The sequence below is a fragment of the Nicotiana attenuata genome, unplaced genomic scaffold (genome assembly GCF_001879085.1).
Source record: "Nicotiana attenuata strain UT unplaced genomic scaffold, NIATTr2, whole genome shotgun sequence".
Taxonomy (NCBI): domain Eukaryota; kingdom Viridiplantae; phylum Streptophyta; class Magnoliopsida; order Solanales; family Solanaceae; genus Nicotiana; species Nicotiana attenuata.
Genome location: NW_017672365.1, coordinates 58,993 through 131,081, shown reverse-complemented (window position 1 = coordinate 131,081; position 72,089 = coordinate 58,993). Strand labels below are relative to the sequence as shown.

Genomic DNA, 72,089 nt, shown 5'->3' with positions numbered 1-72,089 from the left:
AAATAGCATAGTTCCTTCTAATTTTTAAATGTCTATAAAATATTACCGCAGCATATATTTCTCTCCTTATAAAGAAGTATGTTTGTTCATGAATTGTAAATTTTAGTACGATTTGTTGTGTAGTAAGTTCGAGTTGAGATGGGGCTATACTGATTTGATACACATGAATTTGGTTGCAACAACATCTAGTTTATAATATAGCAATCTTCTTTAATTTTCTTTTTGGTTGCTAATCGACCAAAAGCACATAGCAGAAACTGAGAAAATTTCAGGACCTTTCTGACATGTATATTGTGATGGCTTGACATCTATACAAACTAAACTCAATTATTGCCTTCTTTTAATTGGCACTGGTCATAAAAATATTCCTACTTGAATGACATAGATGTAAAGAACTTGATAATTATAAATTTTTCAACGTCACTCGTGAGAATCGAGAGATAAAATTCATTATTTTCGATAACTTATACTTTTTAAATTTTTATTTTATAACTCTGGTATATATTCAACAATGTTAACATATCTTTTTAGCATTATGTAGTAATTAATACGATGTAGCACAAAACCCCATTACGAAATATTGCCAATATTTAGAACTTTAATATCAATTAAATATATTAATTTTTTGATAGAATTATGCAGGAATTTCGAATATTTAGGATTTTTATCAACTAAGATTATCTTATACTATAAACGCTTTCCTTATTTTACCAGCTCTATATCCTTTAAAAAGTAAATTAAGCTACAACCATATTATGTAACTATATTAATATCTTAAACTTTAGCTAAATTAATATATTCGGAACTTTAAAGTATAACTACTTTTTGGCTTTGGTATATGGACTTTCAGGATCCAAGTGACAAGAAGATTTTTTCCCCATTATTGGATTAATTTCATTGCCACCATAAGTAAGAACTAAGAACAACAGTGGCTGCTTGTTAACTGAGTATTGTTTGCACTTATTTTTGGCTAAAGACTTGTAGAAGATAAAAAATATTTGATAATCTTGAGGTTGGATGCATAACTATTGAGCCATAATTTTTGTAAACATTTTGTAGCTTTTTATATTTCTTTGTTATTTTTTCATTCAGGAACGATAAGCATAATTCAGGTGATAGTTTGGACTCTACTTTTGCGAGAAAACTTTTCTTTTCTAATTAGTTGAAAACAATTCCTAAAGTATAATTAATTGATTAATGAAATTAGAATATTGTGCATTTTGCTCACGAGAAAAAAAGACTGCTTCCATTATTAACTAACACTGTTGGGGTATGCCTTCTAGAACAAAGTGCGACCACAAACTCCAAGGTGATGGGGTATTGCCTTGAGAATATGCTTCTTTCGAAACAAAAACAAAAAAAACGAAAAAAGCTCTTAGATAGTCAAGGGCTATGTGTTTTTGCCTATGATTACTTCTGAAATTGAAGTAATGCAATTATAAAACTGGATAAATTTTAAATTAAAAAGATTGACTGAGATGACTAAAGATTTTTATGGGGCTTCCTTTATTAAGTTAGCAAAATATGATCAATAGTCATAGTTTCTGAAAACTTACACTTTTTTAAAATTTTATTTTATAACTTAACACATTTTAATTTAATGTATCTTTTAAAAGTTTGTACTCACCGAGACAGGATACACGCGCAACGCGCGTACCCTATGACTAGTATTCCTTGAAATTTATATTGACGTTTGTGGGGTATAAAATGTATGACAGCTAACGTACGTCGTCACATACTCTCATTTTATATCAATGCAAATCAGTGAGTCTATGTAACGATCCGGCCGGTCGTTTCGAGAGTTATAGCCCCAATCCCCTATTTACTGCTTCCCCCGTATCTTTTCTGCTTATGTGACTTGCTGGAAGGTTTCGTTTTGGTTTTTGGAGTGTTTTGGGACACTTAGTCCCTAAACGGAGGCTTAAGTCTTAGGATTTGGACCGTAGTCGGAACTGTGTGAAGATGAATCCGAAATGGAGTTCCGTCGATTCCGTTAGCTCTATTGAGTGATTTTGGACTTAGGGCGTGTCCGGATTGTGTTTTGGAGGTCTGTAGCTGATTTAGGCTTGAAATGGCGAAAGTCGAATTTTTGGAGATTTTGACCAGTAGTGGACTTTATGATATTGAGGCCGGATTCCAATTCCGGAGGTTGGAGTAGGTCCGTAATGTTGAATATGACTTGTGTGCAAAATTTGAGGTCAATCAGACGTGGTTTGATAGGTTTCGGCACCGGTTGTAGAAACTTGAAGTTTCAAGTTCATTAAGTTTGATTGGAGGATGATTCATGTTTTTAGCATTGTTTGATGTGATTTGAAACCTCGACTAAGTTCGTATGGTGTTTTAGGACTTGTTGGTATATTTGGTTGAGGTCCGGGACCTCGGGTTGATTTCGGATAGTCAACGGATCAAATTTGGTTTTGGAAGAATGGCTGAAGTTGCTGCACCTGTTGTAATCGCACCTGCGCAAAATTGACCGCATGTGCGAGCCCGCAGATGCATAAGCTTGAGCGCAGAAGTGGAGAAGCAGAAGGGTCTCCACAGAAGCGAGATCCCAGGTGCGGTCCCTAGTCCGCGAAAATGGAAACCCTGGCCATAAGTGGAATCCGCACCTGCGATGGAAACTCCGCAGGTGCGGTGTCGTAGATGTGACTAAGACCCACAGGTGCGAGATCGTTGGGCAGAAAAGGTCCATGTTCGAGGGTTTTTATCCCATTTTCAATTTTGGGACTTTGAGAGCTGGGATTGAACGATTGTTTGAAGGATTTTAAGAGAAAGCTTTTGGGTAACGATTCTTAACTCCTTTATGGTTATATTCCACAAATCTATGGTTGATTTCATCATCTAATTAAGGAATTTGGTTGAGAAATTTGGGAAAAATAGTAGAAGTTCTTCAACTAAGATTTTGGATTTTGATATTGGATTTGGATAATTTAGGTACGAGTGAACTCGTGAGTGAATGGGTGTTCATATTTTGCGACTTTTACCCGATTCCGAGATGTGGGCCCGGTGAGACTTTTTAGGGAGATTTTCTAATTTCTTGCTTTAGCTTTGATTTCATTATGTAATTCCTTTTGGCAAGATTTGAGCCATTCGAAGTCGGATATTCGTGAAAAAGGCATTGTTACCGATTGATTGAGCTTGGTTTGAGGTAAGTGGCTTGCCTAACCTTGTGTGGGGAACTCCCCTTAGGATTTGGTATTGTTTTGATATGTGAGCGTCGTGTACGTGAAGTGACGAGTGCGTACACGGGCTATTTTTTTTTTAAATCTGATTTTTACTGAGTAATAACCTATTTCTTCTTATTTGAGTTCTATCAGCATGTGTAATTATCCTGTTTAGCTTAGAAAAGCATGTCTATGTGTCATAAATGCTTATCTAAACTCTGTACGACATGCCTAGTGAATTTTCCTGCTTTTCTCTTGACTTGTACTTAGTCTAAACTGTAGGATCTCTGTTGTAACTGTTATTTTCATATTTTGAGCAGCATATTTATTTTGGGACTACGGAACGGTATTTCGGGAGATCCTCCTACATATTTACTTTGGAACTACGGGACGGTATCCAGGGAGATCCCCCTGCACATTTACGTTTGGACTACGAGATGGTATCTCGGGAGATCCCCTGTTGCTATTATGTGTACTGTACTGTTATCCTTTCTGTGATTTCCTTCCGATTAAATTTCAGTCTTTATTTTACTGCGATATTTTGTTCCGTCTATATATATATATATATATATATATATACTAGTAGGGCCCTGAACTGACCTCATCACTACTCGACCGAGGTTAGGCTTTGCACTTAATGGATACCGTTGTGGTGTACTCATGCCTCTTATGCACATGTTTTTCATGTGCAGACCCAGGTTTTAGTTGCACAGTTGCTACTGTTCAGGAGACTTCAAGGTACATCTGCCCGCGTCCGCAGACCTCGAAGTCCCTCCTCTATCCCCTTATGTCGATTCTTCCCTTATTTCTTTAGACACTAATGTATAGAACAGTTAGAAATTTCTTAGAAGCTTGTGACTTACGCTGTTCCGGGTCTTGGGAGAGTTGTGTGTTTTTTGAGAGTTGATTATTGTATATGCCGAGCAGCATCACAAATGCTTATTTAAATTATCTGTTACTGTTAGTTGTTAATTTTTATGTTTTTCATTTCATTTCTGCAAATGTTAGGCTTACCTAGTCGTAGAGACTAGTGCCGTCACGACAAATTCACGGAGGGTGAATTTGGGTCGTGACAAGTTGGTACCAGAGCTCTAGGTTCATAGGTGTCGTGAGTCACAAGCCGGTTTATTAGAGTCTCGCGCATCGGTACAGAGACGTCTGTACTTATCTTCGGGAGGCTATAGAACTGGTAGGAAAATTTCACTTCTTTTGATTCCTTGTCGTGCGAAATTGTTGACTTCAAAACTCTAAACTTCTGTCTTCTATTCTCTCACAGATGGCGAGGACTCATGCAGCCGAAGATGACAGGCACCAGTGCCCCCTGCTAGAGCCGCCAGAGGCCGGGGCCGGGGTAGAGGCCGAGGACGCCCACGTGGTGTAGCCAGACCCTTGCACTACACCAGCTCTTCAGGAGACCCTTGCACAGTTCTTGAGCATGTTCGGTACTCTAACTCAGGAAGGGTTGATTCCCCTTGCTCCAGCCACATCTCAGGTTCGTGGAGGAGCACAGACTCCCGCCGCCCGTACCTAGAGCAGCGGGTTCAGGTTGATCAGATTCCAAGGTTATACCAATACCACCTGTAGCCCCAGTTCAGCTTGAGGGTAGGACAGCCATTTCTGAGAAGGAGCAGCATAGGCTCGAGAGTACAAGAAGTACCACTCTCCTTCTTTCAGTGGTTTGATGACAGAGGATACTCAGGGCTTTCTAGAGGAGTGCCACCGTATCCTTCGTACTATGGGCACAGCGGAATCGAGTGGGGTTTCTTTCACTGCATTTCAGCTTAGAGGAGCAGCCTATTAGTGGTGGCGTGCTTATGAGTTGGACAGTTCGGCTGAGGCAGCTTCCCTTACATGGACTAAGTTCTCGGATATGTTTTTGAGAGAGTATGTCTCTCAGAGCCTCAGGGACGCATGGTGTGCGGAGTTTGAGCAGTTGTGCTAGGGTGCTATGATTGTGTCAGAGTATGCAGTTCATTTCACCAAATCCATTCGAAAGGTTACAAATTTCAGTGATTTGGCTAGACATGCACCGGCCTTGGTTTCTACAGTTTGAGAGAGGGTCCGCCGGTTTATTGAGGGACTCCATCCCAGCATCAGGAATAGCATGGCCCGGGAGTTAAAGATGGATATCTCGTATCAGCAGGTTGTGTGTATTGCTAGGAGAGTGGAGGGCATGCTTGCTCGGGAGAGAGAGGCCAAGAGGTCTCAAGAGTCTGGCCATTATTCTGGTGCTCGTGCCCCAGCTGCAGTTCGACATGGTAGGGGCTATGTGAGTCGCCCCCTTCATTCAGCTCTTCCAGCTACCCCTAGACCCCAGGAGCCTTATTATCCACCTTCAGTATCTAGTGTGCCTCCTGCGCGGGATGCTTTTAGTGGTCACTCCAGCAGACCTGGCCCGAGTCAGCCACAGACGCCACGTCCTCCCAGAGCTTATTTTGAGTGTGGCGACACTCGCCATATGGTGAAGGATTGCCCCAGACTTAGGAGGGGTGCACCTCCACAGACTTCTCAGGCACCGCGTGCTCCACCGGGTCCTCAGGCCATGATTCTAGCACCAGCTACCACTCCACCTGCTCACCCAGCTCGAGGTGGAGGTCGGGGAGGTAGAGGTCACCCTAAAGGGGGAGGCCAGGCCAGATACTATGCCCTTCCTGCTCGTACAGAGGCAGTTGCTTCAAATTCTGTCATTATAGGTATTGTTCCGGTCTGTCATAGAGATGCGTCGGTTTTATTTGATCCAGGATCCACTTATTCCTATGTGTCATCTTATTTTGCTTCGTATTTGGGCGTATCCCATAATTCTATGAGTTCTCCTGTTTATATGTCTACACTTATGGGAGATTATATTGTTGTGGACCGTGTGTATCGGTCGTGTTTGGTTGTTATTAGTGGTTTTGAGACTAGAGCCGATTTATTATTGCTCAGTATAGTAGATTTTGATATTATCTTGGGTATGGACTGGTTGTCGCCCCATTATGCTATTCTTGATTGTCACGCTAAGACCGTGACGCTCGCTATGCCAGGCTTACCGCGGTTAGAGTGGAGAGGTACCTTAGATTACACTCCCAACAGAGATTTCATTTTTTAAAGCTCAACGAATGGTTGAGAAGGGGTGCGACGCGTATCTAGCTTTATGTGAGAGGTGTCAGTATTGATACCCCTACAGTTGAGTCAGTCCCGGTAGTGAAGGATTTCCCTGATGTTTTCCCAGCCGATCTTCCTGGCATGCCACCCGACAGAGATATCGACTTTGGTATGGATTTGTTGCCCGACACTAGGCCCATCTCTATTCCTCCATATCGTATGACCCCTCCTGAGTTGAAGGAACAGTTACATAAAATGGTTGATAAGGGCTTCATTCGGCCCAATGTGTCACCTTGGGGTGCTCATGTGTTGTTTGTGAAGAAAAAGGATGGTTCTTTGCGTATGTGCATCGATTATCGCCATTTGAACAAAGTTACAGTAAAGAACCGGTATCCTTTGCATCATATTGATGACCTATTTGATCAGTTACAGGGCGCCAGAGTGTTTTCCAAGATTGACTTGCGCTCAGGCTATCATTAGTTGAAGAATCGGGAGCCATATATCCCGAAGACTGCTTTCAAGACTTAGTATGGTCATTATGAGTTCCTTGTGATGTCATTTGGGCTGACCAACGCCCCAGCAGCATTTATGCATTTGATGCACATTGTATTTTGGCCTTATCTTGATTCATTCGTCATTGTGTTTATTGACGACATTCTGGTGTACTTCCAGAGTCGGAAGGATCATGAGCAGCACCTGCGGACTGTGCTTCAAACCTTGCGAGAAAAGAAGCTATATGCAAAGTTTTCAAAATGTGAGTTCTGGTTGGATTCAGTGGCATTTTTGGGTCACATAGTGTCGAGTGAAGGGATCAAGGTGGATCCGAAGAAGGTGGAAGTAGTGAAGAGTTGGCCCAGATCGTCCTCAGCTAGAGAGATCCAGAGTTTTCTTGGTTTGGTGGGGGTATTACGGTCGATTTATTGAGGGATTCTCATCTATTGCAGCACCTATGACCAGGCTAACCCAGAAGGGTGCTCCGTTCAGGTGGACAGAGGAGTGTGAGGAGAGCTTTCAAAAGCTCAAGACAACTTTGACTACGGCCACGGTATTGGTATTACCTACAGGTTCAGGGTCTTATACTGTTTATTGTGATGCGTCGCGGATTGGTCTCGGCGTGGTGTTGATGCAGGATAGTAGGGTGATTGCCTACGCGTCCAGACAGCTAAAGGTGCATGAAAAGAACTATCCTATCCATGACCTTGAGTTAGCAGCTATTGTTCATGCCTTGAAGATTTGGAGGCACTATTTGTAATGTGTCCCTTGTGAGATCTACACTGATCACCGAAGTTTGCAGCATCTGTTCAAGCAGAAGGATCTCAACTTACATCAGCGGAGGTGGTTAGAGCTGCTTAAGGATTATGATATCACCATTTTATACCATCCCGGGAAGGCCAATGTGGTGGCCGATGCCTTGAGTCGCAGGGCGGAGAGTTTGGGGAACTTAGCATATTTACCAGCAGTAGAAAGGCCATTGGCACTGGATGTTCAGGCCTTAGCCAACCAGTTTGTTAGATTGGATATTTCTGAGCCGAGTCGAGTTTTGGCTTGTGTGGTCTCCCAGTCTTCTCTTTATGATCGTATCAGGGAGCGTCAGTATGATGACCCCCATCTGCTTGTGCTTAAGGACACGGTTCAGCACGGTGATGCCAAGGAGGTCACTATTGGAGATAATGGTGCATTGAGGATGCAGGGCAGGCTATGCGTGCCCAATGTAGATGGATTGCGTGAGCTTATTCTCCAGGAGGCTCACAGTTCGCGGTACTCCATTCATCCGGGTGCCACAAAGGTGTATCAGGACTTGAGGCAGCATTATTGGTGGCATAGAATGAAGAAGGACATAGTGGAATATGTAGCTCGGTGCCTAAATTGTCAGCAGGTGAAGTATGAGCATCAGCGGCCGGGTGGATTGCTTCAGAAATTAGAGATTCCAGAGTGGAAATGGGAGCGGATCACTATGGATTTCGTTGTTGGACTCCTACGGACTCAGCGGAAGTTTGATGCAATTTGGGTGATTGTGGATAGGCTGACCAAGTCAGCTCATTTCATTCATGTGATGACTGCTTATTCTTCTGAGCAGCTGGCTCGAGTTTATATCCGCGAGATTGTCAGGCTTCATGGTGTACCGGTATCTATCATCTCTGATCGGGGTACGCAGTTTACATCACGATTTTGGAGGGCCGTACAGCAGGAGTTAGGTACTCGGGTGGAGTTGAGCACAGCATTTCACCCTCAGACGGATGGACAGTCCGAACGCACTATTCAGATTCTAGAGGATATGCATTGTGTGTGTGTGTGTGATGGAGTTTGGAGATTCTTGGGATCAGTTCTTGCCACTTGCGGAGTTTGCCTACAACAACAGTCATTAGTCCAGCATTCAGATGGCACCGTATGAGGCTCTGTACGGTAGGCAGTGTCGGTCCCTAGTGGGTTGGTTCGAGCCGGGCGAGGCTAGATTATTGGGTACAGACTTGGTTCAGGATGCCATGGAGAAGGTTAAGGTGATTCAGGATAGACTTCGCACAGTCCAGTCCAGACAGAAGAGTTATGCAGATCGGAAAGTTCGCGATGTCGCATTCATGGTTGGAGAGCGAGTCTTGCTCCGGGTTTCGCCTATGAAGGGCGTTATGAGGTTTGGAAAGAAGGGCAAGCTGAGCCCAAGGTTCATTGGTCCATTTGAGGTGTTGCGGCGAGTTGGGGAGGTTGCTTATGAGCTTGCCTTACCTCCAGTCTAGAAGGAGTCCATCCGGTATTCCATGTTTCTTTGCTCCGAAAGTATCACGGTGATTCGTCTCATGTGTTGGATTTCAGCTCAGTCCAGTTGGACAAGGATCTATCTTATGTTGGGGAGCCAGTGGCTATTTTGGACAGGCAGGTTCGAAAGCTGAGGTCAAAGAACATTGCTTCAGTAAAGGTTCAGTGGAGGGGTCAGCCAGTCGAGGAGGCGACTTAGGAGACCGAGTAGGATATGCGCAGCTGTTATCCTCCTCTTTTCACCACTTCAGTTATGTCTCTATGCTCGTTTGAGGACGAACGATTGTTTTAAGAGGGGGAGGATGTAACGACCCGGCCGGTCATTTTGAGAGTTATAGCACCGATTCCCTATTTACTGCTTCCCTCGTATCTAATCTGCTTATATGACTTGCCGGGAGGTTTCGTTTTGGTTTTTGGAGTGTTTTGGGACACTTAGTCCCTAAACGGAGGCTTAAGTCTTAGGATTTGGACCGTAGTCGAAACTGTGTGAAGACGACTCTGAAATGGAGTTCCATCGATTCCGTTAGCTCCGTTGAGTGATTTTGGACTTAGGGGCGTGTTCGGATTGAATTTTGGAGGTCTGTAGCTTATTTAGGATTTCAATAGCGAAGTCAAATTTATGGAGATTTTAACCAATAGCGAACTTTTTGATATCGGGGTCGGATTCCTATTCCGAAAGTTGGAGTAGGTCCGTAATGTTGAATATGACTTGTGTGTAAAATTTGAGGTCAATCAGACGTGGTTTGATAGGTTTCGGCATCGGTTGTATAAATTGAAGTTTCAAGTTCATTAAGTTTGGATTGGAGGGTGATTCGTGTATTTAGCATTGTTTGATGTGATTTAAGGGCTCGATTAAGTTTGTATGGTGTTTTTTGGTATGTTTGATTGAGGTCCCGGGGGCCTCGGGTTGATTTCGGATGGTCAACGGATCAAATTTGGTTTTGGAAGATGGCTGAAGTTGCTGCACCTGTTGTAATCGCACTTGCGCAAGATTGAGCGCATGTGCGAGCCCACAGATGCGGAAGCTTGAGCGCAGAAGCGGAGAAGCCTGGGAGGCTTGGGATCACAGAAGCGGAAGGGTCTCCGCAGAAGCGGGATCGCAGGTGCGGTCCCTGGTCCGCAGAAACGGAAACCCTGGCCATATGTGGAATCCGCACCTGCGATGGAAATTCCGCAGGTACGGTGTCGCAGATGCGACTAAGACCCGCAGGTGCGAGATCGCTGGGCAGAAAAGGGCCAAGTTCGAGGATTTTATCCCATTTTCAATTTTGGGACTTTGAAAGCTGGGATTGGGCGATTGTTTGAGGGATTTTCAGAGAAAGCTTTTGAGTAACGATTCTTAAGTCCTTTATGGTTATATTCCACTAATTTATGGTTGATTTCACATTATAATTAAGGAATTTGGTTGAGAAATTTGGGGATAAATGGTAGAAGTTCTTCAACTAAGATTTTGGATTTTGATTGGGATTTTGATATCGGATTTGGATAATATTGGTACGAGTGAACTCGTGAGTGAATGGGTGTTCATAATTTGTGACTTTTACCCGATTCCGAGACGTGGGCCCACAGTGACTTTTTAGGGAGATTTTCTAATTTCTTGCTTTAGCTTTGATTTCATTAATTAGATTAGTCTATTATAGTTGTATTTATGATATGTAATTGTTTTTTGCTAGATATGGGCCATTCGGAGTCGGATATTCGTGAAAAAGGCATTGTTACCGATCGATTGAGCTTGGTTCGAGGTAAGTGGCTTGCCTAACCTTGTGTGGGGGAACTCCTCTTAGGATTTGGTACTGTTTTGATATGTGAGCGCCGTGTACGTGAAGTGACGAGTGCATACACAGGCTATTTGTTGTAAAATTTGATTTTTACTGAGTAATAGCATGTTTCTTCTTATTTGAGTTCTATCAGCATGTGTAATTATCCTGTTTAGCTTAGAAAAGCATGTTACTTGTCTTAAATGCTTATCTGAACTCTATGCAACATGCCTAGTGAATTTTCTTGCTTTTCTCTTGACTTGTACTTAGTCTAAACTTTAGGATCTCTGCTGTAACTGTTATTTTTATTGTTTGAGCTGCATATTTATTTTGGGACTACGAAACGGTATTCTGGGAGATCCCCCTGCACATTTACTTTGGGACTACAGGACGGTATCCTGGGAGATCCCCCTGCATATTTACTTTGGGCTACGGAACGGTGTTCCGGGAGATCCCCCTCAATATTTACTTTGGGACTACGAAACAGTATTCCGGGAGATCCCCCTGCATATTTACTTTGCGACTACGGAACGATATTTTAGGAGATCCCCCTGTACATTTACGTTTGGGACTACGAGACGGTATCTCGGGAGATCCCCTATTGCTATTTTGTGTACTGTACTGTTATCCTTTTTGTGATTTTCTTCCGGTTAAATTTCAGTCTTTATTTTACTGCAATATTTTGTTCCGTCTATATATATATATATATATATATATATATATATATATATATAGGGCCCTGACCTGACCTCGTCACTACTCGACCGAGGTTAGGCTTGGCACTTATTGGGTACCGTTGTGGTGTACTCATGCCTCTTCTGCACATATTTTTCGTGTGCAGACCAAGGTACCTCCTACCAGCCTCGAGTTTAGTTGCACGGTTGCTGCTGTTCAGGAGACTTCAAGGTACATCTGCCCGCGTCCGCAGACCTAGGAGTCCCCCCTCTATCCCCTTATGTCGATTCTTCCCTTATTTCTTTACACATTGATGTATAGAACAATTAGAAATTTCTTTGAAGCTTATGACTTACGATGTTCCGGGTCTTGGGAGAGTTGTGTGTTTTTCGAGAGTTGATTATTGTATATGCCGAGCAGCATCTCAAATGCTTATTTAAATTATCTGTTACTGTTAGTTGTTAATTTTTATGTTTTTCATTTCATTTCCGCAAATGTTAGGCTTACCTAGTCGTAAAGACTATGTGCCGTCACGACAAATTCACGGAGGGAGAATTTGGGTCGTGACAATCTAAAGGAGAGTGTAATACAAATTAAATTAAATAGATACTTATCCGCCCAATGTGATATTTACGTCAAAATTAAACAGTTTAACATTAATAGTTTGGAATTAAAGTAAAAATACATACAAATATTACTTAACCATAATTTTTGCTTTCATTTGTTTGGTTAAATAAAGTGTAAGTAAATTTTTTTCATGCAGGTTTGCTTAGCTTAATTATTTAGCACTCTGAATAGAAGGAAACCCAAATTCTTTCCTTTCCCTTAAAAATCCCACACTTTGCGGCATCTCTCAAGTCGGTTTCTCTCCACCAACACAACATTGTCTTTCTATTTCTGGTTTCCTCTCTTTCCTTCTGCATTCCAAAGATTCAGCCTTCAATATTCAAATTTGATAAATTGTCATTCTCGTAGGTATCGGATAAGGTAAAAAGTTGTTACCAAATTATTGTCTTTCTTTTTTTAGTGTGATAAGCTTAAACAATATAAGATCTTTTAACATTGTTTCATGTTGTTTTTGGATTATGCATTAGTATTGTGTCGTTTTCTTTATTAATAATTTGTCAGCTTCAACCTTATATTCATGTATTCCATTCACAATTCTTGTGACTTAAACATCTCCATTGTCCATGTTGCTCTTCATTTTTGCTTATTTTTTGTTATATTGCTGTTGTAGCTTTGAAGTTTAATATGGGCATATTGTTTTCAGGAGATGGATTGGATTGTACAATTAGCCCCATAAAATTACTTTGTTTATCACAATAAAATGTTTATGCTTTGATCCTGTTCCTGAGGCATTCATACATTTATGATGGAATTCTATGCAAAAAAATATATTGTAGGCCAAAGGCATAATAGAACCATCTAGCTTATGATTATGCATGTGTTTTAATGTAATTTGATTATTATTTTTTGTTTTTGTTTTTTAACTAAAATATGAAGGTTGACATAATATGTTATATTTTGTGATTGTTCTATTAGATAAACGAGGTTTTGGGTAAGATAGTAGTCATCAATGGGGCCATTAAAAATGTGAACGCTCAAATCACATGCAAACTGTAATGCTATCTGATTTAAATTTTTTTATATTTTTTTTTCTTTCATTAAGTAGCACATTAAACAAGGTCGCTTGAGATGGTTTTGTTAATCTCATGCATCGACCTCCACATGCACCAGCTGTAGGTATGAACAATGATGAGTGAAGGTATTAAAATGGGACAAGATAGACGTAAAATCACATTAAAAACAGTTATCTCGAAAAATCTACATGTCTCAAATCTTTGGAATTCATGCAAAAAAGATAGGGCACTATAGAAGAAAAACATCTAGGTAGACAATATCAATTAGTTGGAAATATGTTTTAGTCACGTATGTTTAAATTTGGTCCTATGATTTCTATGAGTCTTTTAGCCTTATGAGAGATTTTTATGCCAATAGAAAATGTAGAGAACTTCTAGTACTTCTTATTTTTATTTTGTGTTTGTAAATGTTGGCCTGAGATAAAATTAAATAGAGAAACATGGTCTGTGTTTTTTCTTTTGGGTTTAAATAGGAATGAACTTGAGCATCTGACTCCTGGTTATGCTATTTTGATTTTTCTGATATATAACTATAGAGAATAGTTTCTCTTGTTAAGCATTAAAAACTTGAAAATTGTTGATGGAATTAATATCTTATGCCTTTGTCTTGATTTTCACAGATGTTCATATTTTTGAGGTTTTATACTTGGCATATAACATCCTAGTGACTTTTTTACAGAGGAAATGGGGATAACATTTTCCTGTCCATTTGCCAATTTTGAGGATTTGGATACTCGGGTTGAATCTTATTTGGTAAGAACATTAAGTTTAGGAAGTGAAGATATGAGGACTGCATTACAGCCCAAGAATTTCAATGACCAAATTACTAGAAAATCAATATTGAAGTCTTTTGGTTCTGGAAATATGATCCTTGAGGGAACTCTTACCTATAAAAGGAGAGAATTTGAGGCCAAGATTGCACTTAAGACTCTTGTATCCGATAAGGAGGACAAGAAGATCATTAGGTCAGACATTATATGGAACAGAGAAGAAGTTTCTCCGAAATTGCATAACATATCTGAGAAAGATACTAGGATGCTACCAGCAGAGTGCGGAAAACGTAGAGATCAAGCTGCTGTAAAGTTGCAGAAGACATATAAAAGTTTTCGTACCCGAAGACAGCTAGCTGATTGTGCTGTTCTAGTTGAGCAGAGATGGTATAATAGTTCATAGTTATAGTTATGGAACTTTTGTTGTGTATATTTGTCATGATATTGTCATGCCTTACGCACGTTGAACGTTTTGGTGTATTTTATAGGTGGAAGCTATTAGATTCTGTTGAACTCAAGCACAGTTCTATATCATTCTTTGACACTGAGAAACCTCAAACTGCTGTTTCTCGCTGGTCAAGAGCATTAACTAGAGCTGCTAAGGTATGGATTAACCTTATAGTTTGCTAGCATCCTGTCAGGTTCTTTTCTTTTTCTTTGATTAAGTTATGATTTTAGGACTTTTCATGTGTTGGTAGGTGGGTAAAGGTCTATCCAAAGATGGAAAAGCGCGTAAGCTTGCTTTGCAGCATTGGCTTGAAGCTGTAAGTTCCCTTCTCAAGAACGACGATTAACAATGTCAAAGTTCATTTTTGTGGGATTTTTGTTTATCTTTGTAATTCATCATGATGAACAGATTGATCCTCGACATCGCTATGGTCATAATCTTCGATTTTATTACACCAAGTGGCTCCAAGCTGACAGTAAACAACCCTTCTTCTATTGGTTAGGTTTCTTAGATTAGCAAGAAATTTAAGCAAACAAAGAAACTTCAATTTTGATTTATTAAAATGTGGAATTTCCCCCTTGAATGTTGCATTGCAGGCTGGACATCGGTGAAGGTAAAGAAGTGAATCTTGAGAGGTGTCCTAGATCAAAACTTCAACAAGAATGCATCAAGTATCTTGGTCCGGTGAGTTTTCTCTTCTTCTTTTATAGAGCATCAAATGTCTCCAATGTTATCAGATGCATGCTTGGTTCCATCATGCATCAGGCTAAAGCGGTTTTGTGAAATTATTTTTTTTATATTAATATAAAGAGTAGTGAGTTGTGTCAAATGGCAGTAGATACTCAAAATCATATGAAGTGATGTCTTAGCTCCTATTTCATATAACTTGTTTATAGAAGTATTTGTGCATTCTACTGTAAGAAATTCAATTGTTAACTATTTTTTGTTGGTAATTTGAGAACAAATTCTTCCACTTCTAGATAGATTACACTACTCTAGGCCGTATGAAGTAGGACAAGATGCTCGAGAGCATATGTTGTTTGTAACTCACCAGCTACGAATAATCACAGATAGAGAGGGAGGCATATGAAGTTGTCATTGTGGATGGAAAATTCATATACAAGCAGAGCAGAAGGCTGCTAGATACAAGGGGAGGCCCTCAAGATGCAAAGTGGATCTTTGTGCTTAGCGTGTCCAAGATTTTGTATGTCGGGATGAAGCAAAAAGGCACATTTCAGCATTCAAGTTTCTTGGCTGGTGGCGCCACATTGTCTGCGGGGAGATTAGTGGCGGAAGATGGTGTTATAAAGGTAAGAAAACTGCCATGATGTTTCAAATGTGGTAACATTTCTTTTTCTAAAACCTGATTTTGATGAACAAATTTTTTTTTGCATGAAATAGGCGGTCTGGCCTCAGAGTGGACATTACCTCCCGACAGAGGAGAATTTTGAAGCATTCATGTTATTTCTTAAGCAACAGAATGTTGATGTCTCAGTTGTTCAGGTAGGATATAACACATCTTCACTCTTGAAGTAAATCTAAGCATTAGCTAACAAAGAAATCTTTTTAACACAAAAACTTTTATTCCAAAAGGAGTTGTTATTTCGAGGTTTGTTAGAAAATTTTATGCAAATGTATATATATATATGCGCTAAACTCATACTCATTGTCACAAAGGAGTAGTGGATCAATGATACTTCACACTCTCTAACATGTAACTTTGAATCCGCCTTTATTACTGCCTCGACTCTTAGTGGCTAAATGAGGTATTGATAATTTGTTAAACTTCAATCCTGATGCTGCAGAAATTCACCAATTATGAGGAGGAAGCTCCCTTTATCAGGAAGGAATGCGGTGTCAACATACGTAATAACTTATCAGCCCCAGATTTTAGCCAATCCAATGAAGAGAGCAACCTCAAAAGCTCAGACACAAAGAAGATTGATTCTACTAACAAGGATGACTTAGGGAAGTCCCGAGTATCACGACCCAAAATTGCTGTTGAAATACCAGAAAGGGAGGGCATTCTCGAGTTGTTTAAGGAGACTGGCCAAGAACCAAAAGACAGCATGTTGCAGCCTGTGGAAACTCCAGCAGATGGATATGAAACACCAGATGAATATTTATCAGATACGGAATGTTCAGTTTCAAAGAAGAATTTATTTGATCATGAAAATGAAGACGAGAACAAAGAACCTGTCCCCGAAGAAAAGATAATCAAGAGAATAAATTCACATATAGGTAAAAAGTCATATCAATTGGCTCATCAATTTTCTTGTAGATGGACAACGGGAGTTGGACCTCGTATTGGATGCATGAGGGACTATCCATCCGAGCTCCAATTTCGCGTTATGGAGGAGGTGAATTTGTCTCCAAGAACTGCATTTTCAACTCCCTCAAGATCTGCTCGTCGTAATACTCCTACCATCTTTTCTAGAGAAGCAAATGAAGGCAAAAGACCTAGTTTTGAACTGGTGGTATTCTCTGAATAAGATACTCCATCAGTAAAAAGAGATGCAAGTTTTGAGTGATTTGTAGTTTCAGAGAAATACAATTATTCTCACAGTAGGGAATTTTCTGCTAGGATTTCTCCTTCAGCATTTCTCTATTCCTTACTAATCGAGAAATTGCAGTTTTGTTTGTTTGTCTCTTTTCCCTCTTGAATCATTTTCCCCCCCTGTACAGCAAGATGTAATTATTCTTTAGTCCATTCTTTTGAAGATTATTTAGAATAAAAGATCAAATAAAGTTTTTTTCTCTCAATTGTGTTCTTCTGAATATTGATTATCCTTTAATTCAAAAATCTATATGGACTTCAGGAAGTTTCATTCCTCTATGCAAAGTGCATGGAAAGCAATCAAGTTTCTGTAAGATAAATGAGTACTTATGATCAAAATAAAATTAGAATGACAGTTAAAGGAATTACCAAGAGGTTAATAACATCTACCAATAATATTCTTAGTTTTTTACTGTTGAGGAAAACTAACCCTCTGATCAGTATAAGCTATTAAGGAGTCTCTAACATATATAAAATTTGAAAGAAAAGCAAATGAAAAATTCCCCTAAAATATACTCCCTCCGTTCAAATTTATGTGAACCTGTTTGACTGGGCATGGAGTTTAAGAAAATATAAAGATTTTTGAAATTTGTGGTCTTAAACAAGTCTAAAAGGGGCCCAAAGTATTTGTGTGGTTATAAAATCTTCTCATTAAGGGTAGAATTGTAAGTTTAAGCTAAATTGTTACCCAAATTTAGAAAGGGGTCATTTTTTTTAAACGGACCAAAAAGAAAATAGGTTCACATAAACTGGAACAGAGGGAGTATTCTCTAATGAGTCACAATATCCCATCATTCACCATTTAAAGTATATTATGCCCCAATAGCTATTTGAAAAAAAGCAAAAGTTATCATCAAAACCTCATATATACTTGTTAGTAGTACTAAAATTTTCACTCATTTTGAGCAACTACATAATGTCTCTTAAGAGAAGGGCCTTAATTATAGACCAATCAAAAAAAATAAAAAAGGAAAATCCCATGTAAAAATGACAATTTTAGCAATTAATGTTGTTCAAATTCTAGCAAAGATAAAAACTAGGTGGTTTGTTTCTATATATCTAAGTTTGGCTGGATAAAACTATTCAATATCAATGTTTGTGAGAGACAAGTACCATATCCCAAATTAGGCCGTATTAAAAAAAGAATATACAAGTTTACGAATTGCTTTTTTTTTTTTTTTTTTTTAATTTTATTATATATATACTCCTGTATATATCTTTTCTATTTTGTTGTCTTTTTTTTTTTTCTGACGTAAGTGTCCTTAAGTCTACAGCGTTGACAAGGGACACAAAAGTAATTTCAAAAAGCTTCACTATATAAAAATACTCTTTAGGGTTTTACCTCAAAATTCATTAGCGCTGTGTGAGCTTTTGTTGGCCGTCGTAGCTTTCAACTCGTTCTTCCGCTTTTCCAAGGTAAGCTATTTTTCTTTTCCCCCAAAACAAATCATGTTGTTTCAGTATTCTGTTTTTAATGTTTTTTCAATCAGCTGTTTTTCTTTTGGTCAAATTATATAATAGGATTCAATCTTTTACCTCAACTTGTATTTGTGTGATTGATCTAATAATAGATGTCTATTGTTATTTGATTTTTCTGACTGAATGTTGCATGCTCATAAAATGGGTATTTGAAAAACAAGATTGCATCAATCAAAGACGAAGGGAACATGTGTATCAAAATGACAAAATCATTGTTCTTTTTATATTTTAATTATCTCATTGCTTAGGGTTAGTGCCTTAAATTTTCATTGAAAACAAGAACTTGTTTGTGTGGAAAAAAAGTGAAGTCTTGCCTTTTTTTTTTCTCTCTTTTTGTATACTTACGGGAATTATAAAAAATTATTGCCTTATGGAAAGAAGTTTCATTCTATGCATACAAAAATTGTTCATAGCAGGCTGATAAGGAGGTATATAAGGAATTAGCTTGTAGAGAAAAGAACCATTAACCTAGGTTGAAAACTTGTGAAATGGATACACTCCTCAGCCTAGTTTCGTCATTTTAGTGATTTTAGTTGGAAAGGATATGTGAGACCTACAATAATGGAAGCTCGTAACTTTGTGTTTGTGTCCGGTTACCTCCAATGCTTATTTTCTGTCATTAAAAACAAGAATTTATTAGTCTGAAAAAAGGTAAAGTCTTGCCTTTAAGTGCACCCATGAGGTTCCTGGCACACTATAAACGATTGGGTGTAGGTTCTTTAACTTTTCATCAGTGTTATCAAAGGCGAAAAGCGCAAAAAAGCTCTAAGGTCCGTTGGGGCTTTAAGCGCAAAACGCAAATAAAGCGTGGGCTTTAAAGAAAAAAGGCACAACGAGAGAAAAAGTAAAAATATGCACAGTAGTCCAAGAATAATCATTATAAGCATGAATAACAAATATATGGATAAAGAAATTAAAAAAAAAATCATGATAAAGTGAAATATCAATTGTTTAAGGTCGCCTTTTCAGGATTACACTCATTGGCAAGGAAAAGTATGTGTTAGAGCTTTCATGCGACACTAAAGCGCCCACAAAGCGAGGCGAAGCGCTCAACGTGTTTTGAGCCTCGCTTGAGGGCTTAAGCGCGCTTTAAGCTCGCCTTTGACAACACTGCTTTTCATATGCCACTTTTACCTGGAATTTTTCCCACCATATTATTTAAAACTATTACATTGTGGAATAGATGGATTCTTGATACAAGAATAGTTCAGAGCAAACTGTTCAGAAGGAGGTGTATAAGGATAAAAACTTTGAAGTCGATCTGTTCCTTAGCCCTATTTTGGTCATCTGAGTGCTTTTTTGTTGCTCTAAGATATTTTCATAAAATACAGTACCAAGGAGGTACCATAAAATACAAAAAGATATCAGCAGCTGTATTGTTGGAAATGCATATGTGGACCTGCAGTAATGGAAGCTTCTTCTAAGTTACTTTGTGTTTGTGTCCAGTTACCTCCAATGCATATTTTCGGTATCACTGGTGTGTGTCATGTGACTCATGTCTGTTTGCTGTATCATTATATACAGGTGGCAGATAGATGAAAAAACCCGTATAATATATTTAAATTAAGCTGCACCTATTGTGGCTGATGAGTGATGGGCACAAATGTTCTGAACTTACTGATTTGAAGTATTGATCTGCCTCTGATAAAATGCTTTAGTATGTCAACACGTTGAGTGTTGTTTCTTTTGCTTATTGATGGTTCTTAAGTTATTAGATTGCAAGGTTTTAGAGTGCTTTGCTTCTTTCTACTAATGTTTTATTTGACCTCCTCCAAGTTGTTTTCCATTATTTAACTATGGTTTCTTACTAATATATTCTGCATTTGCAGAATGGAATCTGCAACCAAGCATGCGATTGTGGTGAAAGTCATGGGTCGTACTGGATCCAGAGGACAGGTGACTCAGGTGAGAGTCAAGTTTCTTGATGACCAAAACAGGTTTATCATGAGAAATGTCAAGGGACCAGTCAGAGAGGGTGATGTTCTCACACTGTTGGAGTCTGAGAGGGAGGCCAGGAGATTGCGCTGAGGGCATAATTATGAATGCCACATTGAAATTGCCTTGAGTACTTGTACTGGCTTTGATTTAGTCTTCGGTTTTGTTTGCTCAGACTCGTAATTTTCAACATGTTTTTAACGATGATAGTCGTGTAATTTTGGTGCAGTTCAAGGTTTTGGAATAGTTTTTATGATAATATTTTGCTAGCTTTTGCATCAATGGTAATAACAAATTATTCTAGTTGTTTGTGTGTGGGCTAGATTGACATCCGTCTATCATGTCTGAAACCTTTTCTGCGGTGTTCCATTTCTGTGAATTGGTTCTGTAGAAGCGATGGCTTTCTTCTGTTGAATTCATACTATGTTTGTTTTCTGTTGCTGCTTTTGTTCTTGATAAGATTGTTAATAGTCCATAATGCCATTCAAACAAGCTGCCTTAAGTTATTCAGATGTAGAAGTTCAGTAGCCGTAAATATTCAATCCAAATCTAAGGTTGATTCAGGCAGGTTGAGCAATAATTTCTGGACACTTTTTTTGGGGGTAATTAAAGATTTTATATACTGCACATGTTCTCTATATTAGTTTATTTGTTATGAGGATTGTAGGATTAAATGTAATTATAGTTTTGCATTATTTTCAGTTATAAAAGAATCTATTAAGGCCATAACTAAATTAGTAGAACTTAAAGGAGATATCTATATCGATATCAGTATCTATATCTATATATTTATATCTATCTATACTATATTATGCAACTGTATCTCACTTATCAATTTGGCTTTTGGAGTTAAGAGTTTGGTAGCACAGACGCGGTACTTCTCTTCTATGCACTTTAATTGGATATTTCATGGTATATTCTTTTAGGCATATGAGAAATCTTATGAACTAGATCTCTTCCCATTTTTTCAGTTTTATTATTAACGGATTCAATGGGGAAAAAAATACTCAACTTTCTAGAATGGTAATCTAGAGATGCAATGGGATACAACAGAATTATGAATCCTTACTACATGCAGAATTTTATTGCTTTAGCGTACTATATAAGACGAGTTTATAATCTTTTATAAATATTTCACTTGAAAGTTCTTTTGTGGTTTAACTGGTTAATTAAGTTAAACATATTTCACGACCAATCATATTGTCTTTGCTATTTGTGTTGCTAAAAATCTCTAAAAGTTTGGAATCATAACCAAATATTATTTAATTTGACGCCATATTGTTATTAGCATTTTCTTAAGATTATCGAACTGAATGTATGTCTTGATAATGTTATTTTTGGAAAAGAACATCATGTAATTTGACGTTTGACAATCCAATCTTTGATACATATTAACATTCGTGGTTACTAAAAATAGTTGTCTCAAATTATTTATCATTTTAGAAGTTCAAGACAAAATTGATTGTTTTTTTTCCTTTTCTACCCTTAGTAATAATTGTTCTTGAAGATGGAGATAACACATAAATAGAATAAATATTCAATGAAGAGAGAATATATCTTAAGACATAATCCAATCCTTTTCCTAATTAATATTTCTTAAGGGGCGTGTCAAAAAGAAACACGACACATAATATGAGACAGGGGGAGTAATTTTTATTTTGTGCCTACTAATTCTGGATAGTTGAAGCTTGATGTGTTTTTAAAAATGATATAATATTTATTCTAAAGTATCTTTGAAATCCAAGATTGTTTTTACTAGGGTACTCTTAATTTAGATTTCTAAAAATCTGTGAGTGAGTAGGAATAATAACATTGACTTATAATAGAGGTATAAACTAGGAAATTTATTTTATGTTGGTTTCAAGGAACACCAACAAACTTCAGTAATGAGCAGTTCAATATAGTGGTATAGTCATTTTATAATGAAAATCTTCATTGTGAAATATGTACTCTATTTTGGCCGAGTTCTGGTTGTTAAATTTCTTTGCACTGTTTGCCATTTTCTCTTGATGTTCTATTTTGTGTTTCCGGTTTGAATTTTTTCATAAATATGCACCATTCCCTACACTCCAGTTAATCTGCCTTTTCCCCTCTTCCTTTCCAGTGTAATGTCAGTAAATTCTTGAAATAAAAATATCAAGTCACTAGGCCTGGTGCATATTTTTAATTTAATTTATTAGCTAATGAACATTCAGAAAGTTCGAAAGCAAAGAAAAATAAATGTAAAGTAACTATTTAGGTGAATTAGTAGATGATAAATTATTCGACCAACGTATGCTTTAGAAATGAGGCGAGTAGCCTACAGTGGAGTTCAAATTGATATGTAGATGTTAACCTCCAACGTTAATATAGCACTCTTTAAACAAAATGTAAGGTATTTATTTGGCTTTTAAACCACCATGTGAGAGTAATAAAAAGATAGTTCATTTTTTATATCCTTAATTATACTTGTAGATGCACTAGATAAGAATCAGATGTTCACGCTTTCAATTGGTAGTCAAAAATACAGCATGATAAAAAATTAAAATAAAATAAAAAGTCACACATATCTAATTAATTTTGATTCTTCATCTTCGGCAATTCAGACAAAATCCAATTATTTTGATCTCGATAAATAAGTCACCATATAACAATACATTATTACTCACATTACCTTGTATTTGATAATTTCATGTATAATTATTTGCTCAAATTTTCTTTCGAATATTATTAATATTACTTTATAAAATCTTGTACTTCTTGACTTGGCATATTGATATAATTGTATAATTTTTTTTGTACTCCTTGACTTGGTATACACGTGCAATGCACGTGGCGAGAAACTAGTACTATATGAAAAGCACGAAGGCTTTTAGCGAAATATCGTTCGCCTGTTTTACCCTTTAAGAAATATTTTATATTGGACGGAGTTGTAATTTAAGTTATTTTTCTAGCATTTAGGGGTTTGAAATCAACTAAAATTATTAAATTTTTCCTTATTTAAATTATGTAAGAAAATATTTAAAGAGTTTTCCTTAAGTAGATCACTTGTCCTCCAACGAGGGTTGTCTTGTAAACAAATTGATACGATCAGCCCCCCAACAAGGAGGTTTAGCATCCTAAGTATGACCAAATTAATACTTAAAACGTTTCATCTCTTAACCAAATTAGTAGATTCTCAAATTTTCTTGCCTAATTTGTAATAACCCAAACATTTAAAAATAATATAAATAACCAAATGTGATATAGAAAAACATTTAAAAAAATTCATTCAATAATTAGAACAAATAACTAAGAAAGTATTTATTTGAATTAGTATAAGAGAAAAAGAAAGAAAGAAAAATATTGTCGAAAGTCAAAAATATTATGCTTCCACAAAATGAAGTACAAAGTTTGATCTTCACCATTGGAATAGAATTCTTATTGAATAAAAATATAATATTTAAAATTTGATATAAGCTAATATTAAGAATTATTTTACTTAATAGCGAAAGTAAATAATTAAGCATTTACTTTAACTAATTAGTAAAAGAACTCAATTCTATTTTCTTCCACATTCATCATAGAGTACATATAAATCTTACAAATCATAGAGTATATAAATTTGGTAAATTTGTTAGACCACTAGCGATGAAAGAAATAAGTATTAGAGCAAAATTGATTAATATATATTTTAAAATTTAACTTAGTTAAAATACAACTTGAACAAACGATGATGAAATAGTGGAAGATAATGTACTAACTGAGTCATTAATTATTATTTTTCTTTTTTATCAATTACAACAAATAGTTGTCGATAGGTTTTTTATATTAATTAATTATTGTAAAACTTTCCGTCAATGTTAATCATTTTTAGACTATTCATTGTTCATTTATCTTTTCTTTTTTCTAGGATCTATATGACCAACCTCTTTGATAATAGGTGAATTTGACTATAATCACGCACCAAATAATCACCTTCTTGTGAACTTTTAATGTGGAAAAATGACAACAAAATGCTCTTATTAGTGTTTTTCATGATTTGCAGGTGATATAGGTGTAAGGAAGGCTAAGGAGCGGTTTTGGAGTCAACTATTGATGAAAAAAGGCCAATTGTTGAATTTCCCAAGTATCCCATTCAAAACAGGCCAAAATTTCCGGGTACAAGTTCCACCGCAGTTCTACCGCGACCGCGGTGAAACCGCGGTGGAAGACAGTTTCTGAAAGTTGAAGATTCCGCGAGGGCGTTTGGCCGCGGTTCTACCGCGACTGCGGTAGAACCGCGGTGGGCACAGTAAACTTCAGGGATTTAAGTGTAAAACACGGGATTTTTAGACCTAAACCCTATTTAAAACACTAGACTTCGCCCAAGAGAGGCATGTATTGATTTTTTAGGTTTCTTAGCAAGGAAAACAATTGGGAGCAAGTATTCTAAACATCTTTCTTCCTTTCTTTTGATTTTTATGATGAATTCAAGCGTAGTTTATTCTCTCATATCTATGAGTAGCTAAATTCCTTGTCTAAGGCGTTGATGGAACCTATTGGGTGATGAACTTCTTGTTTATGTGAATACAAATTGCTAGTTTAATCTTTATTTGTTCAACTTCGTGTTCGTTGTAGTTAATTGACAGGATCCTCAATTAGCTGTACCTATTTAGTGTGCATAACTTGGAAAAGAGTGCATATTTAGGGTATTGTTGAACAACACCACTCCTAGATTATTAGAGGAATCTATAATTGCGGGTTTAAAGGCGGGATTAGGAATAACGAAGTCTTGGGTGCAATCTAAATTGAATTGTGCTAAATAAAGCAAGCTAGTGTATCTCGGGAGAGTGCAATAGTAGATTACTGTGATTACTCGGGAGAGATTTGCGGTAAGATTAGCGTTCAAGATTGATAGAGATGAGTGGGTAAATTTGTATGAGCATAAACACGAGGGATTCCATCAATAGGGAAAATCATTGCCTTAGCTTTGTCCCATAATTGTTTACAACCTTATTAATTTAGTTACTTGCAAGCTAGTCGTTAAAGAACACTCAACTGAGAATTTGAATGTTTGAGAAACTGGTGCTGAATACTTGATGGGTTTGAAGATAGCGGTTGATAGGTTAACTCTCTGTGGATTCGACCCTGGGCGTAATACTCGGGTTATATTTGCAACGTCCGCAGAGTCCTTTTTATAAGGCATAGTTGGGCGTGATCAAATTTTGGCGCCGTTGCCGGGGAGTTAATGAAATTATCAACTGCCATTGACAGAAATACAAAGATTATTGTTGTATTCAGTTTCTCTCTACCAATTTTTTTTTTCATTGAAAATTTGCGGTTGTTGATCTGGGTGCACAGGTGCATGCCTAGAAATTCTACAAGGACTGGAGAACTGCTTGAAGGACTCTCAGACCCCGAGAAGACATTCCGGGCATTGAATCGTGCAAACAAAAGACTTCAACAATCACAACAAATACACCAACTCGAAATTGATATGGGCGACATAAACGACCCCAACGGGAATGTCAGGGATGAGCAATTGGCACCTCCTGTGCCTGAGGGTGCACTTTATGACTGGGCACAACCAACAGCTGACAATCTGGCCACTGCCATTATTGTGCCTGCGATACAAGCTGAATCGTTCCAGATCACAAATAACATGCTACACTTGTTGCAGAACAGGGGACTCTTTTCTGGGACACAAACAGAAGACCCTCAGCAACATTTAAAGAACTTCCTGTCTATTTGCAAAACTCAAAGGCAACCGAACGTGACTCCGGAAGCAATCAGACTATTATTGTTTCCATTCTCGGTGACAGGAGCTGCTCAGGTTTGGCTAAACTCGCTTCCCATAAACTCTATAGCAACTTGGGATGAGTTGGTCAAGCAATTTCACAACAAGTTCCATCCTCCCAACAAGACCGCTCAACAAATTGATGAGATTGTGAGCTTCAAACAGAAACCATTGGAGACACTACACGAGACATGGGGAAGGTTTAAAGGAATGTTGGTTATGTGTCCCCACCATGCGTTCGATTTAGACCCTTATCGATAATTACTTATCGATTATCGATTTGTACATATGTTTATCGTTATCGTTTCAATAAGGTTTCGATTTTTTCGATTTCGATTTATCGATTTTGGGGGCTTATCGATTCGGTTATCGATTACACCAATAAGAAAATTTGCGGGATTCCACGGAAAGTATATCGCTATAAACGCGCCTAACTAATATGGACAAAAGGAAGCTAAAATAAGACGAACACCATTTATAATATAAAAATTGTGTCAACAAGCACATGCAACAAAACTAAAGTAAGGGATCAATTGTATGCCACCAACACTCCAACGGTATAAAAAAAAACAAAACAAAACAAAACACATCATCACGGCTAATTTTGTTTTTCATTAATTTGAACTTCATTTCCTTGATCTTTAAATATGATCATTCTTTAAATGTGGTAGAGGAAATAATAGGGTAAGGGACTTAGGGTAAAGGAAAGGGTATAGATTAGGGAAAATAATATTGTATAGCCTCTTTCAAAATAGTAGCGGAATATATATACATTCTGTATGTTATATTAATCTACACAAATAAGTAATTACTCATTTAACAAGTGTCTACAGTCTAGGGGTGTGCATTCGATTTATCGATTCGATTTTGACCCTTATCGATAATTACTTATCGATTATCGATTTGTACATATGCTTATCGTTATCGTTTCAATAAGGTTTCGATTTTCTCGATTTCGATTTCGATAACAAATAATCGATTCGATTTATCGATAAACCGATTCGAATGCACACCCCTAAGGGTGAATCATCTTTCAATAGTAAATTCTTTTATTAGCTTTGATTTAGTAAATTTTTTTAGCGACACGATCAACATTCATCGTCTTTAGAAACTTATATTTTTATTTTATAACTCAAAGACAATCTTTCCAAAAAATAATAAATTTTGAGATAGAATATACGCGTATCGCGCGTAACCATAGACTAGTTATATTAAAAGTAGGAACCCAAAACTAGAAAGTTAAATTACCTAAATGTCCTTATTAAATAAAATATCCAATTAAATAAATGTAAAAAAAAACATACGCCTACTAACATCCCAAGCCAACTTTCGTACCTTTTGCTTAACAGTCGCATCCCTTCAAATGCTACGTTATTTGCTTACTTAGTAAATAAATCTCATAGTAAAAACTGCTTAGACACTTGACCACTAAACTACACTTTTGGGTTTGTTAAGGGGGTTCAAAACTTAATATAGAGGTAAAAAATAAATTTTACTTTACATATACAGTATAATTTTTCGGCGAAGGGAGTTCCGGTGAACCCTCCCGCCCCCCTAAATCCGCCCCTGATGACTGCATAGTGGAAACCTATGGGATTGACTGTGACTTATCAATTATTTATAGCGAAGCATGGTATAATATGTCTCTTTATTCTCTACTCATTTCTAAAGTAACTTTGAAACTTATTAGGGTTCATCCCACTGTTTTGTCTTTCTTAAACTTTGAAACTTATTAGGGTACTACTTTTTGCTTTTGTTCAAAAGGAGAAAAAAAAAAGTATATATGACTTAAAGATGAAGAAAACAATCCATCCAAATGCCTCCGTGGAGGATAAAAAGAATGTGTATAATCTTTTAAAAAAAAAAATAAGATGTTGAAAATATAATTTAAACAAAATATCTACTCTTGAAAATGACCAATATTTATCATATTCAGTTGATAAAGTAGTGGATAGCCTAGGTAAGCATGAAACAATTAAGATAACTTTAAAGGCTCAGTGATCTATTATGTGTCCCCTTCTTTTGATTTAATTTCGTATTAAAATTATGTATGCTTTAAATTTAAGAACAACAAATAATTCATAAGAGAAGAAAATAAAAAGTTAGAATTGGTATTGTATGATTAAAGGACAAAGAATAAAAAAATTTACACAAATTGTGGGCTTCCCTTGTTGGAAAAAAAAACTTTTCTCCTACTTTTTTTATTCTTTTTGTTGTCTTAATATTTTTTTTTCTTATTAGGAAAAGATACCAACACAAAATTATATTTAGACAAAACTTATTTGATTTCGAACTCTTAAATAGTAGGAAAGTTTTTTGAGTTTACAATTTTATCCAATGTAAAATATGTTTTTAAAGGGTAAAAAAGACGAATAGCATTTCGCTAAGGGGCTTCGTGCTTTTAATATAGTACTAGTCTTAGGGTTGCGCGTGTACCCTATCTTAATAAATATAGATATAACATAATTGAAACTTGAGTTATAAAATAAAGTGTAAAATCGTAAACATAAAAAGAATTTACCATATATAGCTAACTCAATAAAAGAAATATACAAAAAAAGAAGTCCTCAGTGATTAGTCATTATTCTCAACTTAAGAAAATGTATACTTTTATAATTGCACCAAATAAATTTCATAAGTTATCATATTTCTTTTTCAGTTACCAAAAGTTGTACTCACTACAAAGAATGCATATTTAAATTCTACGAACTTTATTATGCAGCGATCAATTAAATTATTTTAGGTGTATTGTAAATTTGTTTGTACTCACAAGATTTATATAACTAATCCTCAAAATTACAACAAATAAGAAAATAATTTATATAACAATTAAATAACTAAGAGTAAAAAAATTTACTTATGTCAAAATATACGAAATTTCCTAGTTCATTAACAAACAAACAAAAAAAAACAAAAAAAAAAAACTAAATCTAAAAGGTAACTACTCCTAAATAGTAGGAAATCAATTAAAATAACTATTGCCAAATATTAGGAAAATAATCAAATGATATTTTGTTCATTATAAACTCTATTTTAAAAGGATGGCAAACGACATTTCGCTTAGGGCCTTCGTGCTTTTAGTATATTATAGAAGATAGATTATAATAATGGTATAATGTTGTATAATGTTGCAAATCATGTGTATAAATAATATTGCCAAAAAATAATAGGCTGTGCGGTTGCAAACTTAAAAAGATAAATAATATTAATTAGCTCATATCAAATTTTAAATATTTAATTATATTTTATTCAATAAGAATTCTATTTCAAATAGTTAAAAATCAATTAGGTGAAGAATTACCCATGCACGACATGTTAAAAAAAATGACAATTCTTTATAAATCTCAAAGAATAAGAATCACTACATATCATAAATAAAGTCTTCAATTGAAATGACTTTTTGGAAGGCATAATCATATTTGCATGAAAATATGCGGCAGAAGAACACCAAGATGAAAATAAGTATTATAGTTTGAAGAAACTAATTGCAATTTATGATATAAATTTAATTGGCATACAAGATGATAAGTCCTTTACTTGCCGTAATGCACCAATGCAAAGTGCTTGTTGAACTCCTACAATCTGCAGGTAGATTTCTTCTAAACCTGTAGCAAAATTAACTTCTAATCAAAATAAAATAATCCATCTCCAATAAAGGATTTCTAACTAAATACCCAGCAATATTCCCAACAAATTATGAAATTAATATAATTGCATACAATTGGATTTAAAAAACAACTCAAAAATAAAATTGACTAAATTCAAGAATCTGAATCTCTTCTACAAAAAAATCAATGCATCATAAATTTCTAATAAATTTACTTGAAAATACGACTCCAACAACTAAAATAAGAAGCTAAAATGGAGAGAAAAAAAAAACTAAAAGTGTATCTCTCGTGAAAGTCTATTAGAAAGAAAAGAGTATAACTGAAGAAGGGCAAGAGAGATTGAAGAAGAGAGGAAAACTATAATTATCTCGTATTACCATATTAGAAGTACTTTTAGGCATATTTATTAGAGGTAAAGAGTTCTAGACTGATTTGGATACCATATTAAAAAATTTAACGATATAAAATCCTTAGGTGAATTAAATTTCTAAATATTAGAAGTTTTATATAGTTCAAATTATAAGGAAGTAAATATACAATGTTTAATTAATGTCTCATAAATATTAGGAAAATAATTAAATGACTATTTTGTCCATTGTAAATTCTATTTTAAAGGGTAAAAAAGGCGAACGATATTTCGCTAAGGGCCTTCGTGCTTTTAATATAGTATAGATAGATATAGATTATGTTTTCTTTTTTATTTTGATTTTTTGGTAACAATATTTTCTTTCTTTTTGTCATTAATGTTGAAGAATTATAGTTTGACTTATTTACTCTTTCCTGGTATTAAATTCTCTTAATCGATTAATTATTTAAAATCTTATTTAACATCTCCGAGAACCTAATCCCACGGGGCAAAGTGAATATTGCGTCATCACATATCTGTTGACATTTTCTATTATGAAAGGTCTTGGAATTATGATTCGTGATTATTTGATCTCTTTTTCAAGCATAATAAAGAAAATAAAAAACAAATTAAAAAATTGAGGAAACCGAGAAAATCGATTAAAACCGAAACCGAAAAATAGAGTTTATGCTGGTTTGATTGATTATAAATTTAGTAAACCGACTGATAAGTGCATTTTACTTGATTTTTAACATATAATTTCTTTGAAAAACACAAAAAAAAACTATCATATTTCTTCCATACTTTGTCTAAATTATGCAGGAAAGGTTACAGAAGTATTGGTCCGGGAACGAGAAGATTACAGAGAAAAAATTAGAAAAACGGACAAGCTAAAGCAGAGTATAATATGGTGCTAAAGAAAGACGTGATCTGCCATGACAAAGGACAACCGACTCACAACCGGCTACAACAAACTATAGCCGACTCACAACCGGCTACAATAAACTATAACCGATCCATAACCAAAGAAGCTCATAACCAAGCATAACAAGGCCACAACCAGCCATGACAAGTTCATATCCAGAAGATAATTGAAAACCTTGTCATGGCTTGCCTATAAAGAGGCATCGTTCGTGAAGGAAAGGGGGAAGAAATCTGAGAAGTGTAATATTGAGCAGAAAGTTTTTCCTTTCTCTTTGTTCTTTAGTTTTGCTTCTGTTTCTTCTTTTATCCACTACTCTGGCTTCATTTCTAGTTCTGAATAAATTGTAGTATTGAAAATTACTCTGGTTCCTGTTTTTAATTAAATAGGAGGAAATTCTCTTGAATATTTCTTTCTATTTTCTTATTTAATATGCAAGATTATTTCCGTTGTCGGTATTGGCTCCAATATGGAGTAACTTTTCTTGTGTTGGAAAAAATGACGGATCTTAATATTTTTATATAATAGTAGATATTATTCTTCAATTTCACATGCTTGAGCTGAAGCTTTTTATTTAAATTTTATCTGCTTTATAGTTGAGTGTTATTTAATTTGTTAACATCTATCTATTTCGTACTACATATTAACTTCTTACTAATTCTGTAATCGAAAGAGGCAAAAGAAGTAATACTTAATTTTGGTATTGATAGATGTTAACCTATATTTAGTGACATCTAGCTCATATATGTTAAAATTGATTCTACACTTATTTGTAATCGAAAGAGGCGAATATTGTAGTAATCAGTTATAACAAGTAGGGTAACCGAAAGGGACTTACTAAAAAAGAGCATACTTTAGTTCAAGTATATATTTCTGGTTCTTTAATATTACTATTTTAACGATTAATTTGTATAACCGAGAGGGGTGCATTTAATTGTTCAACTATAGTAATAATATATAAATGCAATCGTGAGAGGTATTTATACATTTATGAGAAATAGAAGTTGAAGGATAAATGTATCTACTATATAATAAAAATATTAAGTGAAGTCAGGATCCCAACACCTTTTTATTATATCTGTGAAAAACAAAAATATTTTCTATTGCTCCATTCGTGCATTTTTAGTTAGTTAATTTAAAACTCAACTCTTTCTGATTTTCTCAAATAGTAACTAAAACAAGAAACATCTGTAGAATAGATAAACCAATCTCTGTGGGTTCGACACTTTCTATACTATTATTTGACAGAGTACGAATTAAAATTTTATATACGCTAGAAACTCGTCACCGACATAGTTGGCTTGATTTTGGTTTAACAAAAAATCGAACCAAATCGCCTCATGTACACAGGGGTAAGTGCAACAAATAGCCATTCCCATAGATCCTATTTAGAAATAAGCTTCAGGACAATCCATGACATTTTTGTCCTGAAAATTTGAATTGTAAAACTAAAATTCAGGACGCACCGGCTAATTCCTCAATAGCAGATCTCAAGAGTGGCTACCTGGTGTCATTTCTACAATAATTCGGACTAGACAATATTTTGTTCCTATACAATATTTGAAACTTATGTAGCAAAATTGTCTTAATTTTGTATATTACCCGCCATAAATGAAGTTTGCTTACAATTTATATACAATCCATTATTAATGTCTTAAATTAGGGGATTCAGTTACACCCTTTTTCTTTTTTCTCTCCTTTCCTCTTTCCATATTATTTGTTGCCTCTCTCCATATACAATCCATTATTAGTGCCTTAAATTAGTAGATTCAGTTACACCCTTTCTCCTTTTTTCTCTCCTCTCCTCTTTCCACTAGTGCCTTAACTGTAGTATAGCAGTTCCAATAATGTCAAACCACTGTGACGTAAAATAGTTCAAGACTTAATTGAGAACCAAATCTTATAAAACTATTTTAATAGCTTCAACAAAAAAGCAGCACCAAACCAAAACAATAGAGACATTGACGATAGACAACACCTAAGACAAACAAGTTAAATGCTGGAATATTCATATTTGATACAAATTTGATATATCTACAATAATATCAACAACAACAACAACAACCCAGTATAATCCCACTTAGTAGGGTCTGGGGAGGGTAGTGTGTACGCAGACCTTACCCCTACCCTGGGGTAGAGAGGCTGTTTCCAAATAGACCCTCGGCATCCTTCCCTCCAAGAACTTCCCCCCTTGCTCTTGGAAAGACTCGAACTCACAACCTCTTGGTTGGAAGTGGAGGTTGCTTACCATCGGAGCAACCCTCTTGTCATCTACAATAACATATAAACTAAAAATAAATTTTATACAGTTAACTATATAGTGTACATTTTATTTATAACTTATCTACAACTTTCATACATTACTTTTACCCAGTTAAATACAACTACAATATCATACAACTTAAATATAATTTTCATAAAATATATATACAATATGTCTTTTGTATATATTTCGTATATGATTTGTATATATTTTTTATGTGGTGTGTTTTTCTTCTTCTATGAAAACCCATTCAAAATTCCCCTCTTAATACAATTTGAATACATATCAACAACTTTATGTAAAAAGATAGTATTTATAACTTAAATACAAATTTCGTACAACGATTCTTACATTATATAACTATTTTTAACTTTCGTACAACATTCAAATAAATAAAATATAATTACAACATAATACAATTTAAATATATTTTACATGCAACTATAATGCCACTTTAATACAATTTAATAAAATTTTGTATGTATATTGTATGTCTTCTTCTTGTTCTTCTTCTTCTTCTTCCCCAATTATTTGCAACAACACCAAATCCAAACAAATAATATTTTTTGAAAATATGAATTCGAATTCAAAACTTTGAAGCTTTTTAATGGCTGTCAATGATAGAGAGCAAAACACCTTCAAAATTTATTGATTGACAATCTCAATTTGAACACCAATTGTGCAACATGAAAGAAAATTGCAAAGTTAAAACTCATAGTAAAACGATTGGAATCCATTGATGGATTCTATTAAAACTCTGCACAACATGAAAGAATAAATAGCAGAGAACATTGAAGGAAGAAAAATTGGGAAAAACAGAGAGAGAGAGAGAGAGAGAGAGAGAGAGAGAGAGAGAGAGAGAGAGAGAGATATGGGAAATAACTGATATTCCCTATTCAATTCATAATATAAAGGGATACTCATTAATACTAATTTGTATATAATTGATAAATTTTATATCAACTTGTAATTAAGTTAAAACCTAAACAGTGAGAATAAATAAGTTTCTAATATAGTACATACATCTAGGTAAAAATCTCTTCAGGCTGTTTGTGACCCAAAGACAGTGGACTTGGGCCTGACAATAAAGTCGGATCGTCGACACAGCAGAGCAGAAGCCCAATATTTATCGGGCCGAGCTATCGCATTAGCCTTTGCCCAACTTCCCCGAAACCATGCTATATACTTTCTAGGGTTTTAACGTACTCATTCTCTGATACGGCAGCAGTAGCAGACCGCAGACAGCAGCACAGACTCTTCTCCGCCGAAGGTGAACAACTCTCTCCTTATTCTCTCTATCTCTTCATCTGTATATACAAACACAAAAATCATACGAAAAGCATTGCTTTAACTATTAGATTTAGTACAGCAGGTGAAGAATCGGAGCAGAGAAGAAACTATGGACGCAGGTGTAGTAGCCGCCCCCATAGATGCAAGCGCAGAGAATAAGGTTCACAACGATGTTATGCTTTTCAATTACTGGACCTACGACGATGTTCAGGTACCTTCCATTTCTCTTAATTCCTTTTAAATAACTCATTTTTTCATAATGACATATTTATTGCTGCTAAGAACTCCTTCCTTTTCCTAGAAGAATCAAGCTGAATGTACTTCCTTTAAATTATACTATGTTGCTCCATTTAGCACTAGAAGTTCTCTACATAATTTCTGCTGGTATATAGACATCTCTACAAGGCTGAGATTTTTCTAGCAAAAATTGGTATCCCTTACCTATGTAGATCCTTACCTATGGTTCACAAAGGTGCTTATTATGTTATTAATTGCACACGTGGCATAATAAGGTGGGCTATGTCAGGGGTTGATTGTAAAGAATTGTGATGGCCTGTGGAGGCATTCCTATTTGTTTTATATTGTGATTGTGGGTTGCTTACATATATGAGCGTTACCGCTTAGAAGTTGTGAGGAAACATTCATATGTGCGGTCCGTTCCCCTTTTTATGTTTTCTAATTAGTAGAATTCTTGTTAAAAACACTTGCACAAGCATACACGTAGCCGAACACTCCTAATAGAGATGAATTCCTCCTGATTTTTGCTAAGGGTGGAGGTACGCCCTCGTTATCCACTATATTTGGGATAGTGGCCCAAGTTAGCCAGTTAGTTGTCAGCATGACCATGAGATTGATGCCAATTGTTAGATTTTCAGATACCGGGTCTTCGCGAGTTGTGGTTTGTCCGAGACTTGGTGAAATTGTGGAAAGAGTTGAGTAAGACCTTTGTGAACATCATTGTAGGATATGAGTTATTGACTTGTTTTCCCCCTTGCTGTGTTGTGACCTTAGGATTTGGATTTGTGATTCTGCCATCATTTCGTATCATCATTTATTATATTCTCGTTGTTACTTGTTGTATTTTTCCTTATTGTGAATTGTAGCATTTTTGGTCATTCATGCAGTCTTTACATAATTATATGTCGTTTCCATTATTCCTATGATTATACTGTTTATTGACCGGTAGGTGCCTCGACTGTTCCTCGTCACTACTCCACTGAGGTTAGTCTTGATACTTACTGGGCACCGCCGTGGTGTGCTCATGCTACTTTTCTGCACATTTTTGTTGTGCAGATACAGGTACTTTCGCTCAGTTCTGTCCGCCTTGGAAGGAGGCGAACCGGTAGAGACTTCAAGGTATATCTGCTACGTCCACAGATCGAGGAGTCCCTTTCCAGCTTTCTGTAATAAGTATAGCTTTTCCAGTATTTCTCATTTGTATAGATATTCCTGAGTCAGAGCCCCTTATGTATCCTCTTAGCTTGTGATTTGTGAGTTTCCGGGTTTTGGGAATGTTGTTAGCTTCGAGAATTGTTGTGGTATTTGCCGAGCGGCACCTTAAACACCGTTTTATTTTTCTAGTTCAGTTTTATTTACTTTCTTCCGCAATTATGGTTTATCTTCCGCATTGTTAGGCTTACCTAGTCGTAGGGACTAGGTGCCGTCACGACATGTTCACGGAGGGCGAACTGGGGTCGTGACAAGTTGGTATCAGAGCTCTAGGTTCATAGGAGTCACAGATCACAAGCCGGTTTATTAGAGTCTCGTGGATCGGTGCGGAGACGTCTGTACTTATCTGCGAGAGGCTATGTAACCGTTAGGAAAATTCCACTTTGTTTGATTTCCCTGTCGTGCGAGATTTTTGACATCCACAATCCTAAACCTCTGTCTTCTACTCTCTCACAGATGGTGAGGACACGTACTACCCGAGGTGATCAGGCACCCGCGCCCCCTGCTGCAGCCGTCGGAGGTCGGGGCCGGGGTAGAGTTCGAGGACGCGCACGTGGTGCAGCGAGAGCACCTGCGCGAGCTGCTGTCGAGGTACCACCAGCAGATCCAGCCGGAGTCCAGGCACCTGACACGCCTACTGCCACTACTACTCCAGCCCTTCAGGAGACTTTGGCACAGTTCATGAGTATGTACACCACTTTGGCTCAGGCAGGATGCTTCCCCTTGCTGCAGCCACATCCCAGGCCGGGGGAGGAGCACAGACTCCCGCCGTCCGCACTCCTGAGCAGCGAGCACAGGTTGAGCAGGTCCCAGAGATTATTCCTGCGCCGCCTGCGACACCAGTTCAGCCCGAGGGCATGGCAGCGACTTCCGAGCAGGAGCAGATGAGACTAGAGAGGTTCAAGAAGTATGATCCTCCGGTGTTCAGTGGATTAGCATCAGACGATGCCTTGGGGTTTCTTGATGAGTGTTACCGTATTCTCCGTACTATGGGTATCTCTGGATCGAGCGGGGTTTCTTTCACTACTTTTCAGCTTCGAGGAGCCGCCTATGATTGGTGGCGCACCTATGAGTTAGACAGCCCAGACGAGGCAGCTTCACTGACTTGGACCCAGTTTTCAGATATGTTTCTGAGAGAGTTTGTTCCTCAGAGCCTCAGGGATGCATGGCGCGCGGAGTTTGAGCATTTGCGTCAGGGTGCTATGACCGTCTCGGAGTATGCTGTCCGTTACACCAGTTTGGCTAGACATGCCTCAACCTTGGTTTCTACTGTTCGCGAGAAGGTTTGCCGGTTCATTTAGGGGCTTATTCCTAGCATCAGGTCCAGCATGGCCCATGAGTTGGAGATGGATATTCCGTATCAGTAGGTGGTGAACATTGCTAGGAGGATAGAGGGTATCCATGCTAGAGAGAGAGAGGGCAGGCAGGGTCATGAGAGAGAGAGCAGACGAGATCAGGAGAGCGAGTTTGAGGAGGCGAGGAGTCCTCGTAGACCGAGGAGATATACTGGTCCTTATTTTGGAGGCAGGGTGCGTCATGGTAGAGGTTTTGCAGGTCAGCCAGTTCAGTTCGCGTTTCAGGCTTTGCATGGTGACTCAGGTGTTCATGGGTCTCGGAGTACCCGTATCGCACAGTTCCCACTGCCTCGTCAGCAGAGAGGGTGCTTTGAGTGTGGAGATTCTAGCCACATGGTGAGAGATTGTCCCAGACTTCGGACCGATGTGTCACATCGAGGTATTCAGGCCGGTAGAGAGCGCCCAAGAGGGGGAGGCCCAGCTCGTTGATGGGTTTCATATAGTAGGTTTGAGGCCGGTGCGCCAGCTAATGTCACTCAGGTACGAATTCAGTTTGTTATAGAGGGGCACTATCTGTAGTTCTTCACAGTTCTGCTTATTGGAGCGAGTCTCCTTGTTTGTTGTTCCATTTATGGGAGCGTTTCATGATTTGTACTCTGTTACGTGATTATTCTGTTGGGAGGTTCTATGAGTGATAGCCGTGTCTATCGTCCGTTTCTAGCTGTTGTTGAGAGTTATGAGGCTAGCAGTAAATTCATGTTGTCTGTTCCGGTAGGTTTGATGTGGTCTCTAAGTATTCTTGGTTACGAGCTGTGATTTCTATGCTCCACTGGTGTGGGAGCCAGCCTGTGTTGTAATTTGTAGATGGAATTGATCTAGTGAGAGTCTCTAGATGGGTCGATGGGTGCCCTACTTGTGATTCAGTAATGAGGGCGGGACCCTCGTGATTTCAGGTGTTTTGATATGTTAAGACCGGGCTGTGTACTGCGGTGAGAGTTATATCAGTATAAGATCCTTGTGAGTCTTTTATATGCTTTCATTCTTTCTTGTTAGATGTTTTTGTCGATTTGTGTTTTAGAAGAATTTGTGCTAGTTTGATTTGCTTGTTAGTTCCCTTATGTGTTTCCTTTCTCATATTCAGTCATTTCCATTCTATGCTTCTTGAGTTTTAGCTTGTGGGGTGTGTACCCGTTGGTGTTGGCTGAGATTTGATTATTCGGGTGTTTTTTTATGCGGTTTTCGTGGTTATTGTATCATCGCCAGTGTTGTGGAGGTTTGAAAAGAGTTCCTGTTGAATATGAGGCTTATGGCCGGTTCGGATTTGATCTCAGGCAAGTATTGCTATCAGAAATGTTATTGTGGGCCTATGTGTGATGTGGCATGTTGTGTGGTTGTACCCTGTGTGTGTTGGCTGGTATTGAAGTAGTTGGTTGAGACTGATACCGGATATGAATGTAGGATCGGGTCTTTTAGAAATGGATGGAAGGTAAGAGTTCTGGCTTGTAAGCTTAGTGGTGTTGCTAGGAAGGCTAAATTTCAGTTGAGATGGTGTCGTCATGCTTAAGTGGATTGAGGTGACGTGGGATCACCCGCGGGTGTATGTTGGAAGTGCGCACTCAGTGAATTGAAGACTTCAGGTGTGTTCTCTATGCTCGTTCGAGGACGAACGAATGTTTAAGTGTGGAGGATGTAACGACCCGACCGGTCGCTTTTAAAATTCACGCCCCGATCCCCTATTAACTGCTTCCTCTAAGTTCATTTCTGCTATTTTGGTTTGCTGGGACGTTCGGTGTTGAGTTTCGGAGAGTTTTGGGGCACTTAGTCCCTAAATGAGAGCTTAAGTGTTGAAAAGTGGTCCGTAGTCAGAAATGTGTGAAGACGGTCTCGGAATGGAAATTCGACGGTTCTGTTAGCTCTGTAAGGTGATTTCGGGGTTGGGTGCGTGTTCGGAATGTATTTTGGAGGTTCCTGGCTAATTTAGGCTTGAAATGCCGAAGTTTGAATTTTTGAAGTTTCCGGTCCGATAGTGAGTTTTTGATCCAAGGGCCGGAATGGAATTCCGGAAGTTGCAGTAGCTCTGTCATGCCATTTGGGACGTGTGTGCAAAATTTCAGGTCATTCGGACGTGTTTTGGTTAGGTTTTTGATCGAAAGCGTGTTTGATGAAATTTGAAGTTCTTAGGCTCAAATCCTTGTTGAATTGGTACAAGTTTGAATGGTGTTATAGGATATGTCCGTAGGTTTGGTTGAGGTCCCGGGGGCCTCGGGTGTGTTTCGGATGGGCTACGGGCCATTTCCCCTTGCTTTTGAACTGCTGTTGCTGCTTCTGGTACTCCTTCTTCGCGTTCGCGATATGGCCTTCGCGTTCGCGAAGGCTTATCTTGGCCACCTAGAAAATCCTTCTTCGCGTTCGCGTTTAGAGCCTCGCGTTCGCGAAGCTCTGCCTCTCCCTTCACCTCGCGTACAAATTCACGCGTTCGCAAAGGGCAGTCCTTGGGCCTTCAAATTCTTCTTCTTCGCGTTCGCGGACGTGTTGTCGCGTTCGCGATGAGTAACTGAACACCTTCACTTTTCCTTCTTTGCGAACGCGATTCTTCTTCCGCGTTCGCGATGACCAATTTTCTGGGCAGACATATTAAATTCCAATTTCGAGGGTTTCACCATTGTTATCACATTTTTGACTTCTAGAGCTCGGTTCTTGGCGATTTTTGAAGGGATATTCACCTGTGCGACTTGGGTAGGTGCTTCTCACTCGATTTAGACCAATTTCCATGAATCTCCTCTTAATTTCCTCCTTTAATTTCAGATTTTTAATGAAAAATAGGTAGAACTTCATAGACCGAATTATTGAGTTTTGAGGGGGTGTTTGACCTCCAATTTGGGAGATTTTTATATGGTTAGACTCGTGAGAGGACGAGGGTTCTGAAAACGTAAAAAATTATCCGATTCCGAGACGTTGGCCTGAGGGGCATTTTGGTTATTTTGCCTAATTTCACGCTTTAGCTTTGAATTAAATAGTATAATCAGTTGCTTGAGATGTTATTTACAATGTGTGATTTAATTTAATAGATTTGGGCTATTTGGAGTCGAGTACTCGTGGCAAGAACGTGGTTGCTAGTTGATTTTAGCCGGTTCGAGGTAAGTATCTTGCCTAACCTTGTGTGGGGGACTTCCCCTTAGGATTTGAGTCTTCCTTGTTGATTGTATTCCTTGTACGCGAGGTGACGAGTGCGTGCTCGGATCTATTTTTGGAAAATTGCCCCTTTTAGGCTCTTAGATCCTTGTAATCACCGAATATGAAGTTGTTCTTGTTATGATTGAGTTTCCTGTTATTAGTTTCACCTCTACATGACTTACTTGGAATTTATCTGCCCTTTTTGGTTATTCTTGTTGCCTAATTGACTTTTACTTGTTTAACTGTAGACAATTACCCTTCTGTAGTCACATTAGCATTCCTAACTGCTTGTCTTTATCTGGAAAGCATTATTCTACCTCTCGCGTGATTAATTGGTCTTAATTGGAAAGAAGTTAGATATCCCATGTTTAGTTGAAATTTCCTTAATTGTAATTATTTGATTCATGTTAACTTCCTTGTTGTTGAACTTAGTATTATGGAATCGTTGTTTCATATTATTTCTCCCTTGTTGAGTTGTTCTTATTGCGCTTAGTATTTCTCTGTTACGGTTATTCCTTGTGAGTTAGTTGTACCGTCTTTTGGTGAACGGAAATGCTTGAGTTGATCCTCTTGCTTTGTTCCTGCATATATTGTCATTTGTTGTGTTGCATTGATATCGTGATGCACGAGGTTTCTGCCGTGCGATTGTTGATATTGTGATGCACGAGGTTTCTGCCGTGCGGTTGTGATTATTGTGATGCACGAGGTTTCTGCCGTGCGCGGTTGTTGATATTGTGATGCACGAGGTTTCTGCCGTGCGGTTGATTTTGAAGGGTTGCACGAGGTCTTTGCCGTGCTATTGTTGCGATTGATGTTTTGCACATGCGGCGTAATAAGGCGGGATATGTTATATGCTTACATGTGGGTTGCGCATGTGGCGGAATAAGGAGGGAACATTGTGATGCACGTGTGGCGAAATAAGGCGGTGCCTATTATATTATTATTTGCACACGTGGCGAAATAAGGTGGGCTATGTCAGGGATGATTGTAAAGAATTGTGACGGCCTGTGGAGGCATTCCTATTTGTTTAATAATGTGACTGTGGGTTGCTTACCTGTATGAGCGTTACCGCTTGGAAGTTGTGAGGAAACATTCGTACGTGCGGTCCGTTCCCCTTTTTATGTTTTTTAATTGGTAGAATTCTTGTTAAAAATACTTGCACAAGCATACACGTAGCCGAACACTCCTAATAGAGATGAATTCCTCCTGATTTTTGCTAAGGGTGGAGGTACGCCCTCGTTATCCACTATATTTGGGAGAGTGGCCCTAGTTAGCCAGTTAGTTGTCAGCATGACCATGAGATTGATGGGGCACAGGATGCCAATTGTTAGATTTTCAGATACCGGGTCTTCGCGAGTTGTGGTTTGTCCGAGACTTGGTGAAATTGTGGAAAGAGTTGAGTAAGACCTTTGTGAACATCATTGTAGGATATGAGTTATTGACTTGTTTTCCCCCTTGCTGTGTTGTGACCTTAGGATTTGGATTTGTGATTCTGCCGTCATTTCGTATCATCATTTATTATATTCTCGTTGTTACTTGTTGTATTTTTCCTTATTGTGAATTGTAGCATTTTTGGTCATTCATGCAGTCTTTACATAATTATACGTCGTTTCCATTATTCCTATGATTATACTGTTTATTGACCGGTAGGTGCCTCGACTGTTCCTCGTCACTACTCCACCGAGGTTAGTCTTGATACTTACTGGGCACCGCCGTGGTGTGCTCATGCTACTCTTCTGCACATTTTTGTTGTGCAGATACAGGTACTTCCGCTCAGTTCTGTCAGCCTTGGAAGGAGGCGAACTGGTAGAGACTTCAAGGTATATCTGCTACGTCCGCAGACCGAGGAGTCCCTTTCCAGCTTTCTGTAATAAGTATAGCTTTTCCAGTATTTCTCATTTGTATAGATATTCCTGAGTCAGAGCCCCTTATGTATCCTCTTAGCTTGTGATTTGTGAGTTTCCGGATTTTGGGAATGTTGTTAGCTTCGAGAATTGTTGTGGTATGTGCCGAGCGACACCTTAAACACCATTTTATTTTTCTAGTTCAGTTTTATTTACTTTCTTCCGCAATTATGGTTTATCTTTCGCATTGTTAGGCTTACCTAGTCGTAGGGACTAGGTGCCGTCACGACATGTTCACGAAGGGCGAACTGGGATCGTGACAGGAAGTGGGGAACATTCTGTTAGAATTATATGTTTAAAAGTTAACAGACACTGGAGAGAAATAGAAAATGAAGAGTGTTAACTAATACCTAGGTGATTGTTACTTCTGTTTCTTCCATTTTTAGTTGAGTATTATTCTAAAGTTCCTCTATTAGCAAGCCTGAAACTTATCTTGAATACAATTAAAAGTTTTCTCTATAACTATGATCTCACTTTTTGGTGAAGATCAATGACATCTCTGTTGAGGATTACATCACAGCAACTACTTCCAAGCATCCAGTTTATATGCCACACACAGCTGGTAGATACCAGGCTAAGCATTTCAGGAAGGCCCAGTGCCCAATTGTTGAGAGGCTCACCAACTCTCTTATGATGCATGGACGGAACAACGGAAAGAAGCTAATGGTTGTCCGCATCATCAAGCTAATGGAGATCATTCATTTGTTGACTGACCAGAACCCAATTCAAGTCATTGTTGATGCTGTCATCAACAGGTGTGCACTGATGATGGGCACTTAATTGATCCACATGTTCTTGAATCTTTATTTTTGGGGTAGCGATGGGCCCATCTTGGCATCAAATGTTGTTTCGGTTTTTGCAAATATTGGTTTGGCCATCTATATTTGCAAATACTGAACGTTGAGTATCCAAAATGCTGGTGGATCATTTGAAATACTAGTTTGACACTTTGACTAGTATCTCATATAAAATAATGATTTCTGTGCACATATTTTCAACTTGCTTCAACATTTTTTTCTAAGTGAAGTTCATGCCTACCCCATATCTGTCTCATTTATAACTTTGTCTTCTCCATTTGATGATCTAGTGGGCCAAGGGAAGATGCAACTCGTATTGGTTCAGCTGGTGTTGTAAGGCGTCAGGCTGTTGATATTTCTCCACTTCGCCGTGTTAACCAGGCAATTTATTTGCTGACAACTGGTGCACGTGAGAGTGCTTTCAGGAACATCAAGACCATAGCTGAGTGTCTTGCGGATGAACTCTCAATGCTGCCAAGGGTTCTTCAAACAGGTAAAAGGCTTGAGATTTTGAGTGTTCACTGATCTTAGAAAATTATAGATATATTTCGAACTTACTGCTTCATTATAAAATAGTATACTTTATTGGTGCACCTTTGTTTTTCCAAATCACTTTCTTTGGATGTTTGCAACTTATTTGCTTACTACTGTGGATTATGTTTGTTTCTGCAGCTATGCGATTAAAAAGAAGGATGAGATTGAGAGGGTTGCCAAGGCCAACCATTGAAGAGGTCGATATTGGAGTTTACAAGACAGTTTTGGGTTATATGTCGTTTTCTCATTTCTTTTTTCATGTAGTATTTTAGCCTGTCATGGAAATGAAAGGATCCAATTGTCAGCATCTGCTATTCCTTGTTGATTTAATTTCTTGGAGTATTTTACGTGTTTAAGCTTGATATGCTTGGAATTGGTATAGATGTTAAAATTTGAAGTTCATTTTCTCGGATTCTCAGTATTTTTGTTAAATCTTAATTTGCTTGGAATTGTTATTATAGATGTTAAAACATGAAGTTCCTTTGGTGATTTTTTGTGTGCCTTAGTGCTATTGTGGTCCCTGAATGTGGTCGATGCTTTCAGATATGTAACATGATGTCAAGATAATTCCTTAGGAATGTCAAAATTATTGAGCTGAATGAAGCTCGCTTATGCAGACGTGGTTTATTAGTTTTTAATCAATTAGTCAATTCTTGATTCTAAACTTATCAAGATTTTTCATTTAAGTTCATCTCAGACTGAAAACATAAGCCTGATTTGATAAACTGCTCCGATGAGTTCGATGAGAGTTCGTGTTCTTCACAACATGAATGGGGCTTTGATTTTTCTGAAGAATTGTTAGATTTTGGGTGAGAGTACAGCTGAAATGGGATTCACAAAATTTGAGAGAATAAAAGTAGAAATGCAGATATCTTACTTTATGTTGTGAATGGTGTTCAAGAATACATGGAGATTGTATATGATCCTGCTGAATCTCTTTGGGATCTTTCCCTTTGTGCTCTTTGTTATGCTAAAATTTACCAACAGATTATGTTACCATAACTTCTTGCTTTCTGTCAATTAAGTTGTATATTTCCTTTATCTGCTTTCCTTGAGAATTAGGAGAGATGAAAGGCAGTTTAGAATTGATTGCAAAATAATAGAGAAAATTTTAGTGGAAAAGTCAGGAGATATCCTTCTGTGTTTTATTGGAATTAGTAAGAAGGCGTTCGGACATAAAAAATATAATTTTTGAAGAAAAAAAAGTAGTATTTGGAGTTAAGTTGAAAATGGTATTTGGAATTTGAAATTATGTTTGGACATGCATTTCACTTGAAAAAATATTTGCAATTTTATGAGTGAAGAAAAAGGGTTTTCTGAAAAATATGAAACAATGGTCAAAACCACCTTTTGATTATTGAAAAACTTATTTTTGAAATATCTCCAAAACTTACAAAATTTTATGGACAAACGTATTTTAAAAAAAAAATCGAAAAAAGGGAAAATGATCGAAGCCCTTTTAGTTGAACGAAGTTGATAGGAATTAGGAAGAATCATTAAAGTTGGTAATTTATAGAAATTGGGCCATTCGTTTATCTTCTTCCCAATAAAAAGGTTGTTCTTGTTAAGATTTTAGTTAGGATTCATGGAAATGCAAAAAGGACAAAAAGTTGGGGCACAATGTAGAAGCTACTCTATTTATCAGAGCCAGGTTTCGGGTTACGGGCCCACCACGCTTCCGCTGCGCCACTCTGATTTGTTGATTCCCCTATGCTTGAAAATTAATTTATATTATCATCACCTTGAGTGTAGTTCGTTAACAAAACCAAAAAATGCAACTACCTTTTTTTAGTTTTTTTGGCCAAGTAAGCTACACTCTTATTTGATCTGTCTTATTAGTCCAAATACACATTGTGTCCTTAATTTAGGGACTCCAACTAGACAACATTCAATAGTAACTATGAGCACTCCAATCTGATTTACTGTAGAATCGACTAATAATTTTAACTTTTTCACCTAGCAATAACTTTGCAGTTAGCAGCATTCCTCGTTACAATAGCAGTGGCGGAGTTGCCATAATATCTAAAATGCTAGACTATACTCTCAGTTACAATAGCAGCTAATGACCCTCAAATATCAAATGAGTACGAAAACACATCAAATGGTTTTATTTTTCAGTAAGTGCTCAGGTTTAATTTCAGATCACTTCTTTTCTAATTTGTTTTAAGAAAATTATTTTTTGTCTTAGAAATAGAAACAATTATTTTTATTCTCAAAAGAAGCAAAAAAATAATTATTTTATTATTTGCACAAAAAGAATCTATACATGCCTCAAATATATATTACAAAATAAGCGGCATGATATTTCTAAAGTTACGAGTATTAAGGGTGGGCATCGGTCGGTTCGGTTCGATTATGAATATTATCGGTTTAGCATATCGGTTTACAAATTTGATAAACCGATAAGATATCAGTTATCAGGTATCAGTTAATCGGTTATCGATCATTATCGGTTGGTTGTTGGTTTACCCGATAAGATAACTCAATTTAGAGTTAAGCAAAAAAGAGAAGAAGAATTCACATATATAGCCCATTTGGATTGGCTTGTTTTAAGTGCTTTTAAGCCATTTTGTAGTGTTTGGGTAAAGTAAAAAAGTGCTTTTAAGCACTTATTTTTAAGCTAAAATGACAAAAACAAGCCAAAAGCCAAAAGCTAGAATTTCTAACTTATGGCTTAAAAGCTGTTTTGGCTTAAAAGTCACTTAAAACAAGCCCATCCAAACGGGCTCATAGTATACTACCCATTTCTGCGTTCTGTCCAATGGCCACAACTGGAATAGTACTAATTCTTCAATAACAGTTGTCCAAATACATTAATAATAATATAAAGTAGTAGCAATTTCACCTTAAAATTAACAAGTCAAAACATATAATACTAACATTTCAAATTCAAGTTAACAAAACAACATCTACTCAATCCTTATAGGCTTCACCAAAAAATTATTGGATAAATACTTATCAAACTGTAGCAATTCCCACAAAATTTTCCAAGGCATTAGCTGCCTCCTCTGATGTGATAACAACAATAGTTGATTTAGAATTTTTATTTCACACAATACCTGCACTTCCACAAGCGTTGAAGCCCTCAAACAGTCCAAGATAAACTAGATGTTGTTTGTCAAATGCCTAATTTGAAAAAAGAAACCATAGAGCAATCTCTATATGAAGATGAATTTTGTTATAGAAATTAAAAGTCTAATGTATAAGACTAAAGACTTATGCTAGGAGTAACTAGTAAGGTCCATGAAGAATGAAGATGAAGCAACTGCGGCTGAGAAAGAATAGGAGAGAATGAACTGAAGCCCTAGCATATGTATATACGTAAGGGTAAAGTCATAATTTTATTAATTCTTGTTGGGTTATTGTCACGACCCCAGTTCACCCTCCATGAACATGTCGTGATGGCACCTAGTTCCTACAACTAGGTAAGTCTAACAGTGCGGAAATTCATATAACTTGCGGAAACATTTAATTAAATTAAGCAAAACTAGAAGAAAACGGTATATAAGTGCCACCCGGCGTATACAACTCAAAAATAAATCGCGGAAGCCTAAAATCTCAACCCAAAACCCGGAAACTCACGGGAACCACAGGCTATCAGAAACATAGTACGCTGCTCTAACTCCAGAATATCTAAACAACTGAGAGAAAAGGAATAAACTAAGTACTAAAGCTGGAATAGAATAGAGACTCCTGGTCTGCGGACGCGACAGATATACCTCGAAGTCTCCGTGTATCTCCTCGCCTCAAGGATAGTGCGCCTGAGTGGAGGTACCTGGATCTGCACATGAAAAACATGTGCAGGAAGGGCATGAGTACACCACAGCGGTACTCAGTAAGTGCCAAGCCTAACCTCGGTTGGGTAGTGACGAGAAAAGGTCAGGGCCCTACTGAGGTAAAACACAATATATAATAGGTTAAGGGAAACAGTATAGATAAAGTCTACATCAAGAATCTAAACAGGATAAATAAGGGAAACAGTAATAGGAAGCAGAAACAAAACAATATAAGGAATACTGCTCACAACAAGAAGTAATAGCCGAGGATCTCTTGGTATCCCGAGGATCTCTTGGTATCCTCATCATATACACTAGGGATCTCTTGGTATCCCGAGGATCTCTTGGTATCCTCATCATTACGAGGGATCTCTTAGTATCCCGAGGATCTCTTGGTATCCTCATCATTCACACGAGGGATCTCTTAGTATCCCGAGGATCTCTTGGTATCCTCAAATCTTACATTTACATGTGCCGGGGATCTCTTGGTATCCCGCACCTCAATCCAGAACATAACAAGTACAGGGGGATCTCCCGGAATGCCGTCCCGTAGTCCCAATTTAAAACACACAATAACAGCCCAACACATTAGGATAAATGCTAAACTCAGAACAAGTAATAGAAATCCTAGCCTAACATGCTCCACGGAATATAACAAGACAGTTTAAGCACTTAAGCAAGTAAGTCAACTAAACATGCTTCTCTAAACTAGCATAGGACAAACTTACAATTCAAAATAAACAGGTAAGCAAGAAAAAAAAACTCAATTTAAATACTTCAAGTAAAAACGGATTTCCAACAATTAGCTCAAGTACGCGCTCGTCACCTCACGTACGAGGCTTTCAAATATCAAATATCATGTCCTAAGGGGAAGAGGTCCCCCACACAAGGTTAGACAAGCCACTTACCTCAAACCGGCTCAAAATCAACTAGAAATCACGCCTTTGCCAGGAGTATCCGACTTCAAATGGCCTAAATCTATTCAATTCAATTACACATTGTAAACAATATCGAAAACAACTGGTTTTGCTATTTAATTCAAAGCTACGGCGTGAAATTAGGTAAAATGACCAAAATGCCCTTCAGGCCAACATCTCGGAATCGAATAATTTTCACATTTCCAGAACCCTCGTACTCTCACGAGTCTAACCATATAAAAATCTCCCAAATCGGAGGTCAAACACCCACTCAAAAACCCAATAGTTTAGTGTTAAAGTTTCACCCAATTTTCCAATTTTTGATCCCAAATTCGAATTTTAATGATGAATTTAACTACAAAATGATGACATATAACTAGAAGTGATTAAAGAAACATTACCCAATAGTCTTCTCTTCAAAACCCTCTGAAAATCGCCCTTCCCCGAGCTCAATTTGATTTTTCTAACTTATGAAATCTAACCCTCGGAATTTCTATATCTGCACAGGCATTTCCGCTTCTGCGGACAAGGGACCGCATCTGCGGTCCCGTTGATGCAGAACAAATGCCGCTTCTGTGGCTATTAACTAAAATCCAGGTGTTCCGCTTCTGCGGTCTTAAACCGCACCTACGGTGGCCGCTTCTGCGAAATACTTACCGCTTCTGCGGTTTCTCACAAATGACCCAGGGCCGCATCTGCGATAGAAGTCTCACAGGTTCGTAACCGCATCTGCGGTTAATCTTCCGCACCTGCGGAAAGCTGAGGGAGCCCTAATTCCGCTCCTGCGATGGGATGGTCGCTTATGCGGCTCCGCTTCTGCGGTTCCCAAGCTGCAGAAGCGAAAATACCAGAAGAGAAGAATCAGCTGCTGCAACACTTCAAAATTTTCTCCGTTAACCACCCGAAATCATCCCGAGGCCCCCGGGACCTCAACCAAATATGCACACAACCTCAAAAATATCCTACGGACTTATCCGTGCGATCAAATCGCCAAAATAACATCATAAACGTCGAATCAAGCCTCAAAACTCATGATTTCTTCCAATTTCTTCATAGAATATCAAATTTCCATTTTAAGTCCGAAACACGTCAAACGACGTCCGTTTTCAACCAAACTTTACAGAAAGCGCTTAAACCATATATAAGACTTGTACCGGGCGCCGGGACCAAAATACGGGCCCGATACCATAGTCTTTTAATCAAATTTCATTTCCAATTTCCTTAGTTATTTCCAGAAAATAATTTCACACAAAAATTCATTTCTCGGACTTGGGACCTCGGAATTCGATTCCCGGCATACGCCTAAGTCCCATATTTTCCTACGGACCCTCCGGGACCGTCAAATCACGGGTCCGGGTCCGTTTACCCAAAATGTTGACCGAAGTCAAATTTATTCAATTTAATATCAAAATTTAGCATTTTTCTCACAGAATTCATATTTAAGCTTTCCGGCTACGCGCCCGGACTGCGCACGCAAATCGAGGCAACCCTAGATGAGGTTTTCAAGGCCTCGGAAGTACAGAATGGGAAAGAAACAAGTGATGACCCCCTTTGGGTCGTCACATCCTCCACCACTAAAACAACCGTTCGTCCTCGAACGGACAAAAGAAAGAAGTACCTGAGTCGGGAAAAAGATGAAGATAACGGCTCCGTATATCAGACTCGGAATCCCAAACGGACATCGGTATCACTGAAATGCACTTCAACCAAAACTTATGAAATTTCTTCCAACTTTAAGCTTCCGAAATGAGAATTCTCTCCCCAAATCAACTCTAAACTTCCCGAAACTTAATTCCGACCACGCGTACAAGTCAAAATACCTGAAATGAAGTTGTTCATGGCCTCAGACTGCTGAACAATGCGCTAGAGCTCAAAACGACCGGTCGGGTCGTTACATCCTCTCCCACTTAAACGTACGTTCGTCCTCGAACGTGCTGAGAACTACACTGAAGTAGTCTGGACTCACTGTTTATCTTCTCATGCACCTTCCCGTGCTACTACCACTCAGTTGAGCACATCAGCTCGATCAATTCTGAAGATATTCCTTTTTATTCAAGCAAATAAGCCTTAGAGCCCGATTCCAACATCCGGAATTCTATGCCCGACCTGTTTCCAACATAAGATCACCATATCAGTCGCTACACGCTGTACCCAAACATGGCTGCATAACTTTGTTGAATTCACACCTCGTATCACGTTACTCACCGGACCACAATAACATTTTCTGATCGACTTAGCCAAAATCCTACGAATCTGGTGCTCTCATTGCACCCCAAGACATACACAGCTCTTACTCTAACACTTACAATGCCGTCACGACGGAAGAGATGTGCAGAAATTCATAATCGACTGTCGAGTCAACCAATCATTGAGTCTATACTTCTGACAAGGACCATTATCTCATTCTGAACCAAATAATGATATTTGCTCCTTAATATATTTCACGTAATCGGATTGCACTGATCCTGAATCCAACAATCTCGTCTCACCTAGTACGAACTGCTCAGGCAATAAGCCACCCCGACATGACCAAAAGTCTCATATGATGCCACAATGTGCCAATAGGCTACCAATTAGAATGCGATACAAAAAGGAAAAAGAACTCTGAAAAGAAATTTCAATTACCCCACTCGCGAATCATACATGCGACACGGGCGCACAGCTAATATGAGCTTCCTCCAGAAAATAGGAAACAGAACACAATAAACAGATATGGGAAGCTGTACTGGACATCACACTGTTGCGGCGTGCAACCCAATCCGAGCAATCATAACCATGGCGGCGTGCCACCCGATCCACACAACATAACTATGGCGGCGTGCCACCCGATCCAAATAACATACCCATGGCGGCATGCCACCCGATCCATACGTGGAACTCACATAAGGAGATGAACATCGAGCTAAATTGCTCATTACAACAAAATACTGAATATCAATCATAAACACGCTAAGTGTATAATACCATTCCCTGGGGAGACATGTAACGCTATAAATCCACAAACTCGAGCACAACTGAAGTGCGATATATGATCTGAAATCTCAAGAGCCATCCTGCTCATATAGCCTCATCTCTATGCGGAACCTCAACACATAAGAAATTCACCAAGCCGTCTCACAACTCACACGACGCAATACATCATTACAAGAAATAGCTGACAGCGAAATACCACCCCGACTCCCATCCAAAAGGAGCGTATTGCTGAGATGAACACATCTGGCCTGATATAAGCCCTTGTTCACATTTAAATCAATCCACTGACCTCAAGCCGATTTCTAATTGCACCAACTAGGCTAATAACCCTTCAAAGGTCCATAACTTCCCTTTTTCATAACACACAAGAACAATCATCACTCAGGAGTAAATCCTCCGCAGTCTACAACTCAATAAACTGAGTGCCCTCCAGGCATATATTCTCAAATCAACGATATCATCACAACCTCCATACTTGGTTTAAGTCTTTAATCAACCCAGTGACTACCTGCCACACTTATACAATCTTCTCATATATCCTACCATAACAAATAACTGGGTCGTACCTCCAAACCACCGACCGCACTAACGCTGAAAAGCGGTCAAGAATCATTAACCAGGATGCAAAGCCCTTTTTACCAAACACCGATCTCAGGTGACGCTGATGACAAAACCAACTTACCTCAAACATCGAAACTCCTTTCTTGCTCATCCGAGCTCGTGACATCTGTTCACACCGAGCTGTTACCTTGATCTTTACTTTTAATTCCATACCACTCACCGCACCTAACATGCCAACATACGATAGAACATGCTTTCATCATAGCTTCGGAACCGCTATTAGGCTAACACTTCATCACATAAAAGCTTTTCACTTAACTCACTTCAGGAGAACCGTTGCAACACTTAGGTGAATTCTCATAACTGTAGAATATGCAAATCTCCAAGTAGTGGCCTAAGCCACCATGGCCATTCCAGGATCCGCCTACACATAACAGGCCATGTCAGAAGATGCTTCTGAACAACATTAATTCGACGACCGACAAGCCTCACACGTACCGCCACAAATCACACGCATAACTTGATCACGCTGAAGGAACTGACCTCTACCACCAATACGCCAACTCAACTATGGTTAACCAATATATCTGCCTTCGATTTACCCCGATTGCCTTAATAATAACAATAACTCCTTTCAACACATAACACACTCCATCCGCACTCACCCCGACTGACCTGGAACCGCGAGACCATGCTGTCTCAAATCCCATGAACCATTTCATACCTTCCTTGTGCGCTCATTCGCACCCTCAACTGACATGCCCATTCTGCTAATCCTTCTACGAGTCCGAAGTCCCTTCTCATCTTTCTCTCAAGTGCTACACCGCAAGTCAAAACATCACAGGACATCCTGGGTCTCCACTCATAAGCATGCTGCAAAAGCTTGATTTTTAGCTGTTCTTATAGGCTCGAAATCATTAGGCACCATGCTTTACCTCTCTTTGAATCCATTAGGACCGTTGCTGAGAGCCACCCGCTCTGACTTGGTCCCGAATATAATCAACTCCATGAATCTTATAACACATGAATATCCTCTCGACGAGGCACCCGGCGGAATCACTCCCCTCGAAACCCGCATCCATACAAGGCATAAGTCCCGAATCCTTCTCCAAGTCTGAACATGAGCCAATAAGGCCAACCATAGCACCCTTTAACAATTCCTTTGCTCAAATTACCACTTATGTTCTTTTCCCGTAGCCGAATAACCCAGAAATATGCTAACAACCTGAAAACCTCGCAAGTGGTTAACCATGCAACCCAATCATAGGCGGTGGGACTCTCCCACTTAGCTTGAAGCCACTATTACACAACTCTGGAGTTCACCAGGATTCTTAATCTCTTATTGACATAATCTTGCGCAACCAACCACCAAAATTCTCGATATCTTACTTTAGAAACCCCCTTTTTATACTCTGAATCATTAATAACATTCGCTCGACCGATCCTTTCGCTATATAACCAATAGAATTCTTCGCACAAGCCTCGCCAACCACGCGACCGCTAACCGACTCGCAGGAATAACCCACCTGTAGAAATCACTCCCCGGCATCTTCCAACGCTACTGCATGGTGTACAATCACCACGACATCAATAATCCATCCTGAGTCCGAGCTCACTCTCCAGTTGCACAAGTCCATTCACCCCTCGTGGACATCGATTAAATGTTCGGCAATATTCTTCCAATCCAAAGTTATGTTGTATCCTTCTTCATTCAAGAAGCTCCTTCCCATTATATCAAATCTCCTGTCGCATAATAGCTCATACTTCTCATTTAATCCGTAGACCCCAATCACCAATCACTAATATTCTCAAATCACTCCAAACTCTCCTTAAGGTACGTGGTCACCCCACTGCAAAGCCCATATGTAACTCCGCCACTCTCCCACTTTGGCGGAACTCATCCCCTTAATCGACTACTCGGCCCTTGGCCTCTTATACTCGGCCTCCTAGAAATTTTAGCCACCGCCTGACACTTCCCACATGTCTTTCCTCATCCTTTGATGCTCAGCCGCTGCCTCAAATAAAATCTATCTTCGTGGCACTTGAACCCACAATTGCTGCTAACTTTACACCCTTCCGAAGGTCATCTTCCTCGAGTAGCACGTGTCCTCACCATTTGTGAGAGAATAGAAGGCAGAAGTTTAGGATTGTGATGTCAAAAATCTCGCACGACAGGGAATCAAATGAAGTGAAATTTTCCTAACGGTTACACAGCCTCTCGTAGATAAGTACAGATATCTCCGTACCGATCCGCGAGACTCTAATAAACCGGCCTGTGTTCCGTGACTCCTATGAACCTAGAGCTCTGATCCAACTTGACACGACCCCAGTTCACCCTCCATGAACATGTCGTGATGGCACCTAGTTCCTACAACTAGGTAAGCCTAACAGTGCGGAAATTCATATAACTTGCGGAAACATTTAATTAAATTAAGCAGAACTAGAAGAAAACGGTATATAAGTGCCACCCGGCGTATACAACTCAAAAATACCTGAAATGAAGCTGTTCATGGCCTCAGACTGCTGAACAATGCGCTAGAGCTCAAAACGACCGGTCGGGTCGTTACAGTTATCGATTAACCCACTAACAAAATTGGCAAACCAAGGCCCAAACCGATAACCCAATAGTGATAAAATATTAAACCGTTACCGAACCGTTAACCCAATAATCAGATACTGATAACCCAATAAATAATTAATGGTTTGATTTATCGGTTTTACCCAATATATGCCCAGCGCTAACGAGTATGGATCTGTTGTTATTCGATCCACATCGTCGTGCTAGTAGTTGTATACCTTCTCTCTTTCTCGAGTAGATTAGTCTTCAGGATTTACGACATATCACTCTTTGAAACGGTTGAGACAACGAGGAAGAGAGATACAAATCATAAGGGCACAAGGCTACTCGAAGTAGGGGAAGAGAGAATGAGATTGACAAGAGAGCCACGGAAAAATGAATTGAAGTTAATTCCCACGAAAATTTGAAACTAACATATAGGGGTGTTCACGGTTCGGTTTGGTCGGTTTTTGATTAAAACCAAAACCAAACCAATTTAATCGGTTTTTAAAATTTTAAAACCAAAACCAAACCAAATTAAATACAAACCATCGGTTTGATTGTTGTTGGTTTGGTTCGGTTTGGTTCGGTTTTTCGGTTCTTAGTAAGCTAATAATAAGTCGATAATATTAAAACAACGCTAGACAACAATCTGAAAATAATTGGCCAAATTTATGCTTTTTATATATTTCTTTGAGAACTGAAAGTTCATTTACATGTTTATATGAAAAGAATGAATAAAAAACAAACTAAAAGTTTGCTTTCTCAAGCTTTAGCCATTGTTGTCTTGCAATTTGAATGTGCTTTCTTTACTCTTGCGGTGATTTTTTTTTAACTCTTCTTTTAGGCAAAAGTATGTGCGGAGGGTTAGAGAATTAGAGTCTATTAATGAAAAGAAAATTGGTCGAATCCTATTGTTTTGGGCTTAGACAATCTTATAAGATATAACAGGATAAACCAAAATTCAAAATAACAATTAAAATTATTAACAAAAAGATATTATATTGTATATAAATAATTATTAAATTTTATATATAATTAATCGGTTTGGTTCGGTTTATTTTTCGATTTTTTAAAATAGAACCAAAACCAAACCAAATATTATCGGTTTTTAAAATTTAAAACCAAAACCAATCCAAATCAAAAAAAATATCGGTTTACTTAATCGGTTTGGTTCGATTTTCGGTTTGGATCGGTTTTCCGTCAAACCGTGAACACCCCTACTAACGTATAACTCCAAATAGTTCTAGAGGCCGATAACGAAGATTTTAAGGACTCGTTTGTCCATAAGAATATTTCTTTTCCGAAAAAAAGTCATTTTTAATATTGTTGGGTCATACATTAGAATTTAAATGTTTGAAGATGAGTTTCAAAGCAACAATAATTTCTGTCACAAAACTGCAATATAGTAAAATGCATATTCAAATACAGTTTTAATTTTTAAATATTTTTCTCAACTTAAGTTCAATTTTTTTTTCCTGATCTGACATTTTTTATGTCCAAACGCCTACTAAATTCCACTAGCGAACTTCTGAAGTCAACAAAATTTTGGCAACTTGAGCCACCAACTTGATAACCGTTTATACAGTAAACAGAAATACAATAATTATATCTCATTAATATAAGTACTTCTATATAGCTTCCATATTGTCAAAAACTAATGTCAAAAGCTAAATTAAAGACAAAAAGAATTATTTAAAATTCATTACAACATTTTAGGCCTTTAACCACATCCGAAAAGTGTTGCCTAACTACAAACAAGGGTGGCTTTTGCCCAAAGGTTATTGTCACGACCCAATTCTAGTTTAGGCCGTGATGGCGCACAACACCGTTGCTAGGCAAGCCAACAGTGAACAATATAGTGTTCCATATTTATTAAGTTTTTCAAACAGCTAACTCTCCTTAAATTTCAAGAATTTACTGAATAATGGATTTTTAAAGCGATCAAACGAAAGCAGCTAAATGAAAACATAACTATGGGAATACAACCCAAAATCATAAGTCTACTAGTGTGTGCCAAGACCTGGTGTCCAGTGGTAGAGCCACCTTACATGAAGGGGTGTCAAATGACACCTCATCGCAGGAAAAATACAATGTGTAGGTAGGTAAAATAAATAGAGAGTTAATACCCTCAAACCTGCCTAAACTATACGATTTTTGTTAGTTTACTACCTAAACTATCGAGTGTCCCTGAAAACCCCCTGAACTATATCCCGCTTCATAATAAAATTCCCCCGTCGCTTATATGGCATATTGTGTGAAATCAGTTGCGCAAGAGCGCGTGAAAGGTGAAAATCAGCATGAAAAGGGGCCTACCTGACAGTTTGAATAACGGCTAATTAGCCCATTTATTTAAAAAACTTATATTTTATCCCATTTTTCTTTATATAACACCATCTTCTCCACCTTTCTTCACCATTTATTCACCTTACTTCACCATTTCTTCACATTTCTTCACGCTTTTTATCTCTCTCTTCATCTTAATCCATTTTAAATTCTCTCTCTGTTTATTGAGTTTATTTTTTATCTTTCTCATTTTATCCATCCTTCATTGTTACCCAAATTAATTTGAAAGAAGAATACCCATTGTAGAAGAGTCATGAGGTTTAATATATTTTGTGGTTGTGGGCAGCCTGCTTCTTTGAGAACATCAACGACAAATGCTAACCCAGGAAGACGTTTTTTTGGATGCAAGTACTATGGGTAATCATCTTTCAAGTCATCATATTTTATGTGATATAATATGGCTAAATTTTTCTTTTATTTATAATGGTTTGGTTAAAATTTTCAGGCTAAGGATCTTGTGGCTTGTGGATTCTTCCAGTGGTATGATCCGGAATTTCCTGGCCAATCAAAGGTGATAATTCTTGGCTTACAGAAGGATAAAATGGAACTTGAGGCTGAATTGAAGAAGAAGAAAAATTTAAGATGTTGCTTATTATTAGTATATGTTTCAATGTGTATTTTTGGTTATTCATATGCTAGGAAGTATTGTGTAATCTGAAACTTGGTTGTTGCTTTTGTTTCAAATGCTAGGAAGTGTAATCTGAAACTTGGTTGTTGCTTTTGTTTCAAATGCTACAAAGTGTACTGTCATTGCTATATGTTTGATCTTTTCACATAATTAAAAATACAAGGAAAGCTAGAAATAACACATTATATTAGAGCTCAAAAGGTCTACAATTGACTAGTTTTACATTACATCCCATAAGGTGCATTTAAGTAAAACAAGTTTTAATAGTTTACATCATAACTTGCACCACAAAAATATTATCCAAAACACAATCATAGTATCGCATACAACAGTTCCCAATAGAGTAGTGTTGAAGCTCAAACACCTCCAGTTTTTTCATTAGCTTTTGGTGATTTTGTCCTTAAATACTGTAGTAAAGCACTTCTATGTTGAAGTTGTCTAGTTGTGATTGCTTGTTTTCCTTTTCATTTCAAGCCTTTACTTGGTTTATAACCAAGATCACCAGTCACTACAGCTGAACTTTCAACCGCTCCATTGTTCCTTCCACTGTCGATTACCCTACTAACAGGCCTCCCTTGCTGAAAATTAGGTTTAAAAAAAACAGATATCAAACAATAGAGTTTAACTTGTAACCTCAAAACTAGCAACCAAAATGCTAATTACCTCAACACATGTATAGCCACTTTTGCTGACAAATACTCCATGTCCCACTACTCTTGGCCTCTTAAATGCAGTAAGAGCATCTCTGTTGTTTGCTTGAGATTGTTGCACATCTGAAACCTGAGAATACTGGACATCTGAAACTTGAGATTGTTGCACATTTGAGTTTTGTGAGTTCTGCACCATGTTGCTATTGCTTCTTCCTTTACCACCTTTAGCTTTAGCATTCTTCTTACTAGTAGATGCTTTGGAGTCAGCCTTTGATCTCTTTTTAGAGGTTGATTTTTGTGAGTGGGCCACTCCCTTTGCATAAATAGAAACAATCCCAGTCAGCTAATACCAATCTAATAAGTAATGTTGTTGATACAATCTAATATCAACTAAGAGAAACAACTGATGCAACTATCTGAATTAACTGATACACAACAGTCCCAATTAAAAGTAAGAGTCCCAAACTAATAGCTAACTTAAGCTAACAACTAACTGATACATAACAGTCCCAAACTAACATTCAATACAATGATATAACAGCTTTATAACATTCAACAGAAACTAACAACTAACATTCATAACAGTCCCAAAATAACAGCTAATACAATGCTATAAATTCAGCAGTCCCAAACAGCATTGTAACAGAAAGTAATCCCAAACAGCAGTCCCTAACAGCTGACAGAAACACCAACAGCAAAACAGTAAGTTACTTTGTCTTTGTCTCTTTGCTAAATAAGTTACTCAAATTAATATTCTACACCGAAATTAAAAAACTTGAATTTAAAAAAACAAAATCAACAGCGGTAAGCTATGGACAGAAGAGACCGATAGCCTACACCCACAGACAAGAAGGTGAAATATGGACAGAAGTGTCAAGCTAAAGGTTTCTCTTCTTGTCTTCTTCTTTCTCCACTGTAAGTGTAACTAACTAGCTTGTACATACATTTGTTTTTATATTCTCATTTGAAATTTATGTAGTATATAGATCTTCTATCTTGTAATTTGTCTCTTATAGTACTTATTCTTTTTTTCTGGTAGGCTTCATTGGTTCAAACAAATGAACAAAGAAAAGATTCATTAACAGAAGTAACTAACAATCAATTACTAACAACCAACAGAATGTAACAATAACAGAAAATAACAGAAAGCACCTCTGAAGTGCTTTGAGGTTTATTTGGACATCTTCTTCTATTATGAGCTATGGACTTACAAATTGAGCAAGTCATTGATATTCCTCTCTTTGTAAGCTTGCCACTGCATTTTATCTCCCCAGCCTCCTTTTTTTTTGTGGGCCTTCCAGGCATTGTTCTAACAGGAGGTGGTTCAACCTTTGCATTTGTTGACTCAGGCCACATCTCCATGCATGGTACTGGCTGTATGAAATGAGAATAAGCTTTTAGGTAGGTCTCCTTCTTGTACCACTCAGAAATGAAGTCAAGTGGATTGTCTCTTGTGATGAATTGCAGCCACACCATGTGCACAAGGTATTTCTTTTAGTTGCCAAGCTCTGCAACTAGACACTCCCTCAGTCAACTTGACAATGTGTTTAATCCCTGTAGCCCCCTTAACTTCATACCCAAAATCACCATTCCAGTGTATTGTGCATCTCATAGACTTCTCCACATTTGTAACCAATACCATCATTGCCATTGGTGATATGCCTTCATTCCAAGTATCTGCAAATGCCCCTACTCTAGTGAACCTATTCATTACCTTTATCCTAATTTCTTCAAGCATGCTAATAATTGTCTTGTGCCTAGGACCCAAAACCCAAGCATTGAAGCTTTCAGCCATGTTATTATCCACACTGTCACACTTGGAAGAAGTTCTGAACATTGCTTTGCTCTATTTCTCAGGATTGTAGTTTACCAAGTCTTCACAGATCTTGTGACCTAGCTTACTTAACTTGTCCAAGTTTGCTTTAAGTTCAGCTTCATAAGTTGATCTTGCACAACTCCAAAACCCATTTCTTCTGTCAATACCCTTCCATTTTTGTTGCCAATTAGCTAGAATATGTCTTGCACACATTCTATGCTCACCTTCAGGAAGATATTCTTCAACTGCTGAATATAAACCCTGCAAAATAAGACACTGTTAGTCTAAAAAAAGATATTGTTAGCTTAAAAATAAATATCTTGTTAGTTTAAATAAGATAGTACCTTTTGCATATCACTAATGATTGTTAATTCTGCTCCTTCATCATTGATCTCCAAATCAGACTTCAATTTCCTTATAAACCAATACCATGTGTCTTTACTTTCAGTCCCAACTACAGCCCATGCTATTGGAAATATTTGGTTGTTCCCATCCTTTGCAATAGCAACAAGTAGTTGTCCCTTAGATATTCCCTTCAAGAAACAACCATCTAACCCAATGCATTTTCTACACCCTTCAATAAATCCCCTTTTCATTGCTGCAAAGCAAATGTAGAAGGAGTGAAATAATTTTTTCCCATCTTCAGAATCTGTCACTTTTACCACACATGTACTCCCTAAATTTGATTGAAGGAGCACATCTCTATAATCATAAATCCTGCCAAACTCCTTCACATGATCACCCATCACTTTTTTCAATACTTGTTTCCTAGCCTTCAAACAAACTTTTTTCCAACATATAAACCCAAATCCTCCCTTGCCAAATCTTGCATCTCCCAACCCTTTATGCACGGCTGTGAAATTATCCTACTTTTATAGTACTTTGCAAGATACTTGGTATTGCATATTGAATTTGTGTTGGTCTTGTTGCAGTTATGCCTAGGATTATAAGTTTTGATAATGAAATCAACAGATTTGGGCTCTCTGCTTGCAAACAACAACCAAGGGCATCCACTAGTTTTGCATTTTACCCTAACTCTGTTTTTATCATTTGTAATCTTCTCGAGCTCACAACCTCTTTCTATTGCATACCTGGTGTGTCACGATCCAATTCCCAACCTGGTCGTGATGGCGCCTCTCGTGAAGACAAGGCCAGCCAACTAACCCAAATCCTTTCATTAATAATTATCAAACGTAAATAAATAGAAGATACAACTTAATGGCATTTAAAATTTGTTAATTTCTACCCGACCGGGGTGTCACAAGTCACGAGCATCTAAAGAAACCTGAACACAACTATAGGGCCAATAATAATATATAAAGAAAAATTCTGGAAAATCAAAAGACAACATCCGGTGCCGCGAACGCTGGCGGTCACCTTGCTCAGCTACAATAGCCCTACCTTCAATCAGCTAATAACCCGCTACCGGGTAACCATACCTGCAGCTGCACGCGAGGTGCAGGGAGTAAAGTGAGTACTTCCAACTCAGTGGTAATAAGAGTAAATAATAACTGAGAGGCAAGAAATCACGTAAGAGCACTCCATCACGCTATATAGGACAGTACAACTCTCTCAGAAAAACAATGAAACCGTGAAAATCCTTTAGAAAATATCTGACTCAGTTTAAAACCTCTTTTGAAAACATCTTTTTCCAACAATCGAGCAAATGAATGCGAAATCAGATAGTGCAAGTCCGCACATACGACAGCCCCTCGGGCACAGCACTCCACAAATAGTTAACACCAGGGCGTCTGGTAAACAGTACAAGCAATAGCATGGATGCCAATGATATGAGAGTGCTAAATGTCATGACACGTAGTACAAACAGGAACCAATGCATGAATGCAAAGCAATGCATATGACCGGTACACTCAGGTACCCACTGCGGCGTGCAGTCCGAGCCAACCATGTATTTAACGTCGACGGTGCTCACTGGGGGTGTGTACAGACTCCGGAGGGGCTCCTACAGCCAAGCGCAATATCAAGCCATCTCGTGGCGTCAATCACATTCCTGGTCAGTCATTGTTACCTGACCGGTCAGTCATTGTTACCTGACCAATTTACATCATACAGTGTCATTGTTACCACTGTTTCAAGTCACATCATACAGTGTCATTGTTACCTCTGTTTCAAGTCACATCATACAGTGTCATTGTTACCACTGTTTCAAGTCACTTCATACAGTGTCATTGTTACCACTGTTTTAAGTCACTGCTGCAGCGCGCAGCCCGATCCCTGCTCAGTCCAGAAATGCACATAAGCCACTTAGCAATATTAAAATAATGGTTCTTAGCTCAAAAACATCAATAAAAATATTGTTTAAGCTTTCAAATCTTGGAAAAATGGCTGAGTTTGCAAAATCGTATCAAAACCCTGGACCGAGATCAAATGATATGCAAAGTAATGCAAAAACAGTGATACCAATCCCCGAAGGATTCAAATAATCGGCACGAAGCCCAACACATGGCAATCAGCCCAAATCATGATAGCATCAAGTAAGTCTCAGTCAATTAAGCAGTAAAATCAACAACCGGGACGGACCAAGTCACAATCCCCAACGGTGCTCTACCCCACGCTCATGCCCGGCGTGCAAGTCACCTCAATACAGCACTATGATGTGCAAATCCGAGGTTTCAAACCCTCAGGATATCATTTACAAGTATTACTCACCTCGAACCGGCGAAATCTCTAGCCCGCGACGCCTTTGCCCCTCCAATCGGCCTCCACGTGCGTCGAATCTAACCAAAATCAGAGCGAATGCATCACACTATGCCAAGGGAACAATACCCAATCGAAAACAATCAAAATATAGCAAAAATCTCGAAACTAGTAAAACCCGAGCCCCGGGCCCACTTCTCAAAAAATTACGAAATTCACATCACCGGGATCCTCGCCTCGCCACGAGTCCGTACATATAAAATACACAAGAATCGGAGTCCATTTGACCCCTCAAATCAACAATTCAAACCTTCTTAGGTTTCAAGCCCTAACCTCCATTTTTACCCCTTTAATTCCTTGAATTTCAGTGTTTAAATCCTTGTTTTACACCATAACAACATTATTCGAGTCTATAAATTCATACCTGATGGAATCCCCTTCGAATCCTCTCCAAATCGCCTAAAATCGCATCTTCCCGAAGTCTACAATGTTTTCTTAACTTCTAAAATTCGCGAACACTGTTCATTAAACACAGTCCAGATTTCCGCTTCTGCGGTCCTTTAACCGCACCTGCGGTACCGCTTTTGCGACAAATTGATCGCTTATGCGGTCTCACTTAAAACACCTGGGACCGCTTATGCGATCCAAACACCCGCTTATGCGGTTTACCTCCAACCGCTTCTGCGGTATATTAACCGCTTATGCGGACTCGCTGAAGCGCCTACACGTCCGCTTATGCGAAAAAATCCCTGGGCCACACCTGCCCGCTTCTGCGACCTCTCCGCCGCATCTGCGGAACCGCTTCTGCAGCTCCTTTTCCGCAGATGCGGAAATACCAGAAGACAGAAAAATCTGACCTGCAACAAATGCTTCCAACTCTCGTTTAACCATCCGAAATCACCCCGAGGCCCCCGGGACCTCAACCAAAAGCACCAACACATCCTATAACCTTATTAAACTTGTTCCAATCCTCAAAACACGTCAAACAAATGCTAAAACCATTAAAATACATCGGATTCAAGCCTAGTTTTCATCAAAACTTCAGAAATGCGCATTCAATCAAAAACCCGACCAAACAACGTCCAAATGACCTGAAAATTTTGCAGACATATCCAAAATCACCTAAGGAAACTACTGCAACTCTCGGAATTCCATTCCGACCCTCGGATCAAAATCTCACCTATCAACCGGAATTCGCCAAAATTCAAACTTCGCAAATTCAAGCCTAATTCTACACCGGACCTCCAAATTCAATTCCGATCGCACTCCTAAGTCACATATCATCCCTCGAAGCTAACCGAACCACCGGAATTCACATCCGAGCCCTCTAACCACATAGTCAACTTCCGGTTGACTTTTCTAAAACAAGCTTCCTTCTAAGAGGCTAAGTGCCTCATTTCCAACTAAAACCAATCCGAATCAACTCTAACTCACCACATACCGGTAATAAAACATGAAGAAGTAATAAATGAGGAAAACGGGGCAGAAATACCTGATACAACGGGTCGGGTCGTCACATGGTGACAGCTTCCCTAAACTTATATACATTTTCAAAGACCATGTTAAGTTTCCAAACCACCTTTTCCCATTTGGATCATACATTACCCTCTTGTTCTCCTTTCTTGCTTTCATGTTACCACTTATGTTTCCTGATTCAGTACCACTCTCATTGTCACTATCACTCACAAAACTATCAGCATTTGAACTTTCATAAAAAGGCTCATCACCAACTAACTTACCAGAAACACTTTTCTTCCCTTTATCTATATCTTCAAAACCTGGATCTGTCCCAACTGGTCCAAGAAAACACTCAGCAACAACTTTCTTTCTTGGTGCTCTTTTTTTTCTTTTTATAAGCCTTCAAATCTGTTTTAACTATGTTCAACTCTTCATGCACATCATTACCATAATCAGCCTCATTCTCTTCATCATCAGAACTGCTAGATTTATCACTATCTGCAGCTTAGCTATGTCATCTTCCTCTAAGTCTTCATCTTCTATGTCAGAATCATCTTCATCTACTAAGGAGTTTCTAGGATGTTTTTCTACAACATGTGACTGTTCATGGGGTTCTATTTGACCACTACAATCAATATTTTCAATTTGGGAACCTCAAGGTGCATTGAAACCTTCAACAACCCTACTGGAAGATTCTTCAACGACCCCACTAGTCACATGGCTATTCTGGACCACATTATCTCCCTTATGGAATACATAAATGTCTATTGTATCATTATTACTTAACAACTCAGCAAGTACCAACAAATCCCTATCATTTTTCAATTCTACCAAACTGCCACCCTTAAAAGATACAATAAATATTTTTCCTACATTGGTACACCCAAAATCCTTGGCATAATCAACAATTTCTGGAATAGACAGTTTATCTGTATCCACATTAAAGGCATATTCAATGTTTCCCCCAACATAGACTGGCCCTATCTCACTCACAAGCATACCACCAATATGAAATCTCAAATTCAGATATTTATCTGCCATTACCCTAAAATAACAATAAAAACAGCAAAGAATAAGGCCAAAAACATAGAATACCTTTATTAATCTAACATAAAAAGACCCAAAATCTAAAACTAACAACAAACAACATGCATGCAACAAACAAACATCGACAAGCAGAAAGATGTAACACCTCAAAAAAAGACCCAAATTTTTTTCCTACAAACTAAATTGCACCACCTACTTATCATAATTTCGCAAGAAAATTAATAGGGAATAAAGAATAAAACCTGTATTGAAGCAATCTTCTTTAATAATCTGCAGAATCTTCAAAGAATCGGAGGAAGATATTTCACCAGCAAACCCTAAGCCCTAATTTTGTTCTGATTCAACAGTTTATACTTCACCTTTACTCCAAATTCGAAATAGCAACGACTAGTTTTAAAGAGAAATCGATGGTAGCAGCGACTAGTTTTGAAGAGAAATCGGAGGAAGATAATCGGAGAAGAGAATCGGTCCGATGAGAGCTCTTCTCTGGTGAGAGTAAAATGTCATTTTTTTGACTGAGTAAATGACCGTCTATAGTCTTTACCGAATAGAAAGTAAATACTCAACGTAATTTAATTATTAAGCTAATTACATTTATTTTAAGATTAATTAAAATTAATTATCTACGTGGCATGCCACATGACAAGTTTTATAATTTATTTAGAGCGTGTATCATACGCACTAGGGCTAATGAGACGGGGGGTTTTATTATGAAGGGGGATATAATTCAGGGGATTTTCGGGGACACTCGATAGTTTAGGTAGGAAACTGACAAAAATCGTATAGTTTAGGCGGGTTTGAGGGTATTAACTCATAAATAAATTATATGTATATATACTATGTATTAACTCCTCTTAATTTTCTGGTATGTTTATTTTTATATATTTTGACACCCCTTAACGAAAATTCTGGTTTCGCCCCTGCTGGTGTCACAAGTATATGAGCATTCTAGTAGAATATACAAAAAGAATACTAGTCTATTGTCTGAAATGAAATAGACAGAAAATATAACAAAAGGGAGACTTCGGCTGCTGTAGTACGGCTCGGAAGGGCAGCTCACCGTAAATCTCGTAGCGGGGATCAAATATGTGTGCCGGACTGGTAACCAGATGTATCTGCCTCAGATCCTATACAATTAAGTACAGAAGTGTAGCATGAGTACATAAACAATATGTACCCAGTAAGTATCCAGTCTAACCTCGAAGAAGTAGTGACGAGGGGTCGACTTTGACACTTACTATGGGCTAACAATAATATATTAAAATTTTATACTAAGCATGGATTTCATGAATAATACCGAAAGCTCAATAACAGGAAATAATAAATTCTTCTTTCACAAATATTAAGTCCCAAGTTTAGTTTTATCATTTAACAGCTTGCATTTCAAGATATTTAAGCAATATCAATTATGAATAGTTCCAATAAATTATCATGTGCAAATTATGCCGAGGTCGTACGACCCTATCCAACATAATATTTAAACTGTGCACTGCTGAAGGTCAAACGGCACGAACCATAGATGCATCTATATGCTACTGAGGCATTCGGCCCGCTCCACAAATAGAAAGCATTTCAAATAAAACAAAATTCTCATTTATAGTCAAGTATTCCGTTCACAACTTCAAGTAAGTGAAATTTTACCTTTTACAATTCTCTTATCAATTTCCAATATGACTTAATCAATTAACCAATAAGTAGGGGTGCAAACATTTCAAGTATAAGATGATGCAGGTCCTAGACTACCCGGACAATAGCATAATTAGTAGCTACGTACGGACTCTCGTCACTTCGTACATACGTAGCCCCCACAAATAGGTACACATATTTATTTAATTCATCTATGGGGTAAATTCCCTCTTACTAGATTAGAAAGGAGACTACCTCATTTCAAGGCCTACTCTCCGTTCCAAGATTATGCTCAAATCCTCAAATCGGTGCCGAACAATCCAAAACTATTCAAATAGTGCATAAACTAATCAATATATGCTCGAAAGTTCATATTCTAACTATTTAAGTGATTCCCCAACCCTAAATGCATGGTTCCTAAAATTCACCCCCGGGTCCACGTGCTCGGATTTCGAAAATATTTGAAGAAAGTTGTTACCCATAACCTCATGAACTCAAATATATGATCTTCGCCAAATTCCATAACAAATTTCGTGGTTAAATCTCATTTTTATCAAAAATCTAGGTTTTCCATCTAACCTATGAATTCCACAAATTTACATGATAAAATCTACCCATAATCTATGTATTAAACTTACATCAGGTAGGAATTACTTACCCTCAATAGCTAGGTTGAAATCCCCCATTTTGAAGCTCTAAAATCGCCCAAGTGTGTGAAAAATGGGAGAAAAATGCCTAAGTCCCGTATTAAATGAACCTCATTGCCTCCAGCGATTCCGCACTTGTGGTCACAGGGCTGCACCTGTGCCCTTGCTTCCGCGGACAAGAGTTCGCTTCTGTGGAAGTTCCCACGGCCGGCTGGCGTCGCTTCGCTTCTGCGGTCTCGCTTCTGCGGAGGATGGGCCGCACCTGCATAACCTGGGCTGCCCTTCGTTGGCCGCTTCTTCGAGGATTGGCTCGCTTCTGGGTGCTCGCACCTGCGGCAGGCCAAGCGCAGGTGCGGTTATTAAAGTAGCTGGAGCTTCAGCTCTTGCTCCAAGTTTCCAACTTGATCCGAGCCTCGTCCGATTGACACTCGAGGCCCCCGAGGCCCTGCCCGAACATACCAACAAGTTTGGAATCATAAAACGGACTCGCTCGAACTCTCAGAACGTCCGAAACTACATTTAAACTAAGAATCACACCCGAAAACCAATTGAATCAACTTATGAACTTCAAGTTCTTCAATTTACTTCCAATGTGCCGAAATGTACTTAAACTACTCGAATTGATGCTAAATTTTGCGTGCAAGTCTTAAATGACATTACAGAACTATTCCTAGTCTCAAAATTTCGTTTGGGCCTCGATATCATCAAAACCTGCTCCAAACCAAATTTAAAGAACTTGTAAAATCTTCAAAGAACCAACTTTCACTATTATGCGCCAAAACGCTCCCGGATCATCCAAAACCCAATTCAATCATACGCCTAAGTCCGAAATCATCCTACGAACCTATTGGAGCCGTCAAATCCCGATTCCGAGGTTGTTTACTCAAAATATTGACCGAAGTCAAACTTGGCCTTTTTTAGCCAACCTTAAGTAACTAAGTGTTCCGATTTCAACACGAGCCATTCCAAATCCCGAACTAACCATCCCAGCAAGTCATAAAATAATAAAAGCACGCACGGGAGGCCTTATCTAGGGGAAGGTGGTTCTAGAAAGTAAAACGACCGGTCGTATCGTTACAGTTATACTTTTTGACCTAAAGCAACAGTTTTTGAGGGGTGGCCTAAATGAGCGTAACCTTTAACCTAAGGCAACGCTTTACATGTGTTTCTTAAGGAGCCACGCTTGAAAAGTGTAGCCTAAAGAGTAACAAAGGCCACGCTTGTTACTCCCTCTATGGTAACAATTTTCGTATACTACAACAACACCTTAAAAGCGTAGCCATTGTTACTCCCTAGGCAACACTTGTAAATCTCACGACCCCAATTTCCCTCCGTAGGATGTCGTGATGGTACCTAGTCTCTAAGACTAGGTAAGCGTAGCATACATGAAGAATTTAACTTGTTACACCCCATGTTTTTGTACGTAAGTGTACGTCTTAAGTCAATTGATGTAAGCTTAGAAATGAGATCATCTTCGAAAGTACATAAAGTACGTTAATCATGTTACCATGGAAGTTACAAATATTTAAGATCATGAATACCAAGTACCAAGAAGGTTGGAAGGCTTAGAAGCTAAACGAATTGAAGAAAATAAGTTTTGTCCAAAGTCGCACTACAACATTATGCATATACAGCTACGAAGTACGTCGTAGCTAAACATAAAAAAAATTTGTGGCTAAAAACTTTAGCTACAATAATTTTTTTCATAGCATCCGTAGCTAGAAGCAGCGTAACTAAAAGTTAGCTACAAACTTTAATATTTTGTGGCTAAGGATTAATACTTATTGCTACAAGAATTTTGTGATGTAGCTATATTAATAAAATATTTTGCCACGAAGATATATTTATAGCTAATTATTTTATTCTTTTGCCACGATAAATAAATTTTGTAGCTATCTTCTACTTTATCCACAAAGGGATATACCGTGGCAAAAGATGTTATATATTTAGCCATAAAATTCAAATATGTAGCTGTGCTCACATATTAAATTTGTATAATAGTATTTATATTTAGCTACCAGTCCATAATTTCATGTCACGACCCTAAACCGGACCCGGTCGTGATGGCGCCTATCGTGAAACAAGGCCAGCCGACAAAACCCCCAATCCAATTAAACAGTTATAATAATTCATATTTAAGTCATTAATAAGTGATAATTCCCAAAATAATGATTGAAATAGAACAATTGCGGAAAACAACACAGCCCGGCTTCAGGGTATCACCAGTCATGAGCATCTAAAATCCGTCTAAGAGTCTGAAAAGACAACATAGTCTAATACAAATCTAGAACAAGTGAAATAAAGATAGGTAGGAGAAGCACTGGGCTGCGGACGCCGAGCAGCTACCTAGTCAACTCCGAACAAGCCTGCTGGAAAGCAAATCAGCCCTTGCTAGCGTGACCCGAGACTCCTGAATCTGCACACAGGGTGCAGGGAGTAATGTGAGTACGCCAACTCAGTAAGTAATAAAAGTAAAGGCAGCTCAGCGATAAGAAAACCCGTAGAACACAACATAATGCTACAACAAAGTAGTATAAACCAGAACAATACAATAATATAGTAGAAACTCATAAAAACACCTTAGTTCAGTGAAAACCTCTTTAAAACATCTTTCAGTAGTTCAAACGAGTGATGAAAACGGGGAGAAAAGGATAGAAACATAAATCAGCCCCTCGGGCAAAAATACCAATAGAACTGGCCCCTCGGGCTATCTCACAATCACTCATATCATCCCCTCGGGCAATAACATGAACAACAATCGCCCCTCGGGCAATATCACATGTCACACTGGTTACCCGCGCTCACTGGGGGTGTACAGACTCCTGGAGGGGCTCCTTACAGCCCAAGCGCTATCACAAGCCACCTTGTAGCATAACAAATCAGGCTCTCGGCCTTATAACAACATGCCAACTCGTGGCATAGATCCATCAGGCCCTCAGCCTCACAATATATCACAATATGCTCACAACATAGGCCCTCGGCCTCACTCAATCAGATCTCACTCAAGCCCCTCGGGCTGACAGTAAAACAAGTACTCGGCTCAAAAATCATTTATGAAATCGAAAGGAGTGAATAAAACCAAGTTATGAAAACAGTAAGAACATAGCATGACTGAGTGTAAACATTTAAACCAAAACAGTGAGGAAAACAGTAGTAAAAGCCCCTAAGGGTCCAAACAATCGGCACAAGGCCCAAACAAGGCGTTTAGCCCCAAGCACAATAATATTTTCCAAAATATAACAATATCAAATAGTTTCCAAGTAAAATACGCGACTTAATAGTCGCACGGGACAGACCAAGTCATAATCCCCAACAGTGCACAACCCTACGCTCGTCACCTAGCGTGTGCGTCACCTTGAAATAGCACAACGAAGTGGAATCCGGTATTTCATACTCTCAGGACAACATTTACAAACATTACTTACCTCAATCCGGTCCAAACTCTAGCCCGCGATGCCTTTGCCTCTCGAATCGGCCTCAACACGCGTCGAATCTATCCAAAATCAGTTCATAACCATCAATATATGCTAATGGAGTGAAACCCATACGAAATTAGTCAAATTACAACACAAATCCCGAAATTGACCTAACCCGACCCCCGGGCCCACGTCTCGTAATCTGACAAAATTAACATCAATGGAATCCTTATCTTCCCATGAGTTCATGCATATCAAATTTACCAAAATCGGACCTCAAATGGCCCCTCAAATCGCCACTCAAAGCTCTCCAATTAACCAAGCCCTAACCCCCAAATTTACCACTGATTTTCCCTTAAATTTCATGCTAACAATGATAAAAATCACCATAATAACGAGCTTAGGAACCATGGACCTTACCTCAATGAATCCCTCTGAAAATCTCCCTTGAAATTGCTCCCAAAAGCTTCACCCTGAATGAAATATTGAGAAAAATGACCAAAAATCGCGAAGGAAGTCTTTTTATACTTTCTGACCCAGGCTTTTCGCACCTGCGGTCCCTACACTGCACCTGCGGTACCGCATCTGCGGCCAAAGCACCTCGTCTGCGGTTTTCACTTAAAAGCCCATTTCCGCATCTGCGACAAAACGCTGCACCTGCGCTATCGCAGGTGCGCTCCAGTAGCCGCTTCTGCGGTTCCAGCTGACCTCCCTCTTGGCCGCATCTGCGGCTCCATCTCCGCTTCTGCGAGTCCGCACCTGCGGTCCCCTAGCTGCAGGTGCGGTTAAGACAGCAATAGAAAACTTCAGCTGCCAAACCCAACTCAAAATCTTCCGTCAACCATCCAAAATGACCCCGAGGCCCCCGGGACCTCAACTAAAAGCACAAACAAGTCATATACCACTATCCAAACTTATACCTATCTTCAAAACACCTCAAACAACATCGGATCAATCAAATAACATCAGATTCAAGACTAAGGTTCCAAAAACTTCCGAATTCCGCTTTTGATCAAAAAGTCCATCAAACCTCATCCGAATAACCTGAAATTTTGCACACATATTGCCTATGGCACAACGAACCTGCTGCAACTTCCAGAATTCCATTCCGACCCCTATATCAAAGTCTCACCTATCAACCGGAAAATGCCAAAATTGCAATTTCGCCAATTCAAGCCTAAATCTACTCCGGACCTCCAAAACACATTCCGATCACGCTCCTAAGTCCCAAATCACCTTCCGAAGCTATCCGAATCATCGAAATTCACATCCGAGCCCTTTTTTACATAAGTCAACATCCGGTTGACTCTTTCAACTTAAGCTTACTCAAAAGAGACTAAGTGTCTCAAACCTTACCAAAACCTCTCCGAACCCGAGCAAACCAACCCGATAGCACATAATACAGCTAAATAAGACAATAAGAAGTAGGAATGG

The 72,089-nt window shown here is 38.2% G+C and overlaps 3 protein-coding genes across 3 annotated transcripts; all 3 read left to right on the top strand.

Annotated features, from left to right (window-relative positions):
• Window positions 1–12,276: 12,276 nt before the first annotated feature.
• LOC109212931 (IQ domain-containing protein IQM6-like) lies at window positions 12,277–17,052 on the top strand. The gene is made up of 9 exons (XM_019376663.1): window positions 12,277–12,418; window positions 13,751–14,228; window positions 14,330–14,444; window positions 14,540–14,605; window positions 14,698–14,786; window positions 14,886–14,973; window positions 15,360–15,599; window positions 15,691–15,792; window positions 16,095–17,052. The coding sequence occupies exons 2-9, from the start codon at window positions 13,756–13,758 to the stop codon at window positions 16,779–16,781; spliced, it is 1,860 nt and encodes a 619-aa protein (XP_019232208.1). The 5' UTR covers window positions 12,277–12,418; window positions 13,751–13,755; the 3' UTR covers window positions 16,782–17,052.
• A 1,122-nt stretch (window positions 17,053–18,174) lies between these two features.
• Window positions 18,175–20,653, top strand: LOC109212930 (40S ribosomal protein S28). Its single transcript, XM_019376661.1, has 2 exons — window positions 18,175–18,262; window positions 20,155–20,653. Exon 2 carries the CDS (start codon window positions 20,156–20,158, stop codon window positions 20,351–20,353), a length of 198 nt encoding a protein of 65 aa, XP_019232206.1. The 5' UTR covers window positions 18,175–18,262; window position 20,155; the 3' UTR covers window positions 20,354–20,653.
• A 13,853-nt stretch (window positions 20,654–34,506) lies between these two features.
• On the top strand, window positions 34,507–57,367 carry LOC109212928 (40S ribosomal protein S5-like). The gene is made up of 5 exons (XM_019376659.1): window positions 34,507–34,637; window positions 42,735–43,003; window positions 43,336–43,538; window positions 43,718–43,800; window positions 57,155–57,367. The coding sequence occupies exons 1-5, from the start codon at window positions 34,536–34,538 to the stop codon at window positions 57,365–57,367; spliced, it is 870 nt and encodes a 289-aa protein (XP_019232204.1). The 5' UTR covers window positions 34,507–34,535.
• Window positions 57,368–72,089: the final 14,722 nt, after the last annotated feature.

What these genes read in the sequence shown, in the direction of transcription:
- LOC109212928 (XM_019376659.1), top strand. Translation starts at nt 34,536, where the DNA reads ATGGACGCAGGTGTAGTAGCCGCCCCCATAGATGCAAGCGCAGAGAAT. An exon ending in GTTGATGCTGTCATCAACAG is followed by an intron (nt 43,004 to 43,335) that starts GTGTGCACTGAT and finishes TTGATGATCTAG; the next exon opens with TGGGCCAAGGGAAGATGCAA. An exon ending in GCCAAGGGTTCTTCAAACAG is followed by an intron (nt 43,539 to 43,717) that starts GTAAAAGGCTTG and finishes TTGTTTCTGCAG; the next exon opens with CTATGCGATTAAAAAGAAGG.
- LOC109212930 (XM_019376661.1), top strand. Translation starts at nt 20,156, where the DNA reads ATGGAATCTGCAACCAAGCATGCGATTGTGGTGAAAGTCATGGGTCGT.
- LOC109212931 (XM_019376663.1), top strand. Translation starts at nt 13,756, where the DNA reads ATGGGGATAACATTTTCCTGTCCATTTGCCAATTTTGAGGATTTGGAT. An exon ending in TGCAGCATTGGCTTGAAGCT is followed by an intron (nt 14,606 to 14,697) that starts GTAAGTTCCCTT and finishes CATGATGAACAG; the next exon opens with ATTGATCCTCGACATCGCTA. An exon ending in GCATCAAGTATCTTGGTCCG is followed by an intron (nt 14,974 to 15,359) that starts GTGAGTTTTCTC and finishes GAATAATCACAG; the next exon opens with ATAGAGAGGGAGGCATATGA.